This window comes from Budorcas taxicolor, chromosome 7 (assembly GCF_023091745.1).
Source record: "Budorcas taxicolor isolate Tak-1 chromosome 7, Takin1.1, whole genome shotgun sequence".
NCBI classification, from domain to species: Eukaryota; Metazoa; Chordata; class Mammalia; order Artiodactyla; family Bovidae; genus Budorcas; species Budorcas taxicolor.
Genome location: NC_068916.1, coordinates 10,114,813 through 10,186,901, shown reverse-complemented (window position 1 = coordinate 10,186,901; position 72,089 = coordinate 10,114,813). Strand labels below are relative to the sequence as shown.

Sequence of the window (72,089 nt, the reverse complement as noted above, 5' to 3'; positions counted from 1 at the left end):
TTCACTCTGTATAATCGGCTCCAGTTTCATCCATCTCGTTAGAACTGATTCAAATGTATTCTTTTTAATGGCTGAGTAATACTCCATTGTGTATATGTACCACAGCTTTCTTATCCATTCATCTGCTAATGGACATCTAGGTTGTTTCCATGTCCTGGCTATTACAAACAGTGCTGCGAAGAACATTGGGGTACATGTGTCTCTTTCAGTTCTGGTTTCCTCAGTGTGTATGCCCAGCAGTGGGATTGCTGGGTCATAAGGTAGTTCTATTTCCAGTTTTTCAAGGAATCTCCATACTGTTCTCCATAGTGGCTGTACTAGTTTGCATTCCCACCAACAGTGTAAGAGGGTTCCCTCTCTCAAACCCTCTCCAGCATTTATTGCTTGTAGACTTTTAGATCACAGCCATTCTGTCTGGTGTGAAATGGTACCTCATTGTGGTCTTGATTTGCATTTCTCTGATAATGAGTGATGTTGAGCATCTTTTCATGTGTTTGTTAGCCATCTGTATGTCTTTTTTGGAGAAATGGATCTTTGATTTTCAGCTGTTGTTTATCCATTTTTAATTTCCAGATTTAGGAGCAGACTATTGTCATTAGAATAAGAATATCAGGATAGCAAAAGTCTAATCATGAGGGGTTATGTTTTGTAGAAGCAAAATGAGCTTAGTCTACATGTACCATAATCTTAAATAATGTTTATTTACTTTACCAAAGTAACAAAAGATTTTAAAAACAACTATAAATCGCTTTAAAAAATTTATAATCTGTTATCAAAAGCTGCATTCTAAGAAAACTTTGCTTTCTAAACAGAGAGAAGACCAAATTCTAGTCTTGTACCAGCTTACTATTAATAACATAATTTGTTTATCTCTTTAATCTTAGAAAGTTTTTTCCATAAATCTTGAAGAATTAGCAGTATTCTTCTAAAGGTATGAGAGTAAAACCATAGAAGGCATGTTTGAAATCTGATTCTATTGCAATTGACAAAGAAACCTGGTCATAACACTTTAATATGATAATTTGAATTATAATTGACCATATTTTATCAGGGCATATCAGATCTATATGAATTTCATACAATTTTAAGATATCTATTTAGTAACATCAACCATACAGTGTAACCTGAAAAGATTTATCACCCCTTTAACAGTACTTCCCATGTAATTTTAACATATCCAATGAACCCAGGTAACTATTAAGTTACCTGTCTCAGGGGCCCTCTGAAGCATCCCAAAGTAAGCTAGAAGTCAAATTATTTAGGAAGTTTTGTTGGTAAATATCAAAAGGATTTATAACAATCAGGGAGGTAAGTTACTGTGAAATAATAGTTATTTACTTAGCCAAATTTAACAAAAGATATGTACACTCCTGTGGCGGATTCATGTCAATGTATGGCAAAACTAATACAGTATTATAAAGTAAATATATATATATAAATAATAATAATAAACAGTTGAGGAAAAATATATATATAGAACAGATCAATTAAGAGGTAAAGGAACTTAAACCTATTATTAAAAGCAGTTCAACATCTGAAGAAAGTATGTCCTCTTAACAGAGAGAAACGCTGGATTCAAGTTTTGCGCCAGTTTACTTTAAGCTCATTTCAGTTCAGTTCGGTTCAGTCGCTCAGTCGTGTCCGACTCTTTGCGACCCCATAAATGGCAGCACACCAGGACTCCCTGTCCATCACCAACTCCCGGAGTTCACTCAGACTCACATCCATCTAGTCCGTGATGCCATCCAGCCATCTCATCCTCAGTCGTCCCCTTCTCCTCCTGCCCCCAATCCCTCCCAGCATCAGAGTGTTTTCCAATGAGTCAACTCTTCCCATGAGGTGGCCAAAGTACTGGAGCTTCAGCTTCAGCATCAATTCTTCCAATGGATATTCAGGACTGACTTCCTTTAGGATGGACTGGTTGGATCTCCTTGCAGTCCAAGGGACTCTCAAGAGTCTTCTCCAACTTTAAATTTATTTTAAACTTGGTCAGTCCTAACCATGCACAATTTTTTTTCAGGGCAGTTTCCACAAACCTTCTAATCACTTTTTGTAGCAGCCACCTGTAAGTCAGACCTACTTATTTTCCCTTCATAAAATGTAATTTTATTTTTATACCTTTTTAATTAAAATCATGCCTACTTCCTTATTAGTTTAGCAAACAAGCATTAATACTAGATATTTAATATTGAATATTTCCCAGTTTACATGAATCTGAAATTTATTTAGGTTAATTTTTCCTGTATTTAGAATTGTTTGACTTGTAAGCGCTTACTTTTCTTTTAGGCCAATTGAATTGGAACTCATTTACAACTTCAACAATATTATCAGAAAAAAACAAAAGGCATACACTGAGACATACGTAAATCCAGACAGACAGGTTGACAGAGATCTTATAGTTTTCTGTTTGAGATTTAAAATATCTCTTTCACCCCTTTTTTCTTTTTCTTTGCTTGAAGTTCTAATTTGCCCAAGGCTGAGGTCTCAGGCAAAGTTGGCTGTGTATTTCAAAGACGTGGAAAGGGTTAACTTCAAGCTTTCTCCTAGGTAGGTCTTTTAACAAGCTGCTGCTGCTGCTGCTAAGTTGCTTCAGTCATGTCCGACTCTGTGTGACCCCATAGACGGCAGCCCACCAGGCTCTGCCGTCCCTGGGATTCTCCAGGCAAGAACACTGGAATGGGTTGCCATTTCCTTCTCCAGTGCATAAAAGTGAAAAGTGAAAGTGAAGTCACCCAGTCATGTCTGACTCCTAGCGAACCCATGGACTGCAGCCTACCAGGCTCCTCCATCCATGAGATTTGCCAGGCAAGAGTACTGGAGTGGGTTGCCATTGCCTTCTCCTTTAACAAGCTAGTTGTTTTTAATTGTATATGCAAAAATTATTGGTTTTGCAGTTCCCCAAAAGAAAAATTTATCTCACTCTGTTCAATCAGCAATCTCACACTCACAATCATTCAAAGGCTATCACAATGCCTCACTTCTCCCAAGTCCCCAGGTTTCCTTAACTGTTGCTCCCTTCCTGGGAACTCCAAGGAGGTGATCAGTCTCCCCGTTGGAGTAGGACCTGACTGGGGACTGGCCCAGGGCTTTACCTGATCCTGTGGCCATTCTAGCGAGTTGGTCCGTCCCTCCAGTGAGTCCAGTTGGGTCTCGGCCATCTGGAGAATCAGAACACTGGTCCAAAAGAGAACCCGGAATACCATCAGGTGGCACGCCTCCTCGTTTGTCTCAGGGTTCCTTTGCTTCAACCCAGCTGAACCACCAGTGTCGCAGCTTAAGGGGCCTGTGTGGTTGGAATTTCGGTGAGGCCTCCAGAAACCAGTTACTGGTTTTGCAGAAACCAGTACTCCAGAACTCAGCTTTATTATACCGGTGGGCCCAGAGGAGTTAACACTCCAAGCCCTGAGCCCCGAACAAAGGGGTTACAGAGTTTTTATACATGGACAGGCATGATTAAGCAGATTTGCAGGGGCTTGGCAGTTGCAAAGAGCAGGTCAAGGGTGAGTGAGATAAGCTCCAGTTCCTAATATTTTGAGTCCCCACATTCTGAGACTACATGACCTATGTGATCCAGGCTTTGCAAGGAGCAAGCTGAGTTACAGGGGCAGAAGGAGCAGGAGGTTATGTAAAATTTTAACTTTTCCTCTTCACCAAAGATGCTGTGGAACATCCAGACCCAGAGCAAAGTCATAACATTTGAAGGCTTCATCACCCAGGTGTACTTTTTCATTCTGTTTGCAGCATTGGACAATTTCCTCCTGACCATGAGGGCCTATGATCAGTATGTGGCCATCTGTCACCCCCTGCTCTACCCAGTCATCGTGAACCCCCGGCTCTGTGGGCTATTGGTGCTGGTGTGCTGGATGATCAGTGTCCTGCATTCCTTGTTAGAAAGTTTAATGATGTGGCAATTGTCTGTACAGTGTTAGAAATTTCTCATTTTTTCTGTGAATTCAAGCAAAGGATCCAACTTGCCAACTCTGACACTTTTTTCCATAACATGGTGATGTATTTTGTAGCTGTGTTCCTGGCTGGTGGTTCCCTCTTTGGTATCATTTATTCATATTCTAAGATAGTGTTCTGCATACATGAAATCTCATCAGCTCAGGGGAAGTATAAAGCATTCCCCACCTGTGTGTCTCACCTCTCAGTTGTCTCCTTATTTTATTGTACAGGTTTAGAAGTGTACCTTAGCTCCGCTGCTACCCACAGCTCACACTCAAGCATAACAACCTCAGTGATGTACATTGTGGTCACACCCATGATGAACCCCTTCATCTACAGTCTGAGAAATAAAGACTTAAAGAGAGGTCTGAAAATACTCTTTGGAAAGGTGACTCTTAAAGGGCCTATTTATCCTAGGACTTAAGAAGCACCCTGGGTAACAGAGCTCAATGAAAGAGCCAAATGTTGCCATTTTTTGATGAGACTGTGAACATAGAACATGCCTCTTCCATCTTTTTGGGGGGGGGGGGAGGGGGTGGATTTCTATTTTGATTTCAAATTCTCTATACAATTTATGTAATTCTATTTTATGTTTTGTAATATCTCTCATAACCAGGACTTTTTCCTTTTTTGTTTTTCAACTCTCATCATTGTATTCCAAAACTTGTTTGTGAAATATTTGGAAATTCTCACTATCCCAAGGGACCACATGGATCCCTTCAAGGATAATTTCTTCTCAAATATGGAGTACTCATATGGAGTACTTGCTGTTGTTGTTTTTGTTGTTGCTGATTCCAAGCCATTACTTGTTGTTGGGGCAAGCAATAGAGACCCTTTGGAAAGCCTGCAGGCCAAGAAAATGGTGAGCAAGTGTCCCAAAGAACCATCTTTTCTGTGTTTGAATGCTTGTTTCTGTTATAGAGCAGAGCAGTAAAGGGTAGATAAAGTAAAAGGGAATATGGTGTTGCAACTGTCTCCTAGTTCCAGCCAGGGTCTGGATGGGAAGTAGTGATTTCTTCTTTCCTGAAGCCATTTACAGGTGGACATTATCAGGATGTTTTTTAAGAAGTAAGCAAAGATAATTTAGTTTAGATTCAGACGTGGGGGTTCTACCTCTGGGCCAGGAAGATCTCCTGAAGGAGAGCATGGCAGCCCACTTCTTAACTAGAGAATCCCATGGACAGAGGAGCCTGGTGGGCTACAGTCCATAGAGTTGCAAAGAATCAGACACAACTGAAGTGACTAAGCATGCACTCACAGACATGGGAGCAGGGTTCCAGGAGATGGGCTATTATGTATACTTCAAGCCATAGGCACTATCCCTTTAGTGATTAACTTGTAGCCAAAGCAAGAGTCACCTGGAGCAGGGCATGGCAACCAACTCCAGTATTCGTGCCTTGGACAGAGGAGCCTGGCAGGCTACAGTCCGTGTGTGTGCGTGCTCAGCCACTTTAGTCATGTCCAATTCTTTGCAACCCTATGGACTGTAGCCCATCAGGCTCCTCTGTCCATGGGATTTTCCCGGCAAGAATACTGGAGTGGGTTGCCATGCCCTCCTCCAGGGAATCTTCCTGACCCAGGGATCGAACCTGTGTCTCATGTCTCTTGCGGTCACAGGTGTTGCACAAACATCCACAGTCTCCCAGCTTCTCCATGTGACCTCTAAGGGACAGAAGTAGTGTCACTTGTTCATACAGTTATATGTTATAAACTTGAACAACAGAGTAATCATGAATAGTATCTTCAAATATCAGAATAAATGATTAGAAAAAGTAGAATCAGATTACTACAATTATCATCACCTCTCTCTAATTTGATGATTGTTTCAATTAGCTATAATTGCTTATGTGGACACAATTGAAAGAAAGTTGGAGTGAGAGAGACATTTCAAAATGCTTTGCAGCTGGTTTGGAGATGTAGGACATGTTCTAAGCAAAAGAACGAATGTGTCCTTTAAAATCTGTAAGAGAAAAGGAAATGCTTCCTTAATTTCTTTTTCTATTTTCTCATTATTAGTGTATAGGAATGCAAGGGATTTCTGTGTGTTGATTTTAAATCCTGCAACTTTACTATATTCATTGATTAGCTCTAGTAATTTTCTGGTGGAGTCTTTAGGGTTTTCTACATAGAGGATCATGTCATCTGCAAACAGTGAGAGTTTTACTTCTTCTTTTCCAATTTGGATTCCTTTTATTTCTTTTTCTGCTCTGATTAAGGAAACAAATCCATTCACCATTGCAACGAAAAGAATAAAATACTTAGGAATATATCTACCTAAAGAAACTAAAGACCTATATATAGAAAATTATAAAACACTGGTGAAAGAAATCAAAGAGGACACTAATAGATGGAGAAATATACCATGTTCATGGATTGGAAGAGTCAATATAGTCACAATGAGTATACTACCCAAAGCAACCTATAGATTCAATGCAATCCCTATCAAACTACCAACATTATTTTTCACAGAGCTAGAACAAATAATTTTACAATTTGTATGGAAATACAAAAAAACTCAAATAGCCAAACCAATCTTGAGAAAGAAGATTGGAACTGGAGGAATCAACCTGCCTGACTTCGGGCTCTACTACAAAGCCACAATCATCAAGATAGTATGGTACTGGCACAAAGACAGAAATATAGATCAATGGAACAAAATAGAAAGTGCAGATATAAATCCATGCACCTATGGACATCTTATCTTTGACAAAGTAGGCAAGAATATACAATGGAGAAAATACAATCTCTTTAACAAGTGGTGCTGGGAAAACTGGTCAACCACTTGTAAAAGAATGAAACTAGAACACTTTCTAACACCATACACAAAAATAAACTCAAAATAGATTAAAGATCTAAACGTAAGACCAGAAACTATACAACTCCTAGAGGAGAACACAGGCAAAACTTTCTCCAACATACATCGCAGCAGGATCCTCTATGACCCACCTCCCAGAATATTGGAAATAAAAGCAAAAATAAACAAATAAGACCGGACTTTTGGACTCAGAGGGAGAGGGAGAGGGTGGGATGATATGGGAGAATGGCATTCTATCATGTATACTATCATGTAAGAATTGAATCGCTAGTCTATGTCTGACGCAGGATACAGCATGCTTGGGGCTGGTGCATGGGGATGACCCACAGAGATGTTATGGGGAGGGAGGTGGGAGGGGGGTTCATGTTTGGGAACACATGTAAGAATTAAAGATTTTAAAATTAAAAAAATAAAAAACTTAAAAAAATAAAAATAAAAAAATAAAGACACACACACACACAAAAAATAAACAAATAAGACCTAATTAAACTTAAAAGCTTTTGCACAACAAAGGAAACTATAAGCAAGGTGAAAAGACAGCCTTCTGAATGGGAGAAAATAATAGCATATGAAGCAACTGACAAACAACTAATCTCAAAAATATACAAGCAACTCCTATAGCTCAATTCCAGAAAAATGTGACCCAATCAAAAAATGGACCAAAGAACTGAACACACATTTCTCCAAAGAAGACATATAGATGGCTAACAAACACCTGAAAAGATGCTCAACATCACTCATTATCAGAGAAATGCAAATCAAAACCACAACGAGGTACCATTTCATGCCAGTCAGAATGGCTGCCATCCAAAAGTCTACAAGCAATAAATGCTGGAGAGGGTGTAGAGAAAAGGGAACCCTCCTATGCTGTTGGTGGGAATGCAAACTAGTACAGCCACTATGGAGAACAGTGTGGAGATTCCTTAAAAAACTGGAAATAGAACTGCATTATGACCCAGCAATCCCACTGCTGGGCATACACACCGAGGAAACCAGAAGTGAAAGAAACACATGTACCCCAATGTTCATCACAGCACTGTTTATAATAGCCAGGACATGGAAACAACCTAGATGTCCATCAGAAGACAAATGGATAAGAAGTGGTACATATACATAATGGAGTATTACGCAGCCATTAAAAAGAATACATTTGAATCAGTTCTAATAAGATGGATGAAACTGGAGCCGATTATACAGAGTGAAGTCAGTCAGAAAGAAAAACACCAATACAGTATACTAATGCATATATATGGAATTTAGAAAGATGGTAACAATAACCCTGTATGTGGGACAGCAAAAGAGATACAGATGTATAGAACAGTCTTTTGGACTCTGTGGGAGAGGGAGAGGGTGGGATGATTTGGGAGAATGGCATTGAAACATGTATAATATCATATAAGAAACGAATCACCAGTCCAGGTTCGATGCAGGATACAGAATGCTCGGGGCTGGTGCACCGGGACGACTCAGAGGGATGGTACGGGGAGGGAGGTGGGAGGTTCAGGATGGGGAACACGTGTATAGCCGTGGCAGATTCATGTTGATGTATGGCAAAACCAATACAATATTGTAAAGTAATTCAGTTCAGTTCAGTTCAGTCGCTCAGTCGTGTCCGACTCTGCAACCCCATGAATCGCAGCACGTCAGGCCTCCCTGTCCATCACCATCTCCCGGAGTTCACTCAAACTCATGTCCATCGAGTCCGTGATGCCATTCAGCCATCTCATCCTCAGTCGTCTCCTTCTCCTCCTGCCCCCAATCCCTCCCAGCATCAGAGTTTTTTCCAATCAGTCAACTCTTCCCATGAGGTGGCCAAAGTACTGGAGTTTCAGCTTTAGCATCATTCCTTCCAAAGAAATCCCAGGGCTGATCTCCTTCTGAATGGACTGGTTGGATCTCCTTGCAGTCCAAGGGACTCTCAAGAGTCTTCTCCAACACCACAGTTCAAAAGCATCAATTCTTTGGCACTCAGCCTTCTTTACAGTCCAACTCTCGCATCCATACATGACCACAGGAAAAACCATAGCCTTGACTAGACAGACCTAAGTCGGCAAAGTAATGTCTCTGCTTTTGAATATGCTATCTAGGTTGATCATAACTTTTCTCCCAAGGAGTAAGCATCTTTTAATTTCATGGCTGCAGTCACCATCTGCAGTGATTCTGGAGCCCAAAAAAATGAAGTCTGACACTGTTTCTACTGTTTCCCCATCTATTTCCCATGAAGTGATGGGACCCGATGCCCGCCAATTAAAATAAACAAAATTTTTTTTTAATGAAAGTGCATTCTCCAACGAGGCATCATGTAGGATCATAGGGTTACAGATATCTTGATTTTAGTCCAGTGAGACCCTTTTCAGGATTCCACCCTCCATAATTTAAGATATAAATTTGTTTCTTTTTTAGAAGCCACTCAAGTGGTAGTTTGTTACAGCAGCAATAGGAATCAAACACACATATACAACATAGTTTGAGAGAACTAAGTTTAAGTCTCTCAATTCACTAATTTAGATTCCCTTGGGCAATGGCATTTTGTATTGAAACCCTATGTTAAGTAGAAGAAGAAAATGAGAGTCAAACTGGAGATATCCTGCCCTGTTAACTGGAACAACAAATTTCTCACTGAAAAATTGGGAATGTGTGTTTTATTTTGAGGCCATTAAGGAATTAATGTGATAAAATAAGTCTATTAAAATTAGGATCACCCATTATAATTTAAATATTTTCAAATGTATACACTGTTTCAATCCCATGAAAATTCATACATTCACTTTTTTGTTTCTATTCTTTCCAACTTCCTCTCAAGCTTCTTTTCAATATTATAAATGGGACTACAAATGAACATGTGATTGTACATACGTATGAGTGCAAGCATGTGTGCGCTTGGCCATGCCCAACTCTTTGCAACTCCATGGACTTAGCCTGCCAGGCCTCTCCATTCATGAAATTTTCTAGGCAAGAAATACTGGAGTGGGTTGTCATTTCCTTCTCCAAGGTATCTTCCTAAGCCAGGGATTGAACCCGAGTCTCTTTTGTCTCCTACACTGGCAAGCAGGTTCTTTACCACTTGTGCCACCAAGGAAGCCCAAATGAGGGTGTAAGAGTGTTTATTTGAAGATGTACAAATGTACACACACACTTAATACACATACTCCTTACTCACAAACATTTTCTTTAGACTTATAATATATTTTATAAGTATTTTATTTATAAAGTATTTTATAAGTAGCACATTTTTGTAGCTTACTAAAATTATTTGGCAAGTAAAATTATTTCGTATATAAAGTGGGGTAAATGTATTCAGTGTTATGATTTAATACCCATGTGCTGTGCTGTGTTTAGTTGCTCAGTCATGTCCAACTCTTCACAAACCCTGGACTGTTGCCAGCCAGGCTCCTCTCTCCAGGGGATCTCTCAGGCAAGAATACTGGAGAGGATTGCCATTTCCTTCTCCAGGGAATCTTCCTGGCCCAGGGATCGAACCCACATCTTTTGCATCTCCTGCATTGGCAGACAGATTCTTTACCACCAGGACCACCTGTGAAGCCCCCTTCAGCTGAGGAAGAACACAAGATTGAAGGATTCAGAGACCCAGAGTCAGAAATTGTGAATCTTTTTTTCAGATTAATCAGATTGAGGAAGTACAACTTGCTCCTTCTATTTATTTTCTTGCATTTTCATTTCTTTGACGTCTACTCTTCTGTATAGTTTATGTAACTCACTTGATTAAGTCTTGTGATCTATCTCGTATTCAAGAGTTTTCCCATTTTATGGTCTTCCCACTCCCTTAAATGTATTCTCAAACTTGATTCCAAACAATTAGGGAATTACCATTTATTTCATATGACTAGATGGATTCCTTAAGAACAATTTAGTCTCAAATAAAATACATAGTGAAAGTCTCTCAGTCATGTCTGACCCTTTGTGACCCCATGGACAGTTCATAGAATTCTCCAGACCAGAATACTGGAGGGGGTAGCCTTTCCCTTCTCCAGGGGATCCTCCCAACCCAGAGATCAACCCGGGTCTCCTGCATTACAGGCAGGTTTTTTACCAGCTGAGCCACAAAGGAAGCCCTAAATAAAATATATAGTACCAAGTATTTTTCTCTTTTCTTTTACTAAAAGAATAGTCATAAGTTTTACTGGTGCTGTGGAAAAAAAGAAACTACTTTAGGCACCCATAGCTACTCATACGCTTAAAAGAAGGAAAATCTCTGACCACAGATTTCACTTGTGTGAACTTCACTCCTTTGTATATCACTGCCTTAACTACTCTTCCTTGTATTCTGGAATTCAGCATATAGTGGTTTATAATATGGCATTGAATGTTATTTTCCTCATTAGAATCCTATTCTCTTCCCCATATCTATGCCCACAATGCCTACCACAGTCACTGACAGAAATAGATTATAAAATACATGTCTTTATGTGGGGGAAGGATGTTGGGGGGAAGGCATAGTTAGGGAGTTTGGGATGGACTTGTACACACTGTCATATTTAAAATGAATAACCAACAAGGACCTACTGTATAGCTCAGGGAACTCTGCTCAGTGTTATGTGGCAGCCTAGATGGGGGGGGGGGGGGGGGTTTGGAGGAGAATGGATACATGTATATGCATGGCTGAGTCCCTTTGTTGTTCACCTGAAACTATCACAACATTGTTTGTTAACTGGCCATATACCAGTACAAAATAAAAAGTTTAGAAGAATTGTATGCAAAATTTTTCAAGCCTCTGGAATGAATGCATACACTTTTCTTCAAAATGTCATGCAAAAGGTAATATGAGGTAGAGAAAACTACGTACAAGACACTAAAACAGGCTGACTTACTCATGAAGTGGCCACAGTCCAGTACCAGCTTCATCAACGTCATCAGGAATCTTGTTAGAAATGCAGAGTCTCTTGACTCACCAGGCAGGATGAGCTGAATCAGAAACTCCATTTGAACCAGCATCTGGGTGACTGGTATGCACAGTGAAGCGGAGAAAGTGCTGGTCTAGAACAGGTTGATTCACTTTCTCACTGTTGACTTTTTGTCACAGGATCATTATTTGAGCTGGGTACTGCCCTGGGCTGGAGAAGGGCATGGCAACCCATTGCAGTATTCTTGCCTGATGAATCCCATGGACAGAGGAGACTTGCGGGCTGCAGCCCATAGGGTTGCAAAGAGTTGGACAGAACTGAAATGACAGCGCACATGCACCTGTCCTGGGCATCATAGATGTTTAGCAATATCCCTTCAACATGACCAAATAACATGCCGAGCAAAGGTATCTCTGGTTGAGGCCCAGAGTTTGCAAGGTATCTCTGGTTGAGGCCCAGAGTTTGCAAGGTAGAAATGAGCTGGCAGAATTCCAATAAAAACCACATACCTTTACCTGGATTATAACTGGCAAATCACTTATCCACAGGAAACCTATTTCTGCAATGGAAAACGGAGTTTGTAAAGTACTATCTTACAGAATGTTTGTTTCTAAAAATGAAAGCATATCATTCCTATAAAGTGCTAAGATCTGCATGTTTCATGCTTAACAAACATTTTCTAATGAAAGACTAATTGCGATAGCCCCTAACTTATGCTGTATGTATGAAGCTCCTAATTATTTTGGCAAAACTGTAGTGAATCCAAGCAGCATACTGCCCAAGTTTTTGGTTTTTTGTTTTTTTTTTTTCTCTAGTTGCAGTGAGAAGCCTTCTCATCGCAATGGCTTCTCTTGTTGCAGAGCATGGGCTCTAGAGTGAGCAGGCTTCCGCAGTTGCAGCACATGGGCTCAGTAGTTATGCAGCTTCTTAACCACAGGACCACCAGGGAAGTTCTGCCTAAGGTTTTATACTAAAATAACAAAGTTATCCAACTTACTGAAGTTGGGAAGAGTAAGTTTTCGAGAGAGATGAGGAGCTGTGACCTACCAATGCTTTGATTAGGAACCTAATGAAGACAGTATCCTCTCTGAGACTCTGTAGAAAACTTGAACTGAGAGTTGGGATAAGGTGCTGCTATTTAAGGTTTATTCCCCTAAAAAAAGACAGGAAAGATCATGGAAAAGGAGAAATAATGACTGAATTCAACTGGCTTAACATTGTCTCCACACAGAGAATGAGTGGCAAAATTCTCTTATCTGTCCAGACCAGATCAGGGTCCCACAGGAAAATTAATTATTAGAGGCTGGTGTAACAGGAGGGAAACGTGCTAATGAGGAAACATAGGGAGCTGTAAATATCTCCCCTGCTGCATCCCTCAGCCTGTGCGTCCTTCGGATGGAGAGGACGTGATTGTAACTTGTGGACTCATAACTCTGCCCAGGGAACCAATGCTTGACTCCATCCCACTGTCTTGTCTGGAAGCAGAGCGTCTTTCTTCACCATGAACCATCCAAGAGGAATTTGGAGGTCTATATGCAACCCTCCTCTCAGAGACCCCACCCAGGTGAGTCCAAGAGTCCAGTAAACCCTGCAGGAGATCAAACATAACGGCAGCCAAGAACATTTACCAGAGTTCACCTGAGAGCCAGCCCAGACTAGCCAAGGGCCAAGACCACTAAAGTTGTTTGTTTGCCTGATTGATTAACATTTTAATTTGTGATGCCCAAAATAGTAGTGAATATTGAACTCATTAATGCAATGGTCAATGTTGACCATTAAATGGGAGAAGGAATAAGAGGTATAAGGAGCTTCCAGTAGAAATAGAACCGAAATCCAAGGAACTTTGTGATTAACTGGAGTAAAGATATAGGGCATTAGTTGTGGAGGAATGTAAGGTGATATAGGGTATTTTTTAAGAAGGGGCATATTTGACTATGATGAGTAAGATCCAGACCAAGGAATGCTGGCAAATATTTCCCTGCAATAGCAGTTCATGAGACACAAATTTCATAGTATCTCCTCCTGCTTAATATTCAATTTTTTTTATTTATTACATGTAAATGGGTAGTGCTTAGTCACATGCAACACTTGTGGCCCAGCAAGAATATTGGAGTAGATTGCCATTCCTTCCTAAAGGGGATCTTCCAGAGTCAGGGATCAAACCTGTCTCTTGCATCTCCTACATTGGTAGGCAGAGTCTTTACCACTAGTACCACCTGGGAAGCTCATAATTGGATAGTGCAAAAGTGAAAGTGTTAGTCGATCAGTCATGTCCAACTCTGTGACCCCATGGACGGGGGTCCGCCAGGCTCCTCTGTCTGTGGGATTCCCCAGGCAAGAATACTGGAGTGGGTTGCCGTTCTCTTCTTCAGGGGATCTACCCAACTCTGGGATCAAACCTGGGTCTCCTACATTTCAGGCAGATTCTTTACCATCTGAACCCCTAGAGAAGCCCATAAATGGGTAAAGTGAAAAGTGAAATCGCTCAGTCGTGTCCGACTCTTCGCGACCCGTGGACTGTAGCCCACCAAGCTCCTCCGTCCATGGGATTCTCCAGGCAAGAATACTGGAGTGGGTTGCCATTTCCTTCTCCAATAAATGGGTAAGCTAAATCTTAATTTGCAATGAATTCACTACTCACTGTAAGGCTGAATATATTTGCAGATCAGTTAGCCCATTACTTTCTTTTTTTTTTTTTTTTTTTTCCGTAATTGAATCCATTTATTTTTATAAAATACCTACAATGAAATCTGGAAAGGATATTACACAGCCCATTAGAATATAATAATCAATGCAGAAGATATATTGCACAATAAATAGAATAGAGAATGAGACAAAGATTATGAGTGTAGTGTGTGTTCATCTAAGTGGGAGGCCAATAAGTGATATGAATGTCCCCTTCATGTTAAAGCTGTCACCCATTTGAAGTTTTTTTTTTTTCCAATTTATACAGAATTATTTTTATATCCACAGTTTAACTGGGAAAGTTCAAGACTTTAATGTGAAAAGTGACCAAAAATATTCTTGGGGATACAACATTTTTTTTTGAATGAAATTGAACCTTTATTTTATAAGTACAAAAATAAATTCAAAATGGATTAAAAAATTTAAACATAAGATATGAAATAATAAAAATTCTAGGAAGAAAACATAAGTGCAAAGGTCCTTGACACTGACCTTGTAAAGAATGTTTTTGGATTTGACAACAAAACTACAGGCAATAAAAGCAAAAATAAATGACTGAGACTATCAATTTAAAAAGACTCTGCATGGCAAAGGAAACTATCAACGAAATGTTCATCACGTTCATAACATATCAACAAAACATTTGCCACATTTTAGTTTCATATTTTTTTTTTTGCCTTGTCAAAGTCTCTTTGTAAGCACATAAGATAGGGAAGGAGAAGTAAATAAATCAATAAATCAATTAGGTAACTAGTGTCTCCGTTTCCTGGGTGACTAAGTGGCAAAGTATCTACCTGTCAATGCAGGAGATCTGGGTTCCATCCCTGTATCAGGAGGATGCCCTGGAGAAAGAAATGGCAACCCACTCCAGGATTCCTGCCTGGGAAATTCCATAGACAGTGGAGCCCGGTAGGCTACAGTCCAAGGGGTCACAAAAGAAGCCCATTACTTTCTGTATTTAAAATTGCCTGTTCAGGGAAATCTGCTCGATGTTATATGGCAGCCTGGATGGTAAGGGAGTTTGGGGGAGAATGGACACAGGTATACATATATATGGTTGAGTCCCTTCACTGTCCACCTGAAACTATCACAAATTTGTTAATCAACTATACTCCAATACAAAATAAAAAGGTTTTAAAAAATAAAATAAAATTGCCTGTTCAATCCATGGATTAGGAAGTAGACATCTTTGGAAGGGAGGTGGAGATGAGAAGGCAGCATTTTTCACCCCAGCATATAACCCTATTTAAGAGTGCTTCTTTGAGACTTCTGGCAGTCCTCTGGTTAAGACTTTGCCTTCCAATGCCTGGGTGTGAGTTTGATCCCTGATCAGGGAGCTAGGATCCCACATGCCTTGTGGCCAAAAAAACAAAACATAAAACAGAAGCAATACTGTAACAAATTCAATAAATGACTTTCAAAATGGTCCACATCCAAAAACAGGTGTGTGTGTGTGTGTGTGTGTGTGTGTGTGTGTGTGTTTACTTTTTTTAATTAATTTAATTTGCAGATAACTGCTTTACAATATTGTGATGGAGTTTGTCATACATCAGCATGGATCAGCCACAGGTGTTTATCTGTACCCCATCCTGAGCAGCACCTACCTTCGGCCCCACTCTATCCCTCTGGGTTGTCCCAGAGCACCGGCTTTGGGTGCCCTGTGTTCTTTTTCAATACTGAGCTTTATTCAGGGCAAGATAAAAGGCTCTAAAGACATTAGGTTATATGTGGTTAAGATGTTGTTAGGGCTTCCCTGGTGGCTCACATGGTAAAGAATTTGCCTGCAATGCATGAGACCCAGGTTCAATCCCTAGATCAGGAAGATCCCCTGGGGAAGGAGATGGCAACCCACTCAGTACACTTGCCTGGAGAATTCCATGGACAGAGGAGCCTGGCAGGCTACAGTCCATGGGGTTGCAAAGAGTTTGACACGACAGAGTGACTAACTTTCACGTTCACTTTCAAGATGTTGAGATGTTGTTAGGGGCTTCCCAGGTGGCACTAGTGGTAAAAAACCCGCTTGCAATGAGATGTGGGTTTAATCCGCGGGTGGGGAAAATCCCCTGGAGAAGGAAATGGCAACGCACTCCAGTACTCTTCCCTGGGAAATCTCATGGACAGAGGAGCCTCGTGGGCTACTATCCATGGGGTCGCAAAGAGTCAGACACAACTGAGCACCAAGGTGTTGTTAAGGTAGAAAGTGTGTCCCCAGTAAAACTGAATTGAATTCCTGAGTGAAAAAATAAAATATTGGTGACTAAAAAAATAAGCAAATAAAATCCCCTGCTCTTCATTAAATTCACTTCATTTCTACTTGAATATTAGGCCTCTATAATGATGAACAATAGTTAGTTGGGTTTTGACTTGGCCCAACTTGATAATTTTTGTCTTTAATAAGGAAATTGAACTGATTTTAATATACTGAGATCCCTGGCATATTTGCTTTGCCCTTTTTTAATTTAATTTTTGTTATGCTTTTGGAAGAACTTTTCTATACTGTCTTGTTATCTTTTTTTTTCTTTTTACTTTAATCTTCTTTTTGTCGTTATGTTTTACCAAAGCTTTCTTTATTCTTCCAAATGTCAAAATCATAGGGAAATATGAATATGTAAGAAGTTTAACACAACTTTACTTCATCTGCTCCACCAAAAATGTTAATATTGGGGGTAAGTTTCAGATAAAAATTATTTTTAAAACTTTGTCTTCTTTTTTTTTCAATAACAGCTTTGCTGGAACATAGTTTACATAATGGGAGCTTCCCTGGTGACTCAGATAGTAAAGAATCCGCCTGCAATGCAGGAGACCCGAGTTTGATCCCTGAGTCAGGGATCCCCTGGAGATCCCCTGGAGAAGGGAATGACTACCCAGTATTCCAAGAATTCCAAGGAGAGAGGAACCTGGCGGTCCATGGGGTCACAAAGAGTCGGATATGACATTACATAACTCACTATTTTAATGTGTATGTTTAAGGGGCTTTTAACATTTACAAAGTTGCGTATTGATCACTGCTGTCTAACTCTACAACATTTTGATCACTTCCCAAAGGAACCTCACATCATTAGATTCACACCCTCTGTCTCTTTTTCTTCCTGGCCCCCAGCAACCACTAATCTACCTTCTCTATAGATTAGCTTATTCTGGACATTTCATATAAATGTGATCATATGAAAAGTAAAAGAAAGTTGCCTGTTCAGGTCCTTTGTTCTGTATAGTGAATTTCAGCATGTTTGGGAAGTTGTTTTTGTTTTGTTTTTAACTTGCGTTGAAATATACTTGTTTCACAATGTTGTGTTAGTTTCTGCTGTACAGCAAAATAAATCAGTTATATGCATACATATATCCCCTCTTTTTTAGATTTCCTTCCCATTTAGGTCACCACAGAGCAGCTTATGAAAAGATGCTCACCATCACTAATTACTAGAGAAATGCAAATCAAAACTACAATGAGGAATTGGCCTTCATTGAAAATCTACAAACCATAAATGCTGGAGAGGGTGGGGAGGAATGGGAACCCTCTTGCATTGTTGGTGGGAATCTAAATTGATGCGGCCACCAAGGAAAACAATATGGAGTTTTCTTTAAAAAAAAAAAAAACTAAACATAGAACTGCCATGTGACCCAGCATGTTTTTTATTCCTGGTTTTTTGTTTCTTTTTTTTTTTTTTTTTTTAGTGTATTCTTTCAAACTAAGAATTGAAATTTTATCATCAATTTGCTGTTTCCCATTTAGATATTTTATGTGCCTGCCTGCTAAGTTGCTTCAGTAGTGTCTGACTCTGTGCAACTCCATGGACTGACAGGCCAGGCTCTTCTGTCCATGGGATTCTCCAGGAAAGGATACTGGAGTGGGTTGCCATGCCCTCCTCCAGGGGAGCTTCCCCACTCAGGGATCAAACCCAAGTCTCTTAGGTCTCCTGCATCTGCTGGCGGGGACTTTACCTGTAGCACCATCTGGGAAGCCCATTTAGATAGTTTATGTGCAAATACAATTATTCTTGCAGAAAGTGTGAAAGTTTGTACACTTCTGTGGTAAAATCTGTGACAATTTTATGTTCTCTCCATTATTGATTTTTTTTAAACTGAAGCAATTAGTGTTGACCTAAATATTCTTCACTTGCAAATCGTTACCTTAATCAAAAATGAAAATGAATGTTCCTCTTCATACTCGATGCTAATAAGCCTCACTTTATGCATGCTTTCAACTACTCTCCTCATCTTTATTCCTTATTCTTATTTCAATCTTTTAAATTTAGAACTATCTCTAAAAGTTGCATCATGTTGGGGTTCCTCTTTACCTTTGCCAATTTTCTTCCATATGCAGAATTGAATACATATATGTCTATCTAAAAGGAAATTATACACAGATAGTGCTCCCATCTCATATTTTAAAAACTTAAATTATTTTATTACCATATCTTTGTAATCCAAAATTGAAGTCATTATTAAGTTATAAGTACTGTATTATATTTTCTTTTAGAATTTTAGTTTTGATTTTTCCTTCAACTGTCTTTTGTATAGGTGTTTTTAATATTTAATTTCATAAAGTGCTGAAGCAACAAAGGACCCCTTGAGACTTGAAGTTTCAGCAGCAGCAGGGAGACCACATTGCTCCTCAATATTTTCTGACACCGTCTCTCCTCACTCTTCCTCCTGCTCATCCCTCTCACCCCCTGGCTTCTTTTTAGACTGGAACATCTTAAACAAGCACCCTCCTCGGCCTTCACTTTGATTTCCCCTTGCCAGGCACACACTTGCCAGGTATGCTCATCCACTGTCTCTTTCTTCCTTGATGTCTCTGTTCAAATATCGCCTTTTTTTCAGGTCTTGCTTAAACATGCATTAAAATGTAGCACTCCCTTTAAACTCTCTCCCTTATACATGCTTTTGTTTTCTTTATAACACTTCTCACCATCTGGCAAGCTATATGATTTTCATTTGCTTACATATGGCCTGCATAACAGGCTTTTGCGAGCTTCTGTTTTTTGACACCCTACACTCCCTCCACAGATATTACCTGGGACATTGTCCCAAACCAATTTATATTTTTCAAATGCATGAAAGAATTTCTCACTAAAACTGCGAATGTGTGACATCTTTGAAAAAAAAGGAAAGCACAAGCTTGCTTCTTAGAGACGACACAGGAGTTTCTCTAAAGTGGACCAAATCCATGAACAAATATTGAAATTAATTTCCTAATGGGAAACTTGAAATGGAAGCACTTGCAATGTGACTAATGTACATGTGTGTGAAAATTAGTCGTGCTATTTTCCCCTTTTCTGTTAGTCACCTCCACCACATGGCACAAGGGAATCAAACAAAAGTTTCAGAATTTCTTCTCCTGGGATTTTCAGAGGAACCAGAACTGCAGCCTCTCATATTTTGGCTTTTTCTCTCTATGTACCTGATCACAGTCTTTGGAAACCTGCTCATCATCCTGGCCACCATCTCTGACTCCCACCTCCACACCCCCATGTACTTCTTCCTCTCCAACTTATCCTTTGTAGATATTGGTTTCACCTCCACCACCATCCCAAAGATGCTATGGAACATCCACATCCAGAGCCAAGTTATCACCTATGAAGCCTGCATCTTCCAGATGCATTTTTTCACACTCTTTATAGGATTGGACATCTTCCTCCTGACTGTGATGGCCTATGACCGCTTCGTGGCCATCTGTCACCCCCTGCTCTACACAGTCATCATGAACCCCCGGCTCTGTGCACTGCTGGTGCTGATGTCCTGGGTCATCAGTCTCCTGCATTCCTTGTTAGAAAGTTTAATGGTGCTGCAGCTGTCTTTCTGTACAATCTTAGAAATCCCTCACTTTTTCTGTGAACTCAATCAAGTGATCCAACTTGCCAATTCTGACACTTTTCTCAATAACATGGTCATGTATTTTGTAGCTGTGTTCCTGGCTGGTGGTTCCCTCTTTGGTATCATTTATTCATATTCTAAGATAGTGTTCTGCATACATAAAATCTCATCAGCTCAGGGGAAGTATAAAGCATTTTCCACCTGTGCATCTCACCTCTCAGTTGTCTCCTTATTTTATTGTACAGGTTTAGGAGTGTACCTTAGCTCTGCTGCTACCCACAGCTCACACTCAAGTGTAACAGCCTCAGTGATGTACACTGTGGTCACACCTATGCTGAACCCCTTCATCTATAGTCTGAGAAATAAAGACTTAAAGAGGGGTCTGAAAATGCTCTTTGGAAAGGAAAATATGAAAGTGTCTATTGTCCTAGGGCTTGAGAAGTGCCTGTGATAGCAGAGCTCAAAACCTGAGCCAAATATTGCCAGTCTTTGATCAGATTATGAAAGTAGAACATGCCTCTTCTGTTTTTCTTGGAGTTTATATTTCAACTTCTCTATACAATTTATTTAACTCACTTTTTTTTTAATTTTTATTTTTACTTTATTTTACTTTACAATATTGTATTGGTTTTCCCATACATTGACATGAATCCACCACGGGTGTACATGCGTTCCCAAACATGAACCCCCCTCCCACCTCCCTCCCCATAATATCTTTCTGGGTCATCCCCATGCACCAGCCCCAAGCATGCTGTATCCTGCATTGGACATAGACTGGCAATTCGATTCTTACATGATAGTATACATGTTTCAATGCCATTCTCCCAAATCATCCCACCCTCTCCCCTCCCTCTGAGTCCAAAAGTCCACTATGCACATCTGTGTCTTTTTTGCTGTCTTACATACAGGGTCATCATTGCCATCTTTCTAAATTCCATATATATGTGTTAGTATACTGTATTGGTGTTTTTCTTTCTGGCTTACTTCACTCTGTATAATCGGCTCACTTTTAATATTTATGGCATCTCTGATTTCCAAGAGTTTTCCCTTTTTTATTTTTGTACTCAATTGTATTCCCAACCTTGGAGGTGAAATATTTGAAAATTCCCATTTATTGCAAGGCATTTCTTAAGAATAATTTCTTCTCAAATGAAATATATCATACCGAGTATTTTTGCTTGTGGTTTGTCTAAAAGAGTAGACATGAGCTGTAAAAATCCTATGAACCAGAAAACTTCTCTATAAACAGCTATTTATAAATTTATAACAGAGGAAAATCTGAAACCACTCTTTTTCACTTTTGTTAACAGCATTCTTTGCACATCACTGCCTTAATTGGTCTTCTTGATTATCCAAACCTTAACACATGGATTTGTATCACTGATGAAGGTTACTTTTCTATTCATTAGGATCTTATTCTACTACATAGCTTGTGTCCGCTTGAGGCAGGAGGTAAATGTCCATCCCCCACCCAGGGTAAAGCAATTGGAGATTAATCCCCTGTACACTGAAACTCTAAGACGAGAATAACAGAAAACAAGAGAGGAGGCTGGACCTTGTTCAGACCACATATTTCTGATTCCTGAAGTGAAGAGATGTCCCCAGTCACACACGTGTAGAAAGGCTTCTTGGAGGTCAAAGGGGAGTGATGTCTACCCACAGGCCTCTTTTGGTAGAATCCATCTTGGCTAAGAAATGCATGTGCACACATGGGAGGATTCTGGGATATACCATATATGGACTGTGAACCAGGTAAATCAAAATGATTGGCCAAAGAAAACCAGGAAGAAATGCTTCATAAAAGACATTCAAATTACCACAAGGGTGCAACTCAGAGACTCTCTGAGTCTAGACATGTGTCTATCCACAGGTACTGTACTCTCTTTTTCTCTCTCTTAATAAATAAAAATATTCTTTAAAAATACTTTTCCTCTTTAAAAAGTGCTTTTTTCCCCTCTTACTTTTCTTTTTAAAAATTTTTTTACTGCAAAACTGAAGGGCCAGGGCCCTTGTCTCTGACTACTGGTCTAGTGGCTAGGATTCAATGCTCTCACCACTGCAACCTGGGCTTGATCCCTGCCCAAGAGCCCAAGACCCACTTCAAGCCATCACAGGCTGAGTAGAATCACACTGCATCTATCATGCTCATTGACAAAAGTGATACTAAAATACGTGTCTCCAAGTAGAATCTATACAGAAAGACAAGTATGAAAAATAGATTGATATAATATGACCTTAGAATAGATTTGACTTTAAATAAAATGAAGCAAAATACTAACTCATTCATTTTGTTGTTGTTCTTGTTCAGTCTCTCGGTCGTGTCCAACTCTTTGCAACCCCATGGACTGCAGCACGCCAGGTTTCCCTGTCCTTCACCATCTGCTGTAGCTTGCCCAAACTCATGTCCATTGAGTTGATGATGTCATCCCACCATCTTATCCTCTGTCATCCCCTTCTCCTGCCTTCAATCTTTCCCAGCATCAAGGTCTCTTCCAATGAGTCAGTTCTTTGCATCAGGTGGCCAAAGTATTGGAGCTTCAGCCTCAGCATCAGTCCCTCCAATGAATATTCAGGACTGATCTCCTTTATGATTGACTGGTTTGATCTCCTTGCAGTCCAAGGGACTGTAAAGAGTCTTCTCCAGCATCACAGTTCAAAAGCATCAGTTCTTTGGTGCTCAGCCCTTCCTTATGGTCCATTTACTACATTTATTACTATGCAAATATTTTTTCCGACAGTTCATTGATTAATTGAAATATGCACTATCAGTATCATTTGTAAGGTCTACTCATTGAGCTGAAGGACTGGAATCATATTTTGGTTTTCTATTAAATCATTCTATTGTTTCTCTTTAAAAATTGAAATTGCTTCCACAAAATATGATTCCTTCCATTTCTCTAAATGAAATGTTGCCCACTGTTTAAAATTGTCACAACCATTAACAGGATCATGAATGATCAATATCAATATCATTCACTGCGTATCATCTTCATAATCAAAGGATGACTCATTAGAAAGCATGGATTCCTGTTCAGGTATGTGATTCATGAGCAAAGATGTTGTGCAAACATCCATGCCCTTCCAACTCCTCCATGTGACCTCAAAGGGACACCAAAGGAGGCACTTTTTTGTATACTTGTATGAAGTAAACTTGAACAACAGAGAATCATGAATGTTATCTTCAAATTCCAGGAGAAATAATGTCTGGAACAAACAGAATCAGATTACTACAAATGCCCTCAGTTCTGTCTGATTTGATTATTGTTTCATGTATGCTCATCTCAGTCACTAAGTCATGTCTGACTCTTTGTGACTTCACGGACTGTAGCCTGCCAGGCTTCTCTGTCCATGGGATTTCCCAGGCCAGAATACCGGGGTGGATAGCCATTTCCTTCTCCAGGGAATTTTCCCGAACCAGGAATCAAACCCAGGTCTCTGGCAAGCAGAATCTTTACCACTGCGCCATCAGAGAAGCCCATTTATAGGATTTCCCAAGCAATTATTGTTTCAGTTATTGTGAAACCGAACGGAACCTTGTGGGGTTTCCCAGGGGCAGACACACACACCCTGTGTCCATATCTCTTGTTCATAGAAAACCTTTAGTTTCTTAGATTTTCCCCAAGTTCCAAGCAGCAAATTTAATCAGAGAGGTGAGAACATTTAGAAACAGAGAACAGTCAAACAGAAAAAATTATAGTTTAACCATAAGACAAAGTCAAGAACATTTAGTTCCTCCTCTAGGTCTATAGCTCATATACTAAATGACATCCTTGCATTGTTTTGCAGATACTAAAATTCCCACTCGGTGGGAAAATATTAACTACATGCTGAACACATAGACTTCAGCACATAGACTTCAGATCTGTTGGAACCAAAAGATTGATGACTGAGGTTCCCAAAAAGATCACCCTGTTACTTCACCAACAACCAATCATGATAATTTTGCACAAGCTGATCACACATCCTGTGAGTTTCTTCTCGCACTGTCTTTAAAAATGCTTCAGACAGAGTGAATTAAGTCAGAAAGAGAAAAACAAGTATTACATTAATGCATGTTTGTGGAATCTAGGAAAATGGTACAGATGAACCTATTTGCTGGGCAGGAATAGAGATGCAGACATAGAGAACAAACATGTGAATGCAGGGCAGGGGAGGGAGTGTGGGGTGAATTGGGATTGCCTATACACACTAGCATGTGTGACATAGATAGCTAACAGGAAGCTGCTGTATAACATGGGGCTCAGCTTGGTGCTCCGTGATGACCTAGGGGGTGGAATGGGAGGGAGGTCCAAGAGGGAGGAAATATATGTCTACATACAGCTGATTTACTCTGTTCTACAGCAGAAACTAGCACAACATTGGGAAGCAACCATATTCTAATTAAAAATAATAATAATAACAATTAAGTTTATACCTCAATACTTGAAAATGGATAAGTAAATAAATAATTAATAAAAAATAAAAAGACTGCCCTGAAACATTCATAGGTGATGAAATGATAGGTAACCAGGTTGAGCTCATGTATTATGTTAACCTACTGTATTGAAATTTGTATCCATTAATTTTTTTAACATATATATATCATTTGAAAATATACATGCATCCCAGTGCTCATTGCAGCACTGTTTACAATAACCAGGACATGGCAGCAACCTAAATGCCCATCAAAGGAAGAACGGATAAAGAAGATGTGGTACATGTATACAATGGAATAATACTCAGCCATAAAATAGAGTCACAGAACAAACCGATGGTTACCAAGGGGGAAATGAATGAGAGGGATAAATTGGGAGACTGGGCATAAAATAGATAATTAATAAGGATCTACTGTATAGTACAGAGAACTCTACTCAGTGCTTTGTGGTGACCTAAATGAGAAGGAAATCCAAAAAAGAGGGGATACATGTTTGCTGTAGAGTAGACACTAACATAACATTATAAATCAGCTATACTCCAATAAATTTTTTTAAATAAATAAAAGAAAAACAAAGTTTTTAAATCCAAGGGATAAAACATGAACTGCCCTAACTTAATTCACTACTTTAATATCCGCATATGAAACTTTCTTTCTTCCAGTTAGAAAAGATGTCTCTTGTCTCTGTCAAATGTGACTATGCTCCAGACTTGACCCTGGAATGCATACTAGAAATCTTTAATCATGATAAATTTATTAAAGTATAACTACATGCCATATTCTGTACTCACTTAACGTGTACAAATTGAAGAAATTTAAATGTCATTTGCTAATTAAGACTATATGCTACCTGCTTCTTGATGAAAGTGAAAGAGGAGAGCGAAAAAGTTGGCTTAAAGCTCAACATTCAGAAAACAAAGATCATGGCATCTAGTCCCATCACTTCATGGGAAATAGATGGGGAAACAGTAGAAACAGTGTCAGACTTTATTTCTTTGGGCTTCAAAATCACTGCAGATGGTGAATGCAGCCACGAAATTAAAAGATGCTTACTCCTTGGAAGAAAAGTTATGACCAACCTAGATAGCATATTCAAAAGCAGAGACATTACTTTGCCGACTAAGGTCCATCTAGTCAAGGCTATGGTTTTTTCTGTGGTCATGTATGGATGTGAGAGTTTGACTGTGAAGAAAGCTGAGTGCTGAAGAATTGATGCTTTTGAACTGTGGTGTTGGAGAAGACTCTTGAGAGTCCCTTGGACTGCAAGGAGATCCAACCAGTCCATTCTGAAGGAGATCAGCCCTGGGATTTCTTTGGAAGGAATGATGCTAAAGCTGAAACTCCAGTACTTTGGCCACCTCATGCGAAGAGTTGACTCATTGGAAAAGACTCATGCTGGGAGGGATTAGGGGCAGGAGGAGAAGGGGATGACCGAGGATGAGATGGCTGGATGGCATCACGGACTTGATGGACAAGAGTCTGAGCGAACTCCGGGAGGTGGTGATGGACAGGGAGGCCTGGTGTGCTGCAATTCATGAGGTCGCAAAGAGTCGGACACGACTGAGCGACTGAACTGAACTACCTGCTTCTATATACACAGTTTAAAAAAGTATATAATAAGTTTTATATAATTAAGTTTTCACTGCTGTGTTATGTACTTACTAAAAATTTAATCCCCCTGGCCTTTTTCTCCTTAATTATGGAGATAATATGGAATAACAAACATAACTTCTGAGAGATGTTGAGAGAAAAAGTGAAATCTGTAAAAGTATTTGTGCAGTCCAAAGAACACAGTCAAGGGCAAGGAATATGTATGTCTGTGCATTGCTTGTTTACATATTTCTCTCAAATAAATACACTCATACACATATATGTAAATACAAACAGCTTCATTTATAATTCTACCTATTATATTAAAGAAACCACTACAGAAATTTGGAGGGTAAGTAAATGAAAATATTGAATGTTTGAATACAATGAAATTCAAGGATTGTAGAACTTAATACAAAAAGACATAAAAATCATGAATGTGTCATATTACTTTGAATAGAAATTAATATTTCTATATTAATGCCTCAAAGTCAGAACCACACCTATATTCTATATTTATGGAATGGGGAATTCATTGCATTAGATAATGGGGAAAACATCTCCAAACTGACTAATTTTCTTCTTCTACTAATGTGAGGTTTCAACAATAAACAAAGCTAGTGGAGGTGATAGAATTCCAGTAGAGCTATTTCAAATCCTAAAAGATGATGCTGTGAAAGTGCTGCACTCAATATGGCAGCAAATTTGGAAAACTCAGCAGTGGCCACAGGACTGGAAAAGGTCAGTTTTCATTCCAATTCCAAAGAAAGGCAATGCCAAAGAATGCTCAAACTACCACACAATTGCACTCATCTCACACACTAGTAGAGTAATGCTCAAAATTCTCCAAGCCAGGCTTCAATAATACGTGAACTGTGAATTGCCAGATGTTCAAGCTGAATTTAGAAAGGGCAAAGTAACCAGAGATAAAATTGCCAAAATCTGCTGGATCATCGAAAAAGCAAGAGAGTTCCAGAAAACATCTACTTCTGCTTTATTGACTATGCCAAAGCCTCTGACTGTGTGGATCAGCACAGACTGTGGAAAATTCTTAAAAAGATGGAAATACTGAACCACCTGACCTGCCTCTTGAGAAACCTATATGCAGGTCAGGAAGCAACAGTTAGAACAGGACATGGAACAACAGACTGGTTCCAAATAGGAAAAGGAGTACATCAAGGCTATATATTGTCACCCTGCTTGTTTAACTTATATGCAGAGTACATCATGAGAAATACTGGGCTGGATGAAACACCAGCTGGAATCAAGATTGCCGGGAGAAATATCAATAACCTCAGATATGCAGATGACACCACTCTTACAGCAGAAAGCAAAGAAGAACTAAAGTGCCTCTTGATGAAAGTGAAAGAGGAGAGTGGAAAAGTTGGCTTAAAGCTCAACATTCAGAAAACGAAGATCATGGCATCTGGTCCCATCACTTCATGGTAAATGGATGGAGAAACAGTGGAAATAGTGGCAGACTTTATTTGGGGGGGCTCCAAAATCACTTCATATGGTGATTGCAGCCATGAAATTAAAAAACGCTTACTCCTTGGAAGAGAAGTTATGACCAACCTAGATAGCATATTCAAAAACAGAGACATTACTTTGCCAACATAAGTCCATCTAGTCAAGGCTATGGTTTTTCCTGTGGTCATGTATGGATGTGAGAGTTGGACTATAAAGAAAGCTGAGCACCAAAGAATTGATGCTTTTGAACTGTGGTGTGGGAGAAGACTCTTGAGAGTCCCTTGGACTGTAAGGAGATCCAACCAGTCCATCCTAAAGGAGATCAGTTCTGAATATTCATTGGAAGGACTGATGTTGAAGCTGAAACTGCAATACTTTGGCCACCTGATGTGAAGAGCTGATTCATTTGAAAAGACCCTGATGCTGGGACAGATTGAAGGCAGGAGGAGAAGGGGACGACAGAGGATGAGATGTTTGGATGGCATCACCGACTCAATGGACATGAGTTTGAGTAAACTTCGGGAGTTGGTGATGGACAGGGAGGCCTGGCATGCTTCAGTCCATGGGGTCTCAAAGAGTCGGACACGACTGAGCAACTGAACTGAACTGAACTGAATCCAGGGAAAACTAAATGACTATATTGAGAAAGTTAAAATCAGCTCCTGTGAACCATATTTTATTGGATGAAATGTGGGCATTACATTCCTATGCTGCTTTAACAAATTACTATACTAGTGGTTAGTGGCTTTCCAGGTGGCACAGGGGTAAAGAGTCTTCTTGCCAACATAGGAGACACATATTCGATCTCTAAGTTGGGAAGATCCCCAACTTGTTTACATTTGGAATAAACATGTCCTGCATGGAGTAGGAAATGGCAACCCACCCTAGTATTCTTGCCCGGAAAATCCCATGGACAGAGGAGCCCAGCAGTCCATGGGGTCACAAAGTGTGAGACATGACTGAGCACTGAGCATGCATATTAGTGGCTTAAAAAAACTAATGTAGAGATCAGAAGTCAAAAGTCATCTCTTTGGGCTAAATATAAGACGGCTGTAAAAGTGATCCATCCGGACACTCCAGGGAAGAAATGCATTGCCTTCCTAGATCACTTCCTGGGGGTTACCTGTATGGCTTGTCTCATAGTCATTCCTCATCTTCAAAGGCAGTAGCATCTCTCTGACTTCAATACTTCTCCTGTCTCCAACACATTTAGGGGACCACTGCCATTATTTATCCCAACCTGGATAATCGAAGGTAATCTTCTCATCTTAAGGACAATGTTTGGCAAATTTATTTTATCTGCTAGCTTTATCCCCCTTTATTTCAGCTAACATATTCAAAAGTTCTTAAGATTAGGATGTAGACATCTTTTTGAGACCCTTATCTTGTCTATTCAAAGTCTTTTTCTGATATATATTATTTGATGTCATTCAAGAGCCCTTATAGAATTGAATACAGAATTTATTAGGGCTTCTGCAGTGAGTAAAATATTTTTCTTACAAAAATTGTACAAAAAATGAATTTTGGTATAGATCTAAACTTACCAATAACTAACTCTAACACAGGACCATAGCCTTGTTAAAAAGTGATCCACAGGACTTCCCTGGCTGTCCAGTGGTTAAGACTTCACCTTCCAATACAAGTGGTGCAGGTTCTTTCCCTAGTCAGGGAGCTAAGATACCACATGCCTCAAGGCCAAAAAACCCAAAACATAAAACAGAAGCAAATTTTTTAAAAAAGAAAGGAACCCACAGATCAGGACCTGCAGTGTCACACCTCTAGGAGTGCTAGAAATGCAGAGTGCTTGGGCCCACTGGAAGACACACTCACTCAGAATTTGTACTTGAATTAAAGTCCCTAGTGATTTGTATGCACAGTGAAGTGGAAGTACTGTTGATGTAAAATGTGTTTTCTCCTGTTCTTGCTGTTAACATTTGGGGCAGGATAATTTGTGCTGAGTGCTGTCCTGTGTGTTATGGCTGTTTAGCAGCATCCTTTCTGACATTGCCTAATATCCCCAGAAGAAAAACCACCTCTGGTTGAGAACCACAACCCAGAGTTTGAGAACAGGAAGCAACCTAATAGGATTCAGTCAAGACTCCATCTCAAAGTGGCTTGTAATTTTCATCAGAACATTAAACCCCTTTAAACCTCACTTCTAAAATGGAAGATGGAATTATCATAGTGCTATCTCACAGAATGTTCTCTAAGCATTAAACCAGATCATCCCTATAATGTGCTAAGGTAGGTTATGGTGCTTGACAAAATCTAAATATGTCTCATAACTTACAAAGATATTTAATTAGGTGCTAACTGATAGATCCAACTTCAGATATAATTTGAAATTCTTAAAGATTTCAGCAAAAGAATCAGGAAACCAAGGACTGCATTGCCCAATGAATTACATTATAGGAACAAAGTTGCCCTCTCACAAAGAGGGAAATAATTTTCTAAGGGTATCACAGACAGTGTTCCCACCACAGGTTAACATTTTGAGACCCAAGGAGCCTATTGCCCCAGCCTCACATGTTGCAGAAAGCTAAACTCATGGTTGGGATAAGGCGCTGGCAGTTTAGATCTCTGGCAGGCAAGAGAGTTAATGGAGAAGGATTAATAAAAACTGAATTCTTGGGGCTTCCCTGGAGGTCTAGTGGTAAAGAATCTACCTGCTAATGCAGAGGACACGGATTCCATTCCTGGTCCAGAAAGATCCCACATGCCCTGGAGCAACTAAGCCCATGTGCCACAACTATTGAGCCTGCCCCCCGGCCAGGGAGCCGCAACTACTGAAGGCCATGTGCCTGGAGCCTGCGCTCCCCAACAAGAGAAGCCACTGCAGTGAGAAGCCCGAGCACCGCAACTAGAGAAAGCCAGTGTGCGGCAACAAAGACCCAGCACGACCGAAAATCAATCAATCAATCTTTTTCAAACACTGAATTTCCCTGGCTTATAACCTGACATCCTGAGAACAAAGACTCAGCAGGAAAAAAAAATCCTATCTTGTCCAGACCAAGTCCCACGGGGAAATCACGTACGCATAGGTAATTGTAATATAAGGGAAATGTACCCTAGGAGAAAACATAGAGAGCTATAACTATTTTGCCTACTGTATCTCTGAGCTTCTAACACCTGGGCATGGATGAGATACAGGTTTTATTGTGGAGTCCTAAATCGGGCTAATGGACAATGCTTAATCTCTTTTGGCTCCCTTGTCTCAGGACAGAGCTTCAGTCTCTATCACCAACCATCCACTAAGAGATTTCAGACTTCCACACAGAGAACTTCCTCTCAGAGTTCCCATGCAGGTGAGTCCAAGGGCCCAAAAGACACTGCTGGGAAGAGTCAGAGAGAGAGAAAGAAAGCATGTCTGCATGAGGTCACCTGAGAATCAATTCAGCCTAACCCAAAACCCAGAAGACTGTTTGTTTGTTTGTTTGCTTGCTTGCTTGATTAAATATCAATGTACTTGAATAATGCTTAAAGTGAAGGAAACACTGAAAGCAGTAAGGCAGTGTTCAGTGATGCCAATTAAATGATAGGAAACCAAGCACACTTAGAAGAGCAAAGAGAGGTTAAAGTGCTCCCAGTAAAAGTAGGACATACGCTGCATTTGCAAATACTTCCTTCCATTGTGAGGGTTGTCTTTTCATCTCGCTTATGGTTTCCTTTGCTGTGCAAATTTTCAAGTTAAATTAGGTCTCATTTCTTTATTTTTGTTTTATTTTCATTACTCCAGGAGGTGGGTCAAAAAAGATCCTGGGTGATTTCTGTCAAATAGTGTTCTGCCTGTTCTCCACTAAGAGCTTTAGACTGTCCAGCCTCACAGTTACATCTTTAATCCATTCTGAGCTTCTTTTTGTGTGTGGTGTTAGGGAATGTTCTCATTTCATTCTTGTACTTGTTGCTATCCAGTTTTCCCAGCACCACTTATTGAAGGGACTGTCTTTTCCCCATTGTATACTGCCTCCTTTGTCAGAGATTAGATGACCATAGGTACTTAGGTTTCTCTCTAAGCTTGCTATCCTGTTCCATTGACCTATATGTCTGTCTTTGTGCCAGTGCCATATTGTCTTGATTACTGTAGCAGAGCTTTGCAGTATAGTCTGAAGTGAAGGAGCCTTACTCCTCTAGCTCCATTTTTCTTTCTCAAGATTGCTCTGACTATTCAATCTTTTGCGTTTCCCTACAATTTGTAAAATTTTCTGGTCTAATTCTGTGAAAAATGCCATTGGTAATTTGATAAGGATTACACTGCATCTGTAGATTTAGGTGGTCTAGTTGTTTTCACAATAGTAAGTAATACTCTTTCAATCCAAGAACAAGGTTATTCTCTCCATCTGTTTCTATCACCTTTGATTTCTTTCTTCATTGTCTTAGAGTTTTCTGAGTATAGATATTTTGCCTCCTTGGATATGGTTTCTTCCTTGATATTTTATTCCTTTTGTTGCCGTGGTAAATGAGATTGTTTCTTTAATTTCTCTTTCTGATCTTTTGTTGTTAGTGTATAGGAATGTAAGATGTTTGTGTATTAGTTTTGTATCCTGCAACTTTACCAAAGTCATGCATTAGCCCTAGTAGTTTTCTGGAGGCATCTTTAAGATTTTCTGTGTGCAGTATACACAATCAGGAATGTGTAATCAGTAATGTGCAATCAGCGATAGCTTTACTTCTTCTCAATCTGCATTCCTTTTATTTTCTAACCAATTTTATTGAAACAAATTTCATCACATAAACTCAACCATGAAGAAAAGTCAATGTTTCAATAAGTATGATTGTAGCAGCTGAAATAGAAGCATTTGTTAGTGCAGTGTTTGCTTTTTGAAACCTCTAATTCCTCAGAATGATTCTGTTTTGTAGAATTCCATATTTAATATCAATTTATGGCAAATAAGATTACATATTAAACACATCTATAAAGATTCTACAGTTTTGCATTGTGGGTTGCTATACAGACAAGAAAAATAAGTTAAATAATATGAAAGGTATGCAAGATATGGGCTTCCCAGGTGGTTCAGTGAAAAAGAATCTGCCTGCCAAGGTAGGAGACACGTGTTCGAGCCCTGGGTCAGGGAAGATCCTCTGGAGAAGGAAATGGAAATCCAACCCAGTATTCTTGCCTGGAGAATCCCCATGGACAGAGGAACCTGGCAGGCTACAATCCATGGGGTTGCAAAAGGATCAGATACTACTTAGTGACTAAACAGCAACATGGCAAGATAGAAGGCAGGAAAAAATACCTAAAACTTTGGGTTTTAATTAGAAGTGGTCATGCCAAATAATAAGCCGGGGCTTTTTTACCATAAAGATATTAATAACTGATTTAGCTGCCTGATTAGCATTTCCACACATCACTGCATATTTAGTGACAACATCAAAGATACCCGGAAATGTGGAATCCCTCATGTGCTCTAACTGTTGGTGTTTTATCTGGTATAAACATAGCTTAGCTTGAACGAATATATTTGTTGGGATGTTAATACAACAAACTTAAACAGCAAACTTAAACTCAAAGTTTAAGAACAGGAAGATTAAATTTCTTGGCACACAAAATAATAGTGGATAAAAGTTGGTGACTTGTGTCACTATTTTATGTGCTGATCAGATGAGCAACTAGATAAGTGAAAAGTTTTCTAACATGTCTTAAAAATGTTATAGTATGAAGATGCACTTTTTTTTACCCGTTATGTGTAAGGTTTTGTTTTGTCTTTCATCTTTTTTTATTTTTATACAAAGGCAGCATTTTCTAAGTTATTTTGTTCTGTGTTGCAACCTTTTTTTTTTTTTTTTTTTTTTGGTTCTTTTAAACTGTGATATGGCTTCCCTGTCAGTTGGTAAAATAGCTCAGTTGGTAAAAATCCACCTGCAATGCAGGAAAACCCAGTTCGGTTGCTGGGTCAGGAAGATCCGCTGAAGAAGGGATAGGCTACCTGGTATTCTTGGGCTTCCCTTGTACCTCAACTGGTAAAGAATCCGCCCACAATGCAGGAGACCTGGGTTTGATCCATGGGTTGGGAAGATGCCCTGGAGAAGGGAAAGACTACCCACTCCAGTATTCTGGCCAGGAGAATTCCATGGACTGTATAGTCCAAGGGGTCCCAAAGAGCTGGACATGACTGAGCGACTTTCACTTTCAAGCTGTGATAAGACGGTAACTGATGTCTTTCATTTTGTTTAATTGATACAAAACAAGCTAGCTTCTGATCAAAGGTATTTCATAAGATCTTCCTTAATCTATTGAAAGGTGCTTTGATGAGTTTTTCTTTGGTTTGTAGAATTAGGACTGAACTGTTGACTTTGCTGGCCACAGTGGCCATCACTTTTTTCTGTGATAAAACTACTGAAGTTTGCTTTCCTAGGTAAAGAAATATTGCCTAAAGATGTCTGCTGTTTGTTTCAGAGCTTCTCCTGGGGAGATATTGTCTACATCTATGAATATGAACATGCTATTTTGTGTGTTACCATTGGTTTTTTTTGCTTGTTTTTCTGTTTTGTAGTATCTTGTTCTTCATACCATTTCTGTCCTTTATTGAGCCCATCTTTGCATGAAATGTTCCCTTGGGATCTCTAATTTTCTTGAAGAGATCTCTAGTCTTTCCCATTCTGTTGTTTCCCTCTATTTCTTTGCATTGATCGCTGAGGAAGGCTTTCTTATCTCTTCTTGCTATTCTTTGGAACTCTGCATTCAGACGCTTATATCTTTCCTTTTCTCCTTTGCTTTTTGCTTCTCTTCTTTTCACAGCTATTTATAAGGCCTCCTCAGACATCCATTTTGCTTTTTTGCATTTCCTTTCCATGGGGATAGTCTTGATCCCTGTCTCCTGTACAATGTCATGAACCTCCGTCCATAGTTCATCAGGCGCTCTATCTATCAGATCTGGTCCCTTAAATCTATTTCTCACTTCCACTGTATAATCATAAGGGATTTGATTTAGGTCATACCTGAATGGTCTAGTAGTTTTCCCTACTTTCTTCAAGTCTGAATTTGACAGTAAGGAGTTCATGATCTGAGCCACAGTCAGCTCCCGGTCTTGTTTTTGCTGACTGTATAGAGCTTCTCCATCTTTGGCTACAAAGAATATAATCAATCTGATTTTGGTGTTGACCATCTGGTGATGTCCACATGTAGAGTCTTCTCTTGTGTTGTTGGAAGAGGGTGTTTGCTATGACCAGTGCGTTCTCTTGGTAAAACTCTATTAGCCTTTGCCCTGCTTCATTCCGTACTCTAAGGCCAAATTTTCCTGTTACTCCAAGTGTTTCTTGACTTCCTACTTTTTCATTCCAGTCCCCTATAAAGAAAAGGACATCTTTTTGGGGTGTTAGTTCTAGAAAGTCTCATAGGTCTTCATAAAACCATTCAACTTCAGCTTCTTCAGCGTTACTGGTTGGGGAATAGACTTGGATTACTGTGATATTGAATGGTTTGCCTTGGAAACGAACAGAGATCATTCTGTCGTTTGTGAGATTGCATCCAAGTACTGCATTTCGGACTCTTTTGTTGACCATGATGGCTACTCCATTTCTTCTAAGGGATTCCTGCCCAGAGCAGTAGATATAATAGTCATCTGAGTTAAAATCACCCATTCCAGTCCATTTTAGTTCGCTGATTCCTAGAATGTCGACATTTACTCTTGCCATCTCCTGTTTGACCACTTCCAATTTGCCTTGCTTCATGGACCTGACATCCAGATTCCTATGCAATATTGCTCTTTACAGCATTGGACCTTGCTTCTATCATCAGTCACATCCACAACTGGGTATGGTTTTTGCTTTGGCTCCATCTCTTCATTCTTTCTGGAGTTATTTCTCAACTGATCTCCGGTAGCATACTGGGCACCTACCGACCTGGGGAGTTCCTCTTTCAGTATCTTATCATTTTGCCTTTTTATATTCTAAATGGGGTTCTCAAGGCAAGGTCAGTTTTCATTCCAATCCCAAAGAAAGGCAATGCCAAAGAATGCTCAAACTACTGCACAATTGCACTCAATTCACATGCTACTAAAGTAATGCTCAAAATTCTCCAAGCCAAGCTCCAGCAATACGTGAACCGTGAACTTCCTGATGTTCAAGCTGGTTTTAGAAAAGGCAGAGGAACCAGAGATCAAATTGCCAGAATCTCCTGGATCATCGAAAAAGCAAGAGAGTTCCAGAAAAACATCTATTTCTGCTTTATTGACTATGCCAAAGCCTTTGACTGTTGGATCACAATAAACTGTGGAAAATCTGAAAGAGATGGGAATACCAGACCCCCTAACCTGCCTCTTGAGAAACCTATATGCAGGTCAGGAAGCAACAGTTAGAACTGGACATGGAACAACAGACTGGTTCCAAATAGGAAAAGGAGTACATCAAGGCTGTATATTGTCACCCTGATAATTTAATTTATATGCAGAGTACATCATGAGAAACGCTGGGCTGGAAGAAGCACAAGCTGGAATCAGGATTGCCAGGAGAATTATCAATAACCTCAGATACGCAGATGACACCACTCTTATGGCAGAAAGCGAAGATGAACTAATCATCAAGAGGCTGTCCTCTTGATGAAAGTGAAAGGAGAAGTGAAAAAGTTGGCTTAAAGCTCAACATTCAGAAAACGAAGATCATGGCATCTGGTCCCATCACTTCATGGGAAATGGATGGGGAAACAGGGGAAACAGTGTCAGACTTTATTTTCTTGAGCTCCAAAATCACTGCAGATGGAGATTGCAGCAATGAAATTAAAAGATGCTTACTCCTTGGAAGGAAAGTTATGACCAACCTAGATAGCATATTTGAAAGCAAAAACATTACTTTGCCAACAAAGGTCCGTCTAGTCAAAGCTATGGTTTTTCCAGTGGTCGTGTATGGATGTGAGAGTTGGACTGTGAAGAAAGCTGAGCACCAAAGAATTGATGCTGTTGAACTGTGGTGTTGGAGAAGACTCTTGAGAGTTCCTTGGACTACAAGGAGGTCCAACCAGTCCATGCTAAAGGAAATCAGTCCTGGATGATCATTGGAAGGACTGATGCTAAAGCTGAAACTCCAATACTTTGGCCACATCATGCAAAGTGTTGACTCATTGGTAAAGACCCTGATGCTGAGAGAGATTGGAGGCAGGAGGAAAAGGGGAGGACAGAGGATGAGATGGCTGTATGGCATCACCAACTCAATGGACATGAGTTTGAGTGAACTCCGGGTGTTGGTGATGGACAGGGAGCCCTGGCGTGCTGCGATTCATGGGGTCGCAAAGAGTCAGACACGACTTAGCAACTGAACTGAACTGATCTTGTTCTTCTCAGGGGTCTTGTGTTACATTCAGGTAAGCTTGGCTCCTTAGCCATTCAAATGTTAAATATTCAGTTCAGTTCAGTTCAGTTCAATTCAGTCACTCAATCATGTCCAACTCTTTGCGACCCCATGAATCACAGCTCGCCAGGCCTCCCTGTCTATCACCAACTCCTGGAGTTCACTCAAACTCACATCCATAGAGTCAGTGATGCCATCCAACTATCTCATCCTCTGTCGTCCCCTTCTCCTCCTGCCTTCAATCTTTCCCAGCATCAGGGTCTTTTCAAATGAGTCAGCTCTTTGCATCAGGTGCCCAAAGTATTGGAGTTTCAGCTTCAACATCAGTCCTTCCAATGAATATTCAGGATTGATTTCCTTTAGGATGGACTGGTTGGATCTCCTTACAGTCCAAGGGACTCTCAAGAGTCTTCTCCAACACCACAGTTCAAAAACATCAATTCTTCGGCACTGAGCTTTCTTTATAGTCCAACTCTCACATCCAGACATGACTACTGGAAAAACCATAGCCTTGTCTAGACGTACTTTGTTGGCAAAGTAACATCTCTGTTTTTTAATATGCTGTCTAGTTTGGTCTTAGCTTTTCTTCCAAGGACTAAGCGTCTTTTACTTTCCTGGCTGTAGTCACCATATGGAGTGATATTGGAGCCCTAAAAAATAAAGTATGACACTGTTTCCACTGTTTCCCCATCTGCTTGCCATGAAGTGATGGGACCAGATGCCATGATCTTAATTTTCTAAATGTTGAGCTTTAAGCCAACTTTTTCACTCTTCTCCTTCACTTTCATCAAGAGGCTTTTTAGTTCATCTTCACTGTCTGCCATACGGGTGGTGTCATCCGCATATCTGAGGTTATTGATATTTCTCCCAGCAATCTTGATTCCAGTTTGTGTTTCTTCCAGCCCAACGTTTCTCATGAGGTACTCTGCATATAAGTTAAATAAGCAGGGTGACAATACACAGCCTTGACATACTCCTTTTCCTATTTGGAACCAGTCTGTTGTTCCATGTCCAGTTCTAACTGTTGCTTCCTGACCTGCATACAGAGGCAGGTCAGGTGGTCTCTTTCAGAATTTTCCAGTTTATTGTGATCCACACAGTCAAAGGCTTTGGCATAGTCAATAAAGCAGAAGTAGATATTTTTCTGGAACTCTCTTGCCTTTTCAATGATCCAGCGGATGTTGGCAATTTGATCTCTGGTTTCTCTGCCTTTTCTAAACCCAGCTTGAACATCTGGAATTCATAGTTCACTACTGTTGAATCCTGGCTTGGAGAATTTTGAGCATTACTTTACTAGTGTGTGAGATGAGTGCAATTGTGTGGTAGTTTGAGCATTCTTTGACATTGCCTTTCTTTGGTATTGGAATGAAAGTGACCTATGAAGGTCTTTTTTTTTTTTAATTAACATGTCATTGTTCATCTCAGATGTTGATTGAGGTTTCAAGAATGATGGCAGTGGGTTTTGAAAACAGTCTTATACTTATGGGTTTGGAGTTTCACATAGATAAGTATATTTCATGGTTAGTTGTTGAGCTGTAAGACATCTGACCAGCCTACCCAAGTGACTCAGTGGTAAAGAATCCACCTGCCAATGCAGGAGATGAGGGCGATGACTGTTTGATCCCTGAGTCAGGAAGATCCCCTGGAGAAGGAAATAGCACCCACTTCCAGTATTCTGGCCTGGAAAATCCCATGGACAGAGGAACCTGGCCAGCTACAGTCCAAGAGTCAGACACAACTGAGAAACTGGGCAGGCACCTAAGACAACTAACCATTTAAAACTGAAAAACAGTTCATTGTTTTGTAACAATTCAGTTTTTAAACATAGACATTTCAGTTAGAACATGGGTTGTATTTATAATTCAATGCAAATCCAACAGTTGTATTTGGAGTTAAATTATTTTAAAAATTTATTTAATGAAAAAATAAAATATAAATAAACATGGATTACAATTAGTACTCCCTTTTCACTCTCTCCTTTATAACTCATTTTCTTTTTCTTTTTTTTAATATCTTATCTGTTTATTTGGGCTGCTCTGGGTCTTTGTTGCTGCGTGTGGGCTTTCTCTACTTGCAGCGAGCAGGCTTTCTCTACTTGCAGGCTACTTCTTATTGTGGGGCACGGACTTCTCATTGTGGTGGCTTTTCTTATTGCAGAGCACAAGCTCTAGGTGCATAGGCTTCAGTCGTTGCAGCGCATAAGTTCAGAAGTTGTGGTACACAGGCTTAGCTTCTCAAAGACAAATGTGATCTTCTCAGACCAGAAATCAAAGCCACATCCCCTGCATTGGCAGGCATATTCTTAACCACTGGACCAAGGGAAGTCTTTCTTTTTCTTCATAACACATGTAACTATCTGACATGCTATATGATTTTTATTTGCTTATGCTTTTTCTCCATAATTGAATTTTAGCTTTTGTTTTTCAGCACCCCTACACTCCCTGCATAGGTAGTACCTGGAATATTGTTGAAATTCGATTTGTGTTTTTCAAATGCATAAAAGAATTTCTCTCTAAACAATATATAAAGATTATTTTTATTGCTTTTTTTTAATTGTTGAGAGTTGGAAATGAGAGTAAGAGAAGTTTGCTAATTATAGATGACACATGGGGATTCTCAAAAGGAGACCAAAGCCATGAACAAAATATTGAAATCAATTTCTTGTTGGCAAAATATAGAATAGTTATATTTCAACAATGTGATAATGGCCATTTCCAAGAAATGCAGTCATGCTATTGTCTCCTTTCCTGATAGTCACTTCCACAAAATGGAACCAAGGAACATAACAGGAGTTTCACAATTTCTACTTATGGGATTTTCAGAAGAACCAGAATTGCAGCCCCTCATCTTTGGGCTTTTCCTCTCCATGTACCTGATCACTGTGTTTGGACACCTGCTCATCATCCTGGCCGTCAGCTCAGATCCCCACCTCCACACCCCCATGTACTTCTTCCTCTCCAACCTGTCCTTTGTAGACATCTGCTTCACCTCCACCACCATCCCAAAGATGCTGGTGAATATACAGACAGAGAGCAAAGGTATAACTTATGAAGGCTGCATCATCCAGATGCATTTTTTCACACTCTTTATAGGACTGGACATCTTCCTCCTGACTGTGATGGCCTATGACCGTTTTGTGGCCATCTGCCGTCCTCTGCACTACACAGTCATCATGAACCCCCGGCTCTGTGGACTGCTGGTGCTGGTGTCCTGGATCATGAGTTCTCTACATTCCTTGTTAGAAAGCTTAATGGTATTACAATTGTCTTTCTGTCAAGTTTTAGAAATCCCCCACTTTTTCTGTGAACTGAATCAGATGATCCAGCTTGCCTGTTCTGACATGCATCTCAATAAAGTAGTGATATATATTGTAGCTGTGCTCCTGGGAGGTGCTCCTTTTGCCGGTATCTTTTACACCTACTCTAAGATAGTTTCCTCTATACATAGAATCTCATCAGCTCAGGGGAAGTATAAGGCATTTTCCACCTGTGCATCTCACCTCTCCGTGGTCTCCTTATTTTATTGTACTGGCATAGGAGTGTACCTTAGCTCTGCTGCTTCCCACAGCTCACACTCGAGCGCAACAGCCTCAGTGATGTACACCGTGGTCACACCCATGCTGAACCCTTTCATCTATAGTCTGAGAAATAACGAGTTAAAGAGGAGTCTGAAAATACTCTTTGGGAAGGAAACTATAAAACAGCCTATTGTCCTAGGGCCTAAGAAATGCCCACGACAGTAGAGTTCAAAGCCTGAGCTCAATGCTGCTAGTCTTTGAGCAGACTGTGGAATTAGAACATGCCTCTTCTGTTTTTATTCAAATCTCTGCTTTGGTTTTGACTGTATACAATTTACGTAACTCACTCTTAGTTTTATGATATCTCTGATACCTAAAAGTTCTTTCCTTTGTCATTTTCATACTCTCCCAATTTTGTTACCAAACTTGGGTTTGGAATATTTGAAAGTTCCCATTTATCTCAAGGGACTACATGAATTTCCTAGGAATAATTTCTTGTCAAATACGATATATCATTTTGTGTATTTTTTTCTTTCATTTGACTTAAAAAACAAACAGTCATGAATTGTACTGTGTGTGCTCATCTGCTCAGTCAAGTCCAACTCTGCATCCCATGGACTGTAGCCCACCAGGCTCTTCTGTCCATAGAATTTTCCAGCCAGAACACTAGAGCAGATTGCCATTTCCTACTCCAGGGGATCTTCCATACTCCTATGATTTTAAAAAATGACTCTTGATAATCATAGCTATTTATGAGTTATAACAGAGGAAAATCTGAGATCACTATTTTTCACTTTTGTGAATGATATTTCTTTGCCTATCACTACCTTAATTGCTTTTATGATAACCCAAACTTTGCCATATTGGTTGTTATCACTGATTATATGATATTTTTCTATTCCTCACAATCTTATTCTGCTGTACCACCTGTGTCCACTGTGTCTACCATACTTGCTGGCAAAAACTGATGTTAAACTGAATGTCTTCAAGTACAATCTACACAGAAAGACAAGTATGAAAAAGTACACCAGACTCCTTTGTCCATGGAATTCTCCAGGCAAGAATACTAGAATGGATTGCCATTCCCTTCTTCAGGGGATCTTTCAGATCCAGGAATCAAACCCAGATCTCCTGCATTGTAGGCAGATTCTTTACCATCTGAGCCACCAGGGAAGCTCTCTATGACAGAGTTGACCTGAAGTATAATGAAGCAAAACATCAAATCATACATTTACTACTATGCAATTCGAGTCTTTTCTGGCAGTTCATCTTCTCATTGAAATAAGGACTGTCAGTGTCCATTTGTAAGATGTATTCATTGAGTTGAAGGACTGGAGGCATATTTTGAGTTTTTATTAGTTACTCTCATCTTTCTCTTCAAAACTTTCCAGTGCTTCCAGGAAATATCACTCCTTCCAGTTTTTCTAAATGAAATATCTCCCACTCTTCAAAGTTTCATCACAAACACTAAAGGGGCAGAAAATGAACAATATCAATATCATGAATTATGTCTCACTCTCATACCTAAGGATGACTCACTTCAAACCTCAGATTCTTGTTCAGTTATGTGATTCAAGGTCACAGGTGTCGTGAAAACATCCATGTCCTACTAACCTCCCCATGTGACCTGAAAAGAACCTCAATGGGGTCACTTTTTCATACAGTTATGCAAAATAAACTTGAGTAACTGAGAAGTCATGAACAAATGTCAGAACAAATGTCTGGAACCAGTAGAATCAGATTTTTGCAACAGCCCTCAGTTCAGTCCAATTTGTGTACTGCAGCAGTTAGCTGCCACTGGATACAAACTTTCCTACAATAAAACTGCTTAATAGAACATCTTTATTATCAAATGAGGTGGTCCAGTGAGGAGTTATTCTGATCTCTGCAGAGCTTCTCATGAGTCTGCAGTCAGGCATGAATCTATATCTTGTGCTTCTAAGGCTCATCCATGATGCTGTGCGTGGCTATACTGTTCTTCCATCTTCAACTAGTTTTTGTCATTTGACTTTTTTAAACATGTAGGCTAAATACTTGCAGGGAAATGAGCTTAATAAGTGTGAATTGCTTTAATTTAATTCCACTACTTTAATATCCACTTATGAAAACTTTCTTTTTCCCAATTAGAGAGACATTTCCTTCCCCTGTGAGCTGTGACTCAGCTACCTGTGCTCCAGATCCTATGCCTGCATGCACACTGGAGTTGATAAATACTAATAAATATTTTCAAGCATGGCTCCATGCAATAAGCTGTACCCATTTAAAAGTCATTAAAAACTTAAAAGTATACACTGCCTGGTTCTATTTCTATACATGTTGAGAGGAAATAAAACATTTACTGCATTGCTATCTGAACTGTCAGTTCAGTTCAGTTCAGTCACTCAGCCATGTCTGACTCTTTGCGACCCCATGGACTGAAACACACCAGGCCTCCCTGTCCATCATCAGTTCCCAGAGCTTGCTCAAACTCATGTCCATCAAGTCGGTGATGCCATTCAGCCATCTCATCTTCTGTATGTCCCCATCTCCTCCTGCCTTCAATCTTTTCCAGCATCAGGGTATTTTCCAATGAGTCAGTTCTTCACATTAGGAGGCCAAAGTATTGGATTTCAGTCTCAGCATCAGTCCTTCCAATAAATTCAGGACTGATTTCCTTTAGGACTGACTGATTTGATCTCTTTGCAGTCCAAGGGACTCTCAAGAGTCTTCTCCAACACCACAGTTCAGAAACATCAATTCTTCAGTGCTCAGCTTTCTTTATGATCCAACTGTCACATCCATGCTTGACTACTAGAGAAACCATAGCTTTGTTGGCAAGGTAATGTCTTTGTTTTTTAATATGTTGTCTAGGGTAGTCACAGCTTTTCCTCCCAGAAGCAAGCGTCTTTTAATTTCATGGGTACAGTCACTGTCTGCAGTGATTTTGGAGCCCAAGAAAATAAAGTCTGCCACGGTTTCCATTGTTTCCCCATCTATTTGCCGTGAAGTGCTGGAACTGGATGCCATGATCTTAGTTTTTCAGATATTGAATTTTAAGCCAATTTTTTCACTCTCTTCTTTCACTTTCATCAAGAGGCTCTTTAGTTCTCCTTCACTTTCTGCCATAAGGGTGGTGTCATCTGCATATCGGAGGTTATTGATTTCTCCTGGCAATCTTGACTCCAGTTTGTGATTCATCCAGTCCAGCACTTCTCATAATGTACTCTGCATATAAGTTAAATAAGCAGGGTGACAATAAACAGCCTTGATGTACTCCTTACCCAATTTGGAACCAGTCCATTGTTCCATGTCCAGTTCTAACTGTTGCTTCTTGACCTGCATACAGATTTCTCAAGAGGCAAGTAAGGTGGTCTGGTAGTCCCATCTCTTGAAGAATTTTCCACAGTTTGTTGTGATGCACACAGTCAGGGGCTTTGGCATAGTCAATAAAGCAGAAGTAGATTTTTTCTGGAACTCTCTTGCTTTTTCTATGATCCAACACTATATTTTGCACTGCTATATATTGTTATAAATGTAATCTCACTGGTCTCTGATTCTTCACTTCTGTTGGTAACAAGGAATAATAATATATAATATGAACATAATAATAATGTATAATAATAAACATAATTTCTGAAGTATGCTGTAAAAAAAGAAACCTGTAAAAATATTTATGTAGCTAAAAGGAAACATTCAGGTATAAGAGGTACATGTGTGAAATGAGCATTATTTGTATATATTTTCCTCTCAAACACATTCACACACACATAAGTACATGCATGCAGAGTCATTTATAATCCCATTTATTTTATTGAAAAAATATTTTATTAAAAGTTGAACAATAAAGAAATGAAAATAATGAATGTTTGAATCAACATGAAATTCAAGAAGTGTAGAAATTTAGACAAAAAGATTTAAAGTTGATTGTGTGACCTTGCTTTTGATATAAGTAACTTGTCATAAGGCCTCAAAATCAGAAACACATTTATATTTATGGAAAACAGAATTCAATCCACCAACTAATAAGGCAGGTATTTTTGACTCTAATTTTCTTCTCCTGTTAAGGTGGGGTTTACACATAAATTCTTTTATCAAGGGAAAATTAAATGTCTAAATTGAGAAGCTTAAAAATAACTATATTTTATTGGATAAATGTATGTATTGCACTTGTATTTCTGCTGTAACAAATTACTACACTGTGCTTTTAAAAATTGAAGTTCTAACTATCAGAAGCCCATATTCCTCTTATTGGACTGAATTCAAGATGCTAAAACTGAGACCTATCTGGATGCTCTAGGGAAGAATAAATTTTCCTTCTTGAATCACATTCTAGGGGCCACCTGTACTCCTCATCCCAAAACTGGTTTGTAATTTTCACCAGAACACTGAATACCCCAGAGCCCCAATCCTGAAATGGAGGGTGAAGTTATAATAGTGCTACGTCACAGAAGGAACTTCTCTAAACATTAAACCAGATCATCCCTATAAGATTCTAAGGTAGGTTATGGTTGCTTGATGAAATCTATCTCACAGCTTACATGCTTTTTTTTTTAATTTAAATTTATTTAATTGGAAGCTAATTACTTTACAATATTGTATTGGTTTTGCCATACATCAACACGAATCCGCCATAAGCTAATTCATAGCACTTAGCTTCAGATATCGGAGAAGGCAATGGCAACCCACTCCAGTACTCTTGCCTGGAAAATACCATGGACAGAGGAGCCTGGAAGGCTGCAGTCCATGGGATCACTGAGGGTCGGACATGACTGAGTGACTTCACTTTCACTTTTCACTTTCATGCATTGGAGAAGGAAATGGCAACCCACTCCAGTGTTCTTGCCTGGAGAATCCCAGGGACAGGGGAGCCTGGTGGGCTGCAGTCTATGGGTTCGCACAGAGTCAGACACGACTGAAGTGACTTAGCAGAAGCAGCAGCTTCAGATATGTGGGTTTCCCTGGTGGCTCAGACAGTAAAGAATTTGCCTCCAATATGGGAGACCCAGGTTTGATCCCAGGGTTGTGAAGATCCTCTGAAGAAGGGAACAGCAACACCCTCCAGTATTCTTGCCTGGAGAAATCCAGGGACAGAGGAGCCTGGTGAGATACAGTCTGAGTTTGTGAAGAGTTGAACACGACTGAGTGACTAATATGAAATTCCTGAAGGTTTTTAGCAAAAGTGTCAGGAAGCCAAAGAGTGTACTGTCCAATGTTTTACATTCAAGGAACAAAGCTGTCCCTATTATAAAGAGGGGAATAGTAACTTTCTAAGGGTTTCATGGGCTATATCCCTACCACAAGTCAATGCTTTGGAGATCCAAGGAACCAATTCAAGACAATTGCCTCAGTTTCACATGTTGGAGAATCTTAGAAATAGTGTTGGTATAAGGTGCTGAGAGATTAGACCTCTGGAAGGCAACTGAGTTAATGGAGAAGGGTTAATAAAAACCGAATTCTCCTGGCTTATCACCTGCTCCCCTGAGAACAGAGCATCAGAAGAAAAAAGATTCTTTCTGTACAGACCAAGTGCCATAGGGATTCTTCTGCTTATAGGTCATTATAACAAGAGTGAATGTACCTTATGAGAAGACATAGAGAGCTGTAAATACCTCCTCTGCTTCATCCCTGAGCTTGTACAACTTGGGCATGATTGAGACATGGTTTTTGCTTTTGGAGTCCTAAGTCTGGCTAAAGGACCAATGACTGACCCCTTCCTGCTGCCTTGTCTGGGAACAGAGTTTCAGTCTCCATCATCAACCATCAGGAAGAGAATCAGACTTCCACATGGAGACCTTCCTCTCAGCGTCCCCATGTAGGTGAGTCCAAGAGCCCAAAAGACCCTATAGGGAAAAGTCAGAGAGAATGAAATCCAAGAATGTTTACTGGAGGTCACCTGAGAACCAACTCAGCCTAGCCAAGAGCCCAGCAACCACAATGGTTGCTTGCTTGCTTAAAATATCAGTGTGTTTTGATGACGCTGTAAAGAGACACCAACATTGAATTCAGTCAAGCAACATTCAGTGATGCCAATTAAATGATAAGGGATGGAAACTCATGTAGAAGAGAGATGAGAGAAATAAAGCATTTCCAGTAAATATATAACATGTGCAAGTATCTTATTAATTAACTGGAGTAGAAAAATAGGGTATTAGCTATGGTGGGACGTAAAATGAATTAAAGATGTTTCTTCCTAATTTTTATCATGGGGCATATTTAACCAAGTTTCCATATTGATGAGAAAAATCCACACCAAAGAATGCCTACAAGCTCAACTTTGCAACAATAGAACACATTCTTCACAGCCTAAGAGGCATATATTTCACAGTGTCTTCTGTGACATATGTTAAAAAAAAAAATAAGAGCTAAAAAAGGGTACGCTAATGATCTTACTTTGCAATTATTTCCATGACTCCAAATACATATGTGGGTTCGTCACCCATTTACATTCTCTATTTCAAATCACCTACATGAGTCCTTTGCTTTAAGTTGGGTTATTTGTCTTTTTGTTAAGTTGTCTCGGTTCTTCCTTCAAACACTTGTTTTGAGATAACTTTGACAAAGAAATATTGTACATGGTTGAGGTATATACAATATTTTTATATATTGATATGAATGGATTTTGTAAAGATCATCAAATCAAGCTAATTGTCATGTCCATCGCCTGTACAAGTTTCTGATTGTGTGTTCATGTGTGTATGCTGAGAAGATTTAAGATCATCAAATTTATCAAATTTGAATCTTTCAAATCTTATCAAATTTCAAGGAGTAAGCCCTTTGCTTTCATATGGTAGGATCAGGGAAATTTTACTCCTGTCTTTGATTGAAATCTTTCAAAAAAAGATTTATTTAAAAAAATAAATTTAAAACAATAAATCGTTTTTTATTCAAAAAAATAGAGAATGTAAATGGCTATACAAAGCATCTCTGCTTTTTCTTTTATTTCCAAGTTGTTAGCAATTTAATTTTAAATTATGACTCATTGATTTAGTTAAATTATTACTATTTCATCTGCTTATATAATTTACTTGTAGATTTTTATTCCATTTTGTTACATAAATTGTTTTGAAACTAATCCACTTAACCTAATTTCATTCTCACTGATTTTTTTCCCCATTAGTTCTTAGTTTATTTTATTTTAGTTTATTCTTTCTATATTATGCACACATACATACACATACTTTTATACAAATGCAACAATGGAATTCTATACATATTGTAAATGCTGTTTATGTTTGATTTCATCATTTTTCCTAACTTCTGTCCCATTTTCCTTCTTACTCAAAATTCCACCTTACTCAAAACCCTGCTTCCAGTCACCAGGATGAGGATGATTCAGTATTTTTATGGTTATTTAACATTTCATGATGTTATAACTTTAATGGTCACTCATATTCTTTTTTTATTAAACTTATTATTTTGTATTGGAGGATAGCCAATTAACAAGGGTGTAATAGTTTCAGGTGGTACTCATTCAAACACCTACATGTATCCATTCTCCCCAAACTCCCTCTCATCCAGGCTTCCACATTAAGCAGAGTTCCATATCCTACACAGTAGGTCCCTGTTGGTTTCCTATATTCTTTTTCATTAAATTGCTATTATATCAATGCTACAAATTTTTTTACAGTAGTGAAGCTCAAACTGTGGATGACTTTGTCCCCCCAGGGTTCATCTAGCAATGTCCAGAGATTTTTATGGTGGTCAGATGTGGGGGCTCAGTAAAGCTCAGGGGTGCTCTAAACATCCTACAATTCATAGGACACACTCCACCACAATGATCTGAATCAGAATGTCAGTCATGCCAATACTGCAGAACCCTGAGTTAAAGACTGTTGCTGTTATCGTTTAGTCACTCAGTTGTATCCGACTTTTTTGTGAATCCATGAACTGTAGCCCACCAGGCTCCTTGGTCCATGTATTTCCCAGGAAAGAGTACTGGAGTGGGTTGCCTTTTCCTTCTCCAGAGGATCTTCCTGATCTAGGGACTGAACCACATCTCCCGCATTGGCAGATGGATTCTTGACTGCTGAGCCACCAAAACTGTATTTCGAATATGTATGGGTGTCTACAAGTATTTTCCTAAAATAACAGTTCACATCTGCCAGAAAATTCAGAGAGTACTAGTTCAAAAGTTCTCATCCCAAAATGTAACAAATCTTTAAGTTTTTTCCTAGTGGTACGCTATGAAAAAGATTTCTTGTTTTTTAACTATGTACCAAGTTAAAACAAAGATTTATACATTTTGTCACCAGTTTGATAATTTGTTATTATGCACCCAGTATTATATGCCAACTTTCCTACAGTTATCAGCCTTTCAAATCATTTTTACAAGTGAATTTTTTTCAGTTGTGTTTGGGTACTCAGGAGACCTAAAATTTTAAATTTTTATTTTGCTGTATATGTCCATCCTGCTATCCACCTTTCTGCCTTATTTAAGATGTTTTTTCCAACACATATGGTTTTGTTAATTTTATCTATCTATTTACTTATTTTTGGCTGTGCTGGGTCTTCATTGCTGCGTGTGGGCTTTCACCAGCTGTGGCCAGTGGGGGCTGCTCTCAAGTTGCCGGGCGCAGTCTTCTCGCTGCTGTGGCTTTCCTTGTGGGCCTCTGCGGTGCACACGGGCCTAGCCCAGTGGCATATGGAATCTTCTCGGACCAAGGACTGAACACTTGTCCCCTGACTTGGCAGGCGGATTCTTATCCACTGGATCACCAGGGAAGTCCAACCCATAGCTTTTATATGTAGATTTAAAGATGCTCATCTTTAGTGTGTTCATTACTCTCACACTGAGGTGGTCATCACTAATTTTTCTAAAAATGTTGGAGGGAGGAAAGAAACTTTACTTTTTGCAATACAGATGTTTATGCCTGCTTTTATCAACAATTCAATCTTTCTGAATAAATTGAAATACACCCTTGCCATATATTAAATGTTCATGTATAATAAGACCTAAGTCCCAATCCTGAATAATAACTGATCATGCTATGTGCTAGAACATTCTAGGAACATTATATAGTGTACTATTTTATATCTAGATTACTGGCAAATTAATTGATTCACAGTGATATTATAATTTATTACTATTTCAATGCTTGTTCAATTCATTTTCAATGCTCCATGCAATTTACAGCACTTGTTTTGAAACCATATTACTTAACCTGGTTTCACTCTCCTTGTTATTTTCTCTTTTTTTTTCTTACTTTTTTTTATGATTTCAAAATTTTTATTTATTTATTTTTTACTTTATTTTACTTTACAATATTGTAACACATGGAACCAAGGAACGTAACAGGAGTTTCAGAATTTCTTCTCATGGGATTTTCAGAGGATCCAGAATTGCAGCCTCTCATGTTCAGACTTTTCTTCTCCTTGTACCTGATCACTGTGTTTGGAAAGCTGCTCATCATCCTGGCTGTCAGCTCAGACTCCCACCTCCACACCCCCATGTACTTCTTCCTCTCCAACCTGTCCTTTGTAGACATCTGTTTCACCTGCACCACCATCCCAAAGATGCTGTGGAACACACAGATCCAGAGCAAAGGTATCACCTATGAAATCTGCATCACCCAGATGTATTTTTTCACACTTTTTGTAGGATTAGACATCTTTCTCTTGACCATGATGGCCTATGACCCCTTTGCGGCTATCTGTCACCCCCTGCACTACATTGTCATCATGAACCTCTGGCTCTGTGCTCTGCTGGTGCTATTGTCCTGGATCATCAGTCTCCTGCATGCCTTGCTGGAAAGCATAATGGTATTGTGACTGTCATTCTGTACAGTCTTAGAAATCCCTCACATTTTCTGTGAGCTCAGTCAGATGATCCAACTTGCCAGGTCTGTCATCCTTCTTGATAAAGCAGTAATGTAGTTTATACCTCTGTTGCTGGCTGGTGGTTCCCTCATGTGTATCCTTTACTCCTACTCTAAGATAGTTTCCTCCATACGTGGAATCTCATCAACTTGGGGGAAGTATAAAGCATTTTCCACCTGTGCATCTCACCTCTCACTAGTCTCCTTATTTTATTGTACAGGCACAGGAGTATATCTTAGCTCTGCTACTACCCACAGCTCACACTCAAGTGCAACAGCCTCAATGATGTACACTGTGGTCACCTCCTTGCTGAACCCCTTCACCTACAGCTTGAGAAATAAAGACTTAAAGAGGGCTCTGAAAATACTCTGTGGAAAGAAATAATATAAAAGAATTTATTATCCCAGGGCTTAAGAAGTGCCCATGATAGCAGAGCTCAAATCCTGAGCCAAATATTACTGGTATTTGGTCCAACTGTGGGAGTGGAATATGCCTCTTCTATTTTCCTTGGAGTTTCTATTTCAACTTCTTTATACAATTTACATAGCTCACTTTTAAGTTTGGTGATAGTGCTAGTATCCAAGAGTTTTTCCCTTTTTCATTTTTATACTTTCCCAACCTTGGATGTGAAATATTTGAAGACTCGCATTTATCTCAAGGGGTCTCTTAATAATTTTTCTCAAGTGAAATGCATCATGCTGAGGATTTTGTTTGTTTGTTTGACTAAAAGAATAGTTAAGATCCATACCATTCCTATGGAGGGAAAACTCCTCTTGGCAACCACAGCTATTTATAAGTCTATGACAGAGAAAAACTAGTGACCACTGTTTGTCACAAACCTCATTCCTTTGTATATCACTACCTTATGCTCTTCTTGATAATCCAAACTTTAAAATGCTAGTTGTTATCACAGATCATGGGTATTTTCTACTCGTTCAGACCTTGTTCTGCTGTGTAACTTGTGTCTCCTATATCCACCATAGTAGTACTGTTAGTCACTAGTTGGGTCCAACTCTTTGCGACCCCACAGAAGGTGGCCTGCCAGGCTCCTCTGACCATGGATTCTCCAGTCAAGAATACTATAGTGAGTGGCCATTCCCTTCTCTGGAGGATCTTCCCAACCCAGGGATTGAACTCGGGTCTCCTGTGTTGCAAGCAGATTCTTTATCTTGTATCTACCATAGTCACTGGCAAAAACTGATAATAAAATATGTGTTTTCAAGGAGAATCAAAAGAGGAAAATGACTATGAAAATGACTATGGATATAATATGGTGCTAGAGCATACCTAACCTTAAGTATGATGAAACAAAATATTAAATGATATATTCATAACCTTGGAAAATATGTCTTTTTCATACAATTCACCAACTCATTGAAATATGATATAAAAGTGTCCATTTGTCATGGAATAGGGGGGACAGAGGTCCGAGAGGGAGGAGATGTATGGATACAGATAGCTGTTTCACTTCGTAGTACAGCAGAAACTAACATGATATTGTAAAACAACTATACCACAGTAAAAAATAAATGAATATATAAATAAATAAACTTGTGTAGTTTTGTGCAAGCTTAAAAACAGTGTCAATTTGTAAGGTGTACTTACTGAGCTGTAGGACTGGTAGCATGTTTTGGCTTTTTATTAAATTATTTTCATGTTTTATTTGAAATTTTCCAGTGCTTTCTGAAAATATGATTCCTTCCATTTCCCTAAATGAAATAGCTCCCATTATTCAAACTTTTGTCACAATCTCTAGAAGGGTAGAGGATGAACAATTTCAACATCACCCACTATAGGTTATGCTCATTATCAAATGATGACTCACTTGAAAGCTCAGATTCTTCTCAGCTATAAAATTCAGGGTCACAGGTGTTGTACAAACATAACTGTCTTTCCAACCTCTCCATGTAACCTCAAAAGATCCTCACTGGAGGCATGTGTTCACATGAACTAAACTTGAATAACACAGTAATCATGAATGTTACCTTCAAATATCAAAACAAATGCCCAGAGCAAGTAGAATCAGATTATTACAACTGCCCTCAGTTCTGTCTGATTAAATTAAATCAGTTAGCTATTGTTGCATATAAATTCCCTAAGTTGCTCAGTTGTGTCCGACTCTTTGCGACCCCATGGACTGTAGCCTACCAGGCTCTGAGGAGCCTCTCAGTCCATGGAATTTTCCAGGCAAGAGTACTGGAGTGGGTTGCCATTCCCTTCTCCAAATATAATATCTCTATTATCAAATGAGGTGGTCCAATGGGAAGTTGGCTATAGGCTTCTCATGAGCCTATAGTCAGACTTGAAAATCTACCTTGTGTTTCTAAGGCTCATTCACAATGTTGTGTATGATTGTACTGTTCTTCTGACTTAAACCAATTTATGACATTTCACTCTTTTGATATGGGCTTCCCAGGTGGCCCAGTGGTAAAGAATTCACTTCCCAATGCAGGCGACATTGGTTCGATCCTTGTGTGGGAGAAATCTGTTGCAACAAAAATAGAAATGAGTGGACAGGCATTGGCACTTACCGCTAAACGGGCCTTCAAGAATTAAAAAATCTTGGTTATTCTTTAGCTGTTATGACTAAAAAACACTTGTAGCTAGACTTGTCCTTCACAAAGTTTCAAAAAAGTGAATTACTCTGACTCCATGTAGATTATACTCTGTACCTGGCATTCTTCTCCCCTACACTCTCTTGTAGCATTCTGCATTTCAGAAAGGTCATTGAACCAATAACTTCAGGGACACCACACTTGATTGCTCAGTTGTCTGATGCCAGCTGTAGCCATTTTGAAACTTTAAGAGAAAAATATGCAAGACCTTCATAAGGATATAAAACCTCTCCCTATTGTCTAGAGAGAAGGGCACAATTCTTGAGACACAGGCCTGCTGGGTTTCCCTTTCACCTGGCAAAAATAATAAAACTACTTTTTTCTATTTCCTCCAAACTGTCTCCATATGTCTACTTGGCATCAGTGGGCAGGGAGCCAAGACTTTGGTAACAGTTCCCATGGAGTAGGAAATGGCAACCCACTCCAGAACTCTTGCCTGGGAAATCCCATGGACAGAGAAGCCTGCTGGGCTACAGTCCATGGGATCACAAAGAGTCAGGCACAACTTAGCTGAGCTGAGGCTAAATAGCTTGTGGAGAAAATGAGTTCAATCATTATTAATTGCCTTAATTTAATTCCACTACATTAATGTCCACTTAAGAAACTTTTCTTTATCCCATGCAGAGGAGATATCTCCCACCATCATGAGATCTGACTCAGCTACCTGTGCCCCAGGTCTTACCTTAACATATACACTACAATTTTTAAATTGTAATAAATGCTATTAAAGCAGTTACACAGAACAAACTTTACTCACTTAAAAGTCATTTAAAAATTAAGTGTATGCTGCCTGGTTCCATTTCTATACCCCTTGGGAAGAAATATGCTAATTTCACTACTTTGTTACGTGTATGCATATGCGTGCTCAGTCATGTCTGACTCTTTGCAACCCATGAACTGATCATGGGAATCTTCCTGATTCCAGGGATTGAATCCCTGTCTCCTGCATTGCAGGTGATCTCCTGCATTGCAGGCAGATTTTTTACCAACTGAGCCACCAGTGAAATGCCCCAAGTATGAAATCCTAATAGTTTTAGTGAGCATCAGGAAGCCAAAGAGTGCACTGACCAATGCTTTTCATTAATGGAATAATGTCCCTCTTATAAGTGGAGAATAACAGGTTTCACAGGGTTCCATGGGCTGTGTAGCCATCACAAGTCAATGCTTTATTGACCCAAGGGATCTATTCAAAACAGTTGCCTCAGTCTAACTAGTTGGAAAAAAATTTAAATTCAGAGAAAAGATGAGGTGCTAGGAGTTTAGGCTTCTGGAAAGGAAGAGAGATGATGGAAAAGGATTAATAACTTAATTCACCTGGCTTATAACTGGTATCCTGGAAACAGAGAATTACAAGGGAAAAAAAGAATACTTTCTGTCCAGATGAAGTCCCCCAGGGAATTCAGGTGCTTACACGTCACTGTAACAAGAGGGAAATGTACATAATGAGCAGACAGAGAGAGCCGTAAATAACCACCTCTCCTTCATCCCTGAGCTTGTACAACCTGGGAATGGACAAGACCTAGCTGTTGCTTTTGAAGTCCTAAATTTGAGTAAAGGACCAATGCTTGACCTCTTCGTGCTACCTTGTGTGGGGGCAGAGCTTCGGTCTCCATCATCAGCCATCCAGGAAGAGAATCAGACTTCCGCACAGAGACCTTCCTCTCAGAATTTCCGTGTAGGTGAGTTCAAGAGTCTGGAAGACACTGCAGAAGAAGGTTAGAGACAAGGAATCCAAGAATGTTTACCTGAGTCCACCAGAGAACCAACTCAGCCTAGGTCAGAGCCCAGAGAACACTGCGGTTAATTGCTTGCATGATTAAAATATATCAATGTATTTTTATAATACTAAAAAGAGAACTGAACATTGAACTCAGTAAAGCAATGTTCAGTGATACCAAGTAAATGATAAAAATGGAAGCTCAATTAGGAGAGGGATGAGAAGCATAAGGGGCTCCCCAGGTGGCTCAATGGTAAAGAATCTACCTGCCAATGCAGGAGCCACAGGAGATGCAAGCTCAATTCCTGGATCAGGAAGATCCCCTGGAGGAGGGTATAGAAACCCACTCCAGCATTCTTGCCTGGTAAATCCCATGAACTGGCGAGTTACAGTCCATGGGGTCTCAAAGAGTTGGACACGGCTGAGCAACTGAACACACACGAGGCATAAAGTGCTTCCACTAAAAGCAGAACTTATGTCCAAGTATCTTATTAATAGTTTGAGTAGATAATTAGTATATTAGTGATGTAAAGATATAAAATATAATTAGGTCATTTCCTTCTAATTTTTTTGATGAAGCATATTTGACCATGCTTCAGTATTCATTAGAAAGACACACTGGGCTTCCCTGGGAGCTCAGTGGTGAAGAATCCACTTGCCAGTGCAAGAGACACAGGTTTGATCCCTGGTCGGGAAGATCCCACATGCCTTGGAGAAACTAAGCCTGCGCACCACAACCACTGAGCCTGTGCTCTAGAGCCTGGGAACCGCAACTACGGAGGTCCTCACACCCTAGAGTCCATGTTCTGCAACAAGAGAGGCTACTGTAATGAGAAGCTCATGCAACACAGCTAGAGAAAAACCGCATAGCAACAAAGACTTAGCACCGCCAAAAATAAATAAGCAGATACGCACACCAAAGAATGCTTGTGAATACATCCTCGCAACAGTATTTGCCAGATATATACACTTCACAGTATCTTCTGTGAAAAAAAATTCAAATGTAAAAAGGGGTATGCTGATGAGCTTGTTGTTTAGTCGCTACCTTATGTCCAAATCTTTGTGCCCTGTGGACTGTAGCCTACAGGCTTCTCTGTCCATGGGATTTCCTGGATAAGAATACTAGAATGGGTTGCCATTTCCTCCTCCAGAGAATCTTCCAGACCAGGGACTGAACCAGTGTCTCCTGCATTGGGAGGCAGCTGCTTTGCCACTGAGCTGCCAGGGAAGTGCTAATAAGCTTACCTTGCCATTGTCTCATTATCTCTGAGGGTGAATATGTGTGTGGATTTGTCAGCCACTCACTTTATCTTAAATGATGTGTGCCAGCCGTTTGCTTTTCTATGATAGGATCAGAATAGGATTCCTATCTTTGAGTGCAATCTTTCAAAGAACTGGAGATGTTTACTAGTCATTAAGATGTTGTTTTATTCTTAAATCACGTCTGACTGTCTGCGACCCGTTGGGCTGTAGCCCATGAGGCTGTTCTGTCCATGGGATTTTCCAAGCAAGAATACTTGAGTGAGTTGCCATTTCTTCCTCCAGGGGATCTTCCCGGACCAGAGACTGAACCCATGTTTCCTGTATCGGCAGGTGGATTCTTTACCACTGCACCACCAGTGAAGCCATTGTTTCTACCTTTTATCCCATTTGCCTTCTTTTTTTTCCAATTTTCCTTCTTACTCAATAATTTCTCACAGACCTGCCTCAAATCACAAGTATAATAATGAATTCATTATTTTTATGGCTGTGCAACAGGTCATGGTGTTCCTATACTACTAACACACTGATGGTCTTTCATGTCCTTTGAGCTTCCCTGGTAGCTCAGCTGGTCAAGACTCTGCCTGCAATACAGGAGACTCCTGTTCAATTTCTGGGTCAGAAAGATCCACTGGAGAAGGGATAGGCTACCCACTCCAGTATTCTGGCCTGGAGAATTCCTTGGACAGTATAGTCCATGGGGTTGCAAAGAGTCAGACACAACTGAGTGACTTTCACTTTCACTTTCATATCCTTTATCATTAAGTTGCTATTATACCAAAGCTACACAATATGTTAAGATAGTGAAATTCAAACTGACTCTAACCATGGATGGTTTCATACCTCAGGCATTTTGTCTGTCACACATGGAAGGCTCTGTAGAGTTAGGGATGCCTTAAATATCCTATAATGCATAGCACAGATGCCACCACAAACAGTGATCTGGCTCAGAATGTCAATGGTGCCAACACTGGAGAACCCTTAATTAAAGAATATCTGTATTTTATTTTTTAATATAAATTTATTTATTTTAATTGGAGGCTACTTTACAATATTGTATTGGTTTTGCCATACATCAACATGAATCCGCCATGGTGTACACATGTTTCCCCATCCTGAACACCCCTCCCACCTCCCTACCAATACCATTCCTCTGGGTCATCCCAGTGCACCAGCCCCGAGCATCCTGTATCATGCAGAATATCTGTATTTTGAATGTTTATATCTGTCTTCAGGTTTTTCCCTAAAACATTATAACACTTCACATTTCTCAGAGTCTCCTTTGCTACTAGTCCAGAAGTTCTCAGCCCAGATTTGAACAGTCTTCAAGATTTTTCCCAGGACCATGGTAGGAAAGAGATTTCTTGTTGCTTTCCTAAACTACATACTAAGCTAGAGCAAAGATTTACATACTTGGTCACCTTTTGATTTGCCTATTATTATTATGTGTGAGCTTCTGTGGTGGCTCAGTGGTAAGTTAGAATTTGCCTGGCAGAGTGCAGGTGACGTGGGTCCATCCCTGGGTCGGGAAGATAAATTCCCTGAAGAAGGAAATGGCAACCCACTCCAGTATGCTTGCCTGAAAAATCCCACGGACAGAGGAGCTTGGTGGGCTACAGTCCATGGGGTCACAAAAGAATCAGACACGACTTAGTGACTAAACAACAAAAACAATAATTATTATTATTATGTACACATATTAGCAACTGAACAACAACACATATTATATGCCCATTTTTCTACAGATACAAGCCTTTCAAATAATTATTTTAAAAGATTGTTTTTCAGTTGATTTGTGAGGCATGTATTTGGCCTTAAATTTTTTTTAATTTTATTTGGTTATATGGGCCTATTGTCTTGTTTCTGAGTCTTTTGCATTAGTTAAGGTGATTCTCCGCCCCCTCATTGATATTATACATTTACATGTCAAAGTGTTCATCTAAAATGTGCTGGCTATTCTTACACTAAGGATGTAATCTTTCTAATATTTGTAAAATGTTTGAGGTAGGCGAGAAACCATTTTTACCAAGATAGATATTTATGCCAGCTTTAGGAACATTTCAGTCTTTCCAAATAAATTGAAATGCAACCTTGACATATATTAAATGCCCATATATAAGGAGACCTAAGTCCTGATTTATTCAACAAATAGTAACTGAGCATATGCTACATGCCAGATTAATCTAGGAACATTATATATCATATTATTTTACATTTCTATCATTGCCAATTTTATTAATCCATGTTGATAACATAACTGTTTGCTATTACATTTCTTCTTCAATTAGTTTTCAGTGCTCCATTCAATTCTGTTAACCAGTTTTGAAACCATGCTATTTAACTTGGTTTCATTCTCTTTGTTATTCTTTTTATTTCCTAACTTGTCATTTAACGAAATTCATTTTTATACAAGTGCACATATATTTACATACTCAATTAAAATACAAAGATGAACAAAACAGCTGAAGTCCCTACATGTATGGATCAAGCAATATAATTGGGAAGACAGAGTGCAATGAAGGAAATAAGTGTATAATACAATGTCCCCAGATGACTAACATGAAGAATGTTGGTGAAAAGGTTGAAACTGTCATGGTGTATCCAGGTTTTTGTTTTTTTTTTTTAATTTATTTTGCTTTGCAATACTGTATTGGTTTTGCCATACATTGACATGAATCAGCCACGGGTGTACATGAGTTCCCAATCCTGAACCCCCCTCCCACCTCCCACCCCATATCATCTCTCTGGATCATCCCCGTGCACCAGCCCCAAGCATCTGTGTATGGACCTTTGATCTTTTGGGCAAAGATCAGAACCAGGGCTAGAGTGCGCCCTTAGGACTCATTTAAAAATAAAAAAAAAAGATTAAAATCCAAGAACAACAACAAGAAACAAGATGTCACATATAAAAGGGAAGAAAGAGGCTTGCTTCTCTGCTTTCATATAAAAACGCTTAGTCAAATGAAATGAAATCAGAACAGGAAAAACAAGTTTTGCTGCCTGATATTAAAAACAGCCAATGCTCAATTCCTATCCATTGTGCTTTGTAAGCATCCTTTTGTGAAGTGCTATTTTGTTCCCTTTACTCATTTTTCTCTTGGGTCATACAACCCATAAGTATTTTAGACCACAAGTTATTGGTACTCTGAATAAATTTATTTTTTCTTTTTAATAATTTCTGCTGGGCATCAAGAGAATATAATAGCATGTGAAATGTTAGAAGAACCAAAGAAATTTTCTTACCACAGTCTCTCAGGGACCATTTGAGTTTATTAGATCTGTATTCTCTTTCATGTCCATTCTCTGTTTCTCTATTTCTCTCTCTCTTTCTCCCATGTGTAGAAATATATATTGTTGTTGCTATTGTTCAGTCGATAAGTCGTGTCTGAAACCTTGTGACCCCATGGACTGCAGCACACCAGGCTCCCCTGTCCTTCACTATCTCTCGGAGTTTGCTCAAATCCATGTCCATTGAATCGGTGATGTGATATAACCATATTATTCTTTGCTACCCCCTTCTCCTTTTCTTTCAGTCTTTCCCAGCTTCAGGGTCTTTCCCAGTGAGTCAGCTCTTCGCATCAAGTGGCCAAATTGTTGGAGCATCAGCTTCAGTATCAGTCCTTCCAATGAATATTCAGGGTTGATTTCCTTTAGGATTGGCCGGTTTGATCTCCTTGCAGGCACATATATATATGCTCAGTCATGTCCAGCTCTATACAGTCCATGGAATTCTCCAGGCCAGAATAGTGGGTAGCCTTTCTGTTCTCCAGGGGATCTTCCCAACCCAGGAATCAAACCCAGATCTCCCACATTGCAAGCGGATTCTTTACCAATTGAGCTATCAGGGCAGCCCCATACATATATACATCCAGATTTAAAGATACAGTACTGATATATAATATAGTTGAACACTGAAAAAAATTTATATGTCTTTAATACATGGCATAAAATGGTCATACCAAAATTAAACACCAAGTTTCATTGATATCTAGGAAAATTACAAACTGGAATTTCTGAATACCATTTGTACATAATCTTATCTGATCAACTTGAGTTGTATCTAACTCTAAATCATTTGTGGTTGTAAAGGGTGAAAAATTCATGGAAATAACACAGCCTAGGAAGCCAGGGTCTTATTGTGTGTCTTTTGTTTTCTTGCCTTGTGAAGGGTGAGAAGTCTTCAGAGCAGGGGTACTGAGCTCACATATTCCAAAGTGATTCTCATACACAGAGGCCAGAACTCAATCAGCAAAAGGTACTGAAGAAGAGATTCAATTAAACATATAGGCTAGGACTTCCCTGGTGTTTCAGGGGTTAATAATCCACCTTCCAATGCAGGGGATGCAGGTTCAATCTCTGGTCTGGGAACTAAGATCCCACATGCCACGGGACAAATAAACCAATTCACCACAACTAGAGAACCTACAACTACAGAAGCCTGCACACTGCAATGAGGACTCAACAGAGCTCCCCTCCCCCCCCCAAAAAAATACAGGCCCCCTTTGCAGCAATTTCATAAAGTGCCAGAGAAATATAATATGGAGGAGGGACTCCTTGTAACTTACAGTCGCAGCAGCAGCAAGGAAACCACCTTGCTCCTCAACATCCTCTGACACCATCTCTCCTCACTCTCCCTCCTACTTATTTCCCTCACCACGCTGGTTTCCTTTTTTCAACTAGAACATCTTAAACAAGCACCTTCCCCAGGGCCTTTGTACTGGCTGTTCTCCCTGCCAGGTACGCACTTCTCCTGATAAGTTCATGGCTCCTGTTCTCTCTTCCATGAGGTCTCTGCTCAAATGTCAGCTTATTTGTGGTCTTACCTGAACACCCATAAAAACAGCATCCCTTCTTTACTCTTTCCTTTACACTTGCTTTCATTTTATTCATAGTATGTGTCACCATATGAAATTCTATATTTTTATTTGCTGCATTGATTCTCCATGACTGGATTTCAGGAGCTTTTGATTACCAAAACACTGTACTCACTGCATGAACAAAATATTGATATTAATTTCCTAATTGCAAAATGCATAAGGTAGCATTTCAACAACGTGAGTAATGTCCACTTGCATGAAAATTAATCATGTTTTTTCCCTTTACTTGTAGTCACTTCCAATACATGGCACCAAAGAACATCACAGGAGTTTCAGAATTTCTTCTTCTCGGATTCTCAGAGGAACAAGAACTACAGCCCTTCATATTTGGACTTTTCCTCTCCATGTACCTGATAAATGTGTTTGGAAACCTCCTCATCATCCTGGCTGTCTCAAACCCCCACCTCCACACCCCCATGTACTTCTTCCTCTCCAACCTGTCCTTTGTAGACATCTGCTTCACCTCCACCACCATCCCAAAGATGCTGTGGAACATCCAGACACAGAGCAAAGTTATCACCTATGAAGGCTGCATCACCCAGATGTACTTTTTCACACTGTTTGCAGGGTTGGACGACTTACTCCTGACTGTGATGGCCTATGACCGCTTTGTGGCCATCTGTCACCCCCTGCACTACACAGTCATCATGAACCCCCAGATCTGTGGGATTCTGGTTCTGGTTAGCTGGGCCATCAGTGTCCTTCATTCCTTGTTACAAACCTTAATGGTGTTGAGACTGTCCTTCTGTGGAGAGCTGGAAATCCCTCACTATTTCTGTGAACTCAACCAGATGGTCCAACTTGCCTGTTCTGATAACTTTCTTAATGACATGGTGATGTATTTGGCAGCTGGGCTGCTGGCTGGTGCTCCCCTGTCTGGGATACTTTACTCTTACTCTAAGATAGTTTCCTCCATATGTGGAATCTCATCAGCTCAGGGAAAGCTTAAAGGCTTTTCCACCTGTGTGTCTCATCTCTCAGTTGTCTTCTTGTTTTATTGTACAAGCTTAGGAGTGTACCTTAGCTCTTCGGCTACCCAGAGCTCACACTCAAGTGAAATTGCCTCGGTGATGTACACTGTGGTCACACCAATGCTGAACCCTTTCATCTACAGTCTGAGGAACAAAGACATAAAGAGGGTTCTGCAAGCATTCTTCAGAAAGGCAGCTATAAATAGGCCATTTGTCTTCAGCTGAAGAAGGCCATCTGATTGAAAGGTTCAAAACCCAAAGCCAGAAATTGCAGATCTTTTTTCAGATTCTTTCAATAGATTGAAGAAGTACGACATGCTCCTTTTATTTATTTCCTAGAAGTTAAATTTCTTTGAATTCCTCCATATAACTTAATTTCACTCTCTTGATTAAGATTTGTGATCTTTCTCATTTTCAAGAGTTTTTCCATGTTATGGTTTTCTCACTCTCTCAAATTTATTCTCAACATTGGATATAAACAATTTAGGGAATTTCCATTATCATGTGATTAGATATATTGATACAAATATGTTATTATGTCATGTGTGAAGGCATATTTAGTCTCTCAGAGTCAGACATGAATGAGCGACTGAGAAGTGCAAGGGTCAGTGTTGGCCATTAAATGATGGACATAAAGGCTCAATTAAGAGAATGAGTTGGAGGTGTAAAGCTTCCAGTAAAAGTAGAAGCGAAGTCCAAGTATTTTTGCTATTAATTGAAGTAAAGATACTGAGTATTAGCTGTGGAGGGTTGTACAGACATGTAAGGACTTTTATTTTATAAGATGGAGCCTAAGTGACTACAATGAGAGGGATCCAGATAAAGGAATACTGGCAAACATTTCCCTACAAAAGTAGTTCATGAGACATACCTTTCACAGTATCTCCTCCCTGCTAATATTCAAATTAAAGAGTATTTATTATGTAAAAATAGACATGCTAATGAGCTTACTTTGCAATTATTTCATTACCAGTGAGGCTGAATATATTTATATATTAATAAGAAAGTTAGTTGAAAATTGTCTGTTCAATTCCTTTGCTTTTGCATCATGAGTTTGGCAGGATTTTTGCTTTTGATCGTATTCTTTCAAAGACTAAAATTTTTTTCATCATTTTTGCTCTTTGCCACTTAGTTGTTTTATGTATGTACACAAGTTTTGTGCAGAATGTGTGAGAGTTTATAAATTTTGTGTAGTAAAATCAACAAGTCACTTATATTCTGTTCTTTTCATTGCTTTTTAATTTTTTTAACTGAAAGAATAGAGCAGTCACTTACACATTCTTCACTGCTTTCACCAAAAATGAAAATGAGTGCTCTTATGCATTGTATTGTTGTGGTTGCATTAGTTGCTCAGATGTGTCCAACTTTTTACAATCCCATGGACTGCAGCCTGTCAGATTCCTTTGTCCATGGAATTCTCCAGGCAAGAATACTGGAGTGGGTTGCCATTCCCTTCTCCAGAGGATCTTCCCAGCCAGAGATTGAACCCAGGTCACATGTAATGCAGACAGATTCTTCACCATCTGAGTCACCAGGGAGGGGTTGATGCTAATAAATCACACTTTATACATATTTGCAACTACTTTTCACATCCTTTATTACTTGCTTTTGTTCTTTGTGATTAGACATTGCATTTTTATTTCTTAAAGTTGCACCATATTTCTAAAATGTACATCATATTCAGCCACCATTTGGAAGGCATTTCTCTTTACAGCTGACTAAAGATCACCTCTATCTTCCATATGCACATTGAATCCATATGTTTCTATGTAAGAGGAAATTGTAATTTAGATAATGCTTCCTCCCCACATTTTAAAAGACCTTCTGTTGTATTCTTTTATTTCCAAGTTTTTGGTAACCTAAAATTGAGCCAGTAACCCAAGCTTATATAATTAAAACATGTTGCTGTTCAGTGGCTAAGTCATGTCTGACTCTGTGACCACATGGACTGCAGAATGTCAGGCTTCACTATCAGTGTCTCCCAGAATTTGCTCAAACTCAAGTCTATTGAGTTGGTGATGCTATCTAACCATCTCATCCTCTGCCATCCCCTTCTCCTTTTGTCTTCAGTGCTTCCCAGTTTCAGAGACTTTTCCAGAGAGTCACCTCTTTGCATCAGGTGGCCAAAGTATTGGACCTTCAGCTTCAGAATCAGTCCTTCCAATGAATATTCATGTTTGATTTCCCTATGGATTGGTGGTTTGATCTCCTTGCATTCCAAGGGACTCTCAAGAGTTTTGCTAGTACCATAATTTGAAAACATCAATTTTCCAGCACTCAACCTTCTTTATGGACCAACTCTTACATTCGTACATGACTACTGGAAAAAAACATAGCTTTGACTGGACAGACATTTGTCACAAAATGATGTCTCTGCTTTTTAATATGCTGTCTAGTTTCCCATAGCTTTCCTTCCAAGGAGAAAGTGTCTTTTCATAAATTTAACTCAGTTCATTTAAGTTCAGTTGCTCAGTCGTGTTCGACTCTTTGCGACCCGATGAACCACAGCACACCAGGCCTCCCTGTCCATCACCAACTCCCAGAGTTCACTCAGAATCACGTCCATTGAGTCGGTGATGCCATCCAGCCATCTCTTCCTCTGTCATCCCCTCCTCCTCCTGCCTCCAATCCCTCCCAGCATCAGAGTGTTTTCCAATGAATCAACTCTTTGCATGAGGTGGCCAAAGTACTGGAGTTTCAGCTTTAGCATCATTCCTTACAAGGAACACCCGGGACTGATCTCCTTTAGAATGGACTGGTTGGATCTCCTTGCAGTCCACAGGACTCTCAAGAGTCTTCTCCAACACCACAGTTCAAAAGCATCAATTCTTCGGCATTCAGCTTTCTTCACAGTCCAACTCTCACATCCATACATGACTATTGGAAAAACCATAGCCTTGACTAGATGGACCTTTGTTGGCAAAGTAATGTCTCTGCTTTTTAATATGCTCTCTAGGTTGGTCATAACTTTCCTTCCAAGGAGTAAGTGTCTTTTAAATTCATGACTGCAATCACCATCTGCAGTGGTTTTGGAGCCAAAAAAAATAAAGTCTGACACTGTTTCCACTGTTTCCCCATCTATTTCCCATGAAGTGATGGGACCAGATGCCATGATCTTCATTTTCTGAATGTTGAGCTTTAAGCCTACTCTTTCACTCTCCACTTTCACTTTCATCGAGGCTTTTTTTTCATTTATTTTTTCATTATTTTTTTATTTTATTTATTTATTTTTAAAATTTTTATTTTTACTTTATTTTACTTTACAATACTGTATTGGTTTTGCCATACATTGACATGAATCCAGCACGGGTGTACATGCGTTCCCAAACATGAACCCCCCTCCCACCTCCCTCCCCACAACATCCCTCTGGGTCATCCCCATGCACCAGCCCCTAGCATGCTGTATCCTGCATTGAACTTAGACTGGTGATTCGATTCTTACATGATAGTATACATGATAGAATGCCATTCTCCCAAATCATCCCACCCTCTCCCTCTCCCACAGAGTCCAAAAGTCCGCTATACACATCTGTGTCTTTTTTGCTGTCTTACATACAGGGTCATCATTACCATCTTTCTAAATTCCATATATATGCATTAGTATACTGTATTGGTGTTGTTCTTTCTGGCTTACTTCACTCTATATAATCGGCTCCAGTTTCATCCATCTCATTAGAACTGATTCAAATGTATTCTTTTTAGCGGCTGAGTAATACTCCATTGTGTATATGTACCACAGCTTTCTTATCCATTCATCTGCTGATGGACATCTAGGTTGTTTCCATGTCCTGGCTATTATAAACAGTGCTGCGATGAACATTGGGATACACGTGTCTCTTTCAATTCTGGTTTCCTCAGTGTGTGTGCCCAGCAGTGGGATTGCTGAGTCATATGGCAGTTCTATTTGCAATTTTTTAAGGAATTTCCACACTGTTTTCCATAGTGGTTGTACTAGTTTGCATTCCCACCAACAGCGTAGGAGGGTTCCCTTTTCTCCACACCCTCCCCAGCATTTATTGCTTGCAGATTTTTGGATCGCAGACATTCTGACTGGTGTGAAGTGGTACCTCATTGTGGTTTTGATTTGCATTTCTCTAATAATGAGTGATGTTGAGCATCTTTTCATGTGTTTGTTAGCCATCCGTATGTCTTCTTTGGAGAAATGTCTATTCAGTTCTTTGGCCCATTTTTTGATTGGGTCACTTATTTTTCTGGAATTGAGTTGCATAAGTTGCTTGTATATTTTTGAGATTCGTTGTTTGTCAGTTGTTTCATTTGCTATTATTTTCTCCCATTCGGAAGGCTGTCTTTTCACCTTGCTTATAGTTTCCTTTGTTGTGCAGAAGCTTTTAATTTTAATTAGATCCCATTTGTTTATTTTTTCTTTTATTTCCAGAATTCTGGGAGCTGGATCATAGAGGATCCTGCTGTGATTTATGTGGGAGAGTGTTTTGCCTATGTTCTCCTCTAGGAGTTTTATAGTTTCTGGTCTTACATTTAGATCTTTAATCCATTTTGAGTTTATTTTCGTGTGCGGTGTTAGAAAGTGATCTAGTTTCATTGTTTTACAAGTGGTTGACCAGTTTTCCCAGCACCACTTGTTAAAGAGATTGTCTTTTCTCCATTGTATATTCTTGCCTCCTTTGTCAAAGATAAGGTGTCCATAGGTGTGTGGATTTATCTCTGGTCTTTCTATTTTGTTCCATTGATCTATATTTCTGTCTTTGTGCCAGTACCATACTGTCTTGATGACTGTGGCTTTGTAGTAGAGCCTGAAGTCAGGCAAGTTGATTCCTCCAGTTCCATTCTTCTTTGTCAAGATTGCTTTGGCTATTCGAGATTTTTTGTATTTCCATACATCAAGAGGCTTTTTAGTTCCTCTTCACTTTCTGCCATAAGGGTGGTGTCATCTGCATATCTGAGGTTATTGATATTTCTCCCAGCAATCTTGAATCCAGCTTGTGCTTCTTCCAGTCCAGCGTTTCTCATGATGTACTCTGCATAGAAGTTAAATAAGCAGGGTGACAATATACAGTCTTGACGTACTCCTTTTCCTATTTGGAACCAGTCTGTTGTTCCATGTCTACTTCTAACTGTTGCTTCCTGACCTGCATATAGGTTTCTCAAGAGGCAAGTCAGGTGGTCTGACATTCCCATCTCTTTCAGAATTTTCCACAGTTTATTTTGATCCACGCAGTCAAAGGCTTTGGCATAATCAATAAAGCAGAAATAGATATTTTTCTGGAACTCTCTTGCTTTTTTGTTGATCCAGCAGATGTTGGCAATTTGATCTCTGGTTCCTCTGCCTTTTCTAAAACCAGCTTGAACATCTGGAAGTTCACAGTTCACATATTGCTGAAGCCTGGCTTGGAGAATTTTGAACATTATTTTACTAGCGTGTGAGATGAGTGCAATTGTGCGGTAGTTTGAGCATTCTTTGGCATTGCCTTTCTTTGGGATTGGGATGAATACTGACCTTTTCCAGTCCTGTGGCCACTGCTGAGTTTTCCAAATTGGCTGGCATATTGAGTGCAGCACTTTCACAGCATCATCTTTCAGGATTTGAAATAGCTCAACTGGAATTCCATCACCTCCACTAGCTTTGTTCATAGTGATGCTTTCTAAGGCCCACTTGACTTCACATTCCAGGATGTCTGGCTCTAGCTGAGTGATCACACCATGGTAACTTTAATTAAAGTATAACTATTGTATATTTTTGATGAAAATATAATGTCTATAGTTTTTCTTCTAGAAGTTGGTTTTGGATTTTCCTTAAATTTTGTTTCGTATGACTGTGGGGTTTTTTATATTGAATTTCATAAAGTGCTGGAGAGGTGCACAAGGGACTCCTTGTCACTTGAGGTTTCACCAGCTTCAGGGAAGCTTCCTTGTTCCTCAGCATCCTCTGACATCATCTCTCTTCCTTCTCCATCCTGCTGATTTCCCTCACCAGACTGGTTTCCCTTTTTTGAACTTGAACATCTTAAACCAACACTTTTGTGCTGCGCAGGCCTGTGAACTGGCTGTTCCCTTGTCAGGCACACACTTCCCCACAAATGCTCAACTACTGGCTCTCTATTCAAGAATCACCTTTTTGGCAGGTCTGCCCTGAACATGCATAAAAATTAGCACACACACACCTCCTTCTCTTTCTTCCTTCCACCTACTTCCTTTTTCTTTATAATACCTGTAATCATCTAGCATGCTTGTTATAATACCTGTAATCATCTAACATGTGTGTGTGTGTGTGTGTGTGCTTAGTTGCTCAGTTGTGTCTGACTCTTTGAGACCCCATGGACTGTAGCCCACCAGGCTCCTCTGTCCATGGGATTTCCCAGGCAAGAATAGTGGAGTGGGTTGCCATTCCCTTCTCCAGGATATCTTCCCAACCCAGGGAGTGAACATGGTTCTCCTGCACTGCTGGCAGATTCTTTACCATCTGAGCCACCAGGAAAGACCCCTAAACGTGATATACAAGTTTTTAACTTGCTTATGTTCTTTCTCCAATCTGGATTTTAGGAGCTTTTGTTTTTCAGCACATCACAATCCCTGCATAGACTGTATGGGGAACATTGTTGCAATTCAATTTTCAAGTGCAGGAATTTCTCATTAAAACTGTGAATACATGACATCATGAGGGAAAAGTTAAAAATTGGACAAGTTTGCTTATTGGAGAAAGTGAAAGTGAAGTCGTGTCTGACTCTTTGCAATGCCATAGACTGTAGCCTACCAGGCTCCTCCATCCATGGGATTTTCCAGGCAAGAGTACTGGAGTGGGTTGCCATTTCCTTCTCCAGAGGATCTTCCCAACTCAGGGATTGAACCCAGGTCTCCTGCATTGTAGGCAGACACTTTACTGTCTGAGCCACCTATTAGAGAAGGCATAGGGAATTCTCTGAAGGGGATAAGAACCATACATAAAATATTGATTTCTTGATGACCAAATATGAATTGTATTATTTCAACGATGTGAGTAATGCCTTTCTCTGTGAAAATTAGTCATATTATTTTCCCCTTCCTTACAGTCGCCTCTACCACATGAACCCACGGAATGATACAGAAATTTCAGAACTTCCTCTTCTAGGATTTTCAGAGGAACGAGCACTGCAGCCTCTCATCTTTGGGCTTTTCCTCTCCATGTACCTTATCACTGTGCTTGGAAACCTGCTCATCATCCCGGCCATGAGCTCAGACTCCCACCTCCACACCCCCATGTACTTCTTCCTCTCCAACCTGTCCTTTGTAGACATCTGCTCCACCTCCACCACCATTCCAAAGATGCTGCAGAACATAAGGACAGAGAGCAAAGTACTAACCTATGAAGGCTGCATCACCCAGATGTATTTTTTTGTAATCTTTGCAGGACTGGACATCTTGCTCTTGACTGTGATGGCCCATGATTGGTATGGGGCCGTCACCCTCTGCACTACACAGTCATCATGAACCCCCAGCTCTGGGGACTGCGAGTGCTGGTGTCCTCGATTATAAGTCTTCTGCATTCCTTGTTAGAAAGCTTACTGGTGTTGCAACTATCCTTCTGTACAGACTTGCATATCCCTCACTTTTTCAATCAAATGGTACAACTTGCTTGTTCTGACACCTTTCCCAATAACATGGTGATGTGTTTTGCAGCTGTCCTGCTGGGTGCTGGTTCTCTTACTAGTATCCTTTACTCATATTCTCAGAGAGTGTCCTCCATATATGGAATCTCATCAGCTCAGGGAAGGTATAAGGCCCTTCCCACCTGTACATCTCACCTCTCAGTAGTCTCCTTATTTTATGGTACGAGCTTAGGAGTGTATATGAGCTCTGCTGCTGCACACAGTTCCCATTCAAATGCAACAGCCTCAGTGATGTACACTGTGGTCACACCCATGCTGAACCCCTTCATCTACAGTCTGAGGAACAAAGACATCAAGAGGGCCCTGAAAATGTTCTTGAGGAGGGCAACTCTAAAAGGACATGTGGTCCTAAGGCTTAAGAAGTGCCCGTGATGAAAGCCTCAGAGCCAGAAATTGCCGTTTATATCAGATATGGAAGTAAGCAATACATGCCTCGTCAGTTCCTTATTGGAATTTCCATTTCTTTTATCTCAACTTCTCTATACAATTTATGCAACTCCTTTTATGAAACTTTGTGATCTCTCTTATATTCAAGAATTCTCTTAGAAGATTGGGACCAACAATATACACTGTTGATACTACGTTTATTTTTTACTTTTTTTGTTGTTGTTGTTAAGCATTTGTTTATTATTTCTCACAGGACTGCAGGTTGACTGGACCAAGGTAGGTGGTGAATGGAGGAGGGTGGACCTATAGGATGGAGAGCATTTCACCTGGCCTATTCTTTTGTCAAACATTCTAGTGTGCTTCCTGCTCAGTCTTTGCTTTTTCACGAAGAAAGTGCCTCTTATACTGATAAGAGGTCAGGATACATCACACTGGAGTTGCTCTTTGCCAGTGGGTGTAGGGTCTGAAAACTCCAGCAGTCTCCTGCTACTGTGTGGAGGGCTTGGGGAGCCCGGGCTTGGGTTGCCTTCTGCCACTGGGTGGAGGATTGGGAGGTATTCTATTTGATTTTTAATGTTCCTCTTCTATGTTCTTACAGTGTCCTGTACTGGTATTTATAACACTACATATTAATCACTGACTTTCTCGGCAGAGACTATACCCCCAAAGTTCAGCACAATGCTTAGCATGTCATAGGCACTCAGTAACTGTTTGGGAATTGAATGGATCGTGAAATTTGATATTACACAAAGGAGGTTGATCATAGGAAATCATTATAAATTTTTAAGCTAAATTATGTCACAAGGAGAGCTGCATTTTAGGAAGATTTTACCATTATTATGGATATACTTATAAACACACTCCTCTACATGAGTGACAAATAACTAACGAGAATTACTGTGTAACACAGGGAATTCTACTCAGTGCTCTGTGGTGACCTAATAGGAAGGAAATCCAAAAAAGAGGGGATATGTGTATATATACAGCTGATTCACTTTACAGTATAGCATAAATTAACATCGTAAAGCAACTATATTCTAATAAAGTTTTTTTTTTCCTTTGTCATTATCCTACTATCCCAAGGTTATCTTCAACCATGGATCTAAGATATTTGAATTTTCCCATTATCTTAAGCTGATATGTGTGCCTGCTAAGTTGCTTCAGTTGTGCACGACTCTGTGGGACCCTATGGACTGTAGCCCACCAGGTTCCCCTGTCCATGGGATTCTCCAAGCAAGAATACTGGGGTGGGTTGCCATGACCACCTCCAGGGGATCTTCCCAACCCAGGGCTTGAACCCATGTCTCCTTCATCACATGTGGAATTTTTTTACTGCTCAGCCATGGGGGAAGGCCCCTATGGGGGTGGGGAAAAATACTCTTGGCAATCACAGCTACTTACATAAGCTTATAACAGAAAAAAAAAAATCTGAGACAACTGTTTTCCTTTTGTGAATGTCATTCCTCTATATATCACTTCCTTAACTGCTTTTCCTAATACTCCAGACCTTAGCATACTCCTTGTTATAGTTGTTCATGGGTAATTTTCTACTCTTTTGATTTCTGTTGTTTTTCAGATTGATGTCCTCCCTATTTACAACTGACACTGGCAAGAATTGATAATAAAATAGATGTCTCCAAGTGGAAGTTACACAAAAAGACAAAAATGAATAAATAGATTTACATAACATGGCCTTAGAGTTACACTTGACTTTAAATATGATAAGGAAAATATTAATCAAACATTTATTACTACACAAAAGATAGTTGTGTATATGTGTAAGTAAGTGTTTGTTGCTCATTGGTGTCCAACTCTTTGCCACCTCATGGACTGTAGCCACTAGGCTCCTCTGTCCATGGGATTCTCCAGGCAAGAATACTGGACTGGGTTGCATGCCCTCCTCCAGGGGATCTTCCCAACTCATGATAGAACCCAAGTCTCCTGCATTGGCAGGCAGAATCTTTATCGCTGGTGCAGCCTGAGAAGCCCAATACATATGTGTCTCTATTTGTAGACATTTCTCTTTCAAATAAACATGCTTACACACACACATATGTACATGCACACAGAATCATTTATAATCCAATTTATTCTATTAAAAGAAACCTTACAAGACTGTTGGAAGGTAAACAAATTTTAAAAATGAACGTTGCACAGTTAACATGAAGTCCAAGGAAAGGAGAAATTTAAACACAAAGATTTAAGGTAGAATGGGTGATCTAATTTAATAATTTTAATTACTTTTTATATCTTAACACCTCAAAGGTCTCAAAATCAAAACCATATTTACACTCATGCAGTGTGGGATTCACTCTATCAGTTAATGGAACCAACTATCTCCAAATTGATTCTAATTTTCTTCTATTAAGGTGGGATTTACTTGGATGTAAAATACTACCTGGAGAAACCTAAGTGAATAAATTGAGAGGCTTAAACTCAGTTCTTTGAACA

General features: G+C 39.6%; 3 protein-coding genes and 3 pseudogenes across 3 annotated transcripts; all 6 read left to right on the top strand.

Moving 5' to 3' along the window:
- The first annotated feature begins 3,644 nt into the window (after positions 1-3,644).
- LOC128050415 (olfactory receptor 7A17-like) lies at positions 3,645-4,369 on the top strand (annotated as a pseudogene).
- Positions 4,370-19,594: 15,225 nt separating this feature from the next.
- On the top strand, positions 19,595-20,572 carry LOC128051279 (olfactory receptor 7A17-like). Its single transcript, XM_052643805.1, has one exon. It carries the CDS (start codon positions 19,604-19,606, stop codon positions 20,570-20,572), a length of 969 nt encoding a protein of 322 aa, XP_052499765.1. The 5' UTR covers positions 19,595-19,603.
- Positions 20,573-39,743: 19,171 nt separating this feature from the next.
- LOC128050414 (olfactory receptor 7A10-like) lies at positions 39,744-40,619 on the top strand. Its single transcript, XM_052642663.1, has 2 exons — positions 39,744-40,091; positions 40,377-40,619. The coding sequence occupies exons 1-2, from the start codon at positions 39,744-39,746 to the stop codon at positions 40,617-40,619; spliced, it is 591 nt and encodes a 196-aa protein (XP_052498623.1).
- A 9,027-nt stretch (positions 40,620-49,646) lies between these two features.
- LOC128050413 (olfactory receptor-like protein OLF4) lies at positions 49,647-50,573 on the top strand (annotated as a pseudogene).
- A 10,330-nt stretch (positions 50,574-60,903) lies between these two features.
- LOC128051265 (olfactory receptor 7A17-like) lies at positions 60,904-61,854 on the top strand. The gene has a single exon (XM_052643795.1). The coding sequence runs from the start codon at positions 60,904-60,906 to the stop codon at positions 61,852-61,854; it is 951 nt and encodes a 316-aa protein (XP_052499755.1).
- Positions 61,855-68,667: 6,813 nt separating this feature from the next.
- On the top strand, positions 68,668-69,623 carry LOC128050412 (putative olfactory receptor 7A2; annotated as a pseudogene).
- Positions 69,624-72,089: the final 2,466 nt, after the last annotated feature.

Coding starts and splice junctions, on each gene's coding strand:
- LOC128051279 (XM_052643805.1), top strand. CDS start 19,604: ATGGCACAAGGGAATCAAACAAAAGTTTCAGAATTTCTTCTCCTGGGA.
- LOC128050414 (XM_052642663.1), top strand. CDS start 39,744: ATGTACCTGATCACTGTGTTTGGACACCTGCTCATCATCCTGGCCGTC. Junction 40,092..40,376: donor TGCTGGTGCTGGTGTCCTGG/ATCATGAGTTCT, acceptor TGTGCATCTCAC/CTCTCCGTGGTCTCCTTATT.
- LOC128051265 (XM_052643795.1), top strand. CDS start 60,904: ATGGCACCAAAGAACATCACAGGAGTTTCAGAATTTCTTCTTCTCGGA.